At 43.9% G+C, this 71,614-nt stretch overlaps 4 protein-coding genes across 4 annotated transcripts; 3 read left to right on the top strand and 1 right to left on the bottom strand.

Moving 5' to 3' along the window:
* Positions 1-37,107: 37,107 nt before the first annotated feature.
* On the top strand, positions 37,108-38,856 carry LOC123421904. The gene is made up of 4 exons (XM_045107619.1): positions 37,108-37,224; positions 37,334-37,466; positions 38,153-38,313; positions 38,412-38,856. Exons 2-4 carry the CDS (start codon positions 37,341-37,343, stop codon positions 38,569-38,571), a joined length of 447 nt encoding a protein of 148 aa, XP_044963554.1. The 5' UTR covers positions 37,108-37,224; positions 37,334-37,340; the 3' UTR covers positions 38,572-38,856.
* Positions 38,857-43,576: 4,720 nt separating this feature from the next.
* Positions 43,577-45,325, top strand: LOC123421889. Its single transcript, XM_045107616.1, has 4 exons — positions 43,577-43,693; positions 43,803-43,935; positions 44,622-44,782; positions 44,881-45,325. Exons 2-4 carry the CDS (start codon positions 43,810-43,812, stop codon positions 45,038-45,040), a joined length of 447 nt encoding a protein of 148 aa, XP_044963551.1. The 5' UTR covers positions 43,577-43,693; positions 43,803-43,809; the 3' UTR covers positions 45,041-45,325.
* Positions 45,326-50,045: 4,720 nt separating this feature from the next.
* Positions 50,046-51,794, top strand: LOC123421873. The gene is made up of 4 exons (XM_045107615.1): positions 50,046-50,162; positions 50,272-50,404; positions 51,091-51,251; positions 51,350-51,794. The coding sequence occupies exons 2-4, from the start codon at positions 50,279-50,281 to the stop codon at positions 51,507-51,509; spliced, it is 447 nt and encodes a 148-aa protein (XP_044963550.1). The 5' UTR covers positions 50,046-50,162; positions 50,272-50,278; the 3' UTR covers positions 51,510-51,794.
* A 15,276-nt stretch (positions 51,795-67,070) lies between these two features.
* Positions 67,071-68,070, bottom strand: LOC123421856. The gene is made up of 3 exons (XM_045107613.1): positions 67,937-68,070; positions 67,633-67,820; positions 67,071-67,512 (listed from the first exon to the last, which is right to left on the bottom strand). The coding sequence occupies exons 1-3, from the start codon at positions 68,033-68,035 to the stop codon at positions 67,272-67,274; spliced, it is 528 nt and encodes a 175-aa protein (XP_044963548.1). The 5' UTR covers positions 68,036-68,070; the 3' UTR covers positions 67,071-67,271.
* Positions 68,071-71,614: the final 3,544 nt, after the last annotated feature.

Raw genomic sequence — 71,614 nt, 5'->3', positions numbered from 1 at the left:
TGTACTCCGCTTCACATGTAGAATCTGCTACGACGCTTTGCTTGGAACTGCACCAGCTTACCGCACCCCCATTAAGAATAAATACGTATCCGGTTTGCGACTTAGAGTCGTCCGGATCTGTGTCAAAGCTTGCATCGACGTAACCTTTTACGACGAGCTCTTCGTCACCTCCATACACGAGAAACATCTCCTTAGTCCTTTTCAGGTACTTCAGGATATTCTTGACCGCTGTCCAGTGATCCACTCCTGGATTACTCTGGAACCTACCTGCCATACTTATGGCCAGGCTAACATCCGGTCTAGTGCACAGCATCGCATACATGATAGAACCTATGGCTGAAGCATAGGGGACGGAGCGCATATGCTCTCTATCTTCATCAGTTGCTGGGCACTGAGTCTTACTCAATCTCGTACCTTGTAAAATTGGCAAGAACCCTTTCTTGGACTGTTCCATTTTGAACCTCTTCAAAACTTTATCAAGGTATGTGCTTTGTGAAAGTCCTATCAGGCGTTTTGATCTATCCCTATAGATCTTAATGCCTAGAATGTAAGCAGCTTCTCCTAGGTCCTTCATAGAGAAACTTTTATTCAAGTAACCTTTTATGCTCTCCAAAAACTCTACGTTGTTTCCAATCAGTAATATGTCATCCACATATAATATTAGAAACGCCACAGAACTCCCACTCACTTTCTTGTAAATACAAGATTCTCCAACCACTTGTATAAACCCAAATGCTTTGATCACCTCATCAAAGCGTTTGTTCCAACTCCGAGATGCTTGCACCAGTCCATAAATGGATCGCTGGAGCTTGCACACCTTGTTAGCATTCTTAGGATCGACAAAACCTTCGGGTTGTATCATATACAATTCTTCCTTAAGGAAACCGTTAAGGAACGCCGTTTTGACATCCATCTGCCAGATTTCATAATCGAAAAACGCAGCTATTGCTAACATGATTCTGACGGACTTAAGCATCGCTACGGGTGAGAATGTCTCATCGTAGTCAACTCCTTGAACTTGTGAAAAACCCTTTGCCACAAGTCGAGCTTTATAAACGGTCACATTGCCGTCAGCGTCCGTCTTCCTCTTAAAGATCCATTTGCTCTGAATAGCCTTGCGGCCCTCAGGCAGTACCTCCAAAGTCCACACTTTGTTCTCATACATGGATCCTATCTCGGATTTCATGGCCTCTAGCCATTTGTTGGAATCTGGGCCCACCATTGCTTCTTCATAATTCGCAGGTTCATTGTTGTCTAACAACATGATTGATAAGACGGGATTACCGTACCACTCTGGAGCAGCACGTGGTCGCGTCGACCTGCGTGGTTCGACAGAAACTTGAACTGGAGTTTCATGATCATCATCATTAACTTCCTCCTCAACCGGCGTCGCAATGACAGAGGTTTCCCCTTGCCCTGCGCCACCATCCAGAGGGATGAGAGGTTCGACAACCTCGTCAAGTTCTATCTTCCTCCCACTCAGTTCTCTCGAGAGAAACTCCTTCTCGAGAAAAGCTCCGTTTTTAGCAACAAACACTTTGCCCTCGGATTTGAGATAGAAGGTGTACCCAACTGTCTCTTTTGGGTAACCTATGAAGACGCACTTTTCCGCTTTGGGTTCCAGCTTTTCAGGCTGAAGCTTTTTGACATAAGTATCACATCCCCAAACTTTAAGAAACAACAACTTTGGCCTTTTGCTATACCACAGTTCGTATGGTGTCGTCTCAACGGATTTTGATGGTGCCCTATTTAAAGTGAATGCAGCTGTTTGTAATGCATAACCCCAAAACGATAACGGCAAATCGGTAAGAGACATCATAGATCGCACCATCTCTAATAAAGTATGATTACGACGTTCGGACACACCATTACGCTGTGGTGTTGCAGGCGGTGTTAACTGTGAAACAATTCCACATTGTCTTAAGTGAGTACCAAACTCGAAACTCAGATATTCACCCCCACGATCAGACCGTAGGAACTTGATCTTCTTGTTACGATGATTTTCCACTTCACTCTGAAATTGCTTGAACTTTTCAAATGTTTCAGACTTGTGCTTCATCAAGTAGACATAACCACATCTACTTAAATCGTCAGTGAAGGTGAGAAAATAACGATATCCGCCGCGTGCCTCCACGCTCATCGGACCACACACATCGGTATGTATGATTTCCAACAAGTCACTTGCACGCTCCATTGTTCCTGAGAACGGAGTCTTAGTCATCTTGCCCATGAGGCATGGTTCGCACGTGTCAAGTGAATCAAAGTCAAGTGACTCCAAAAGTCCATCAACATGGAGTTTCTTCATGCGCTTTACACCAATATGACCTAAGCGGCAGTGCCACAAAAATATGGCGCTATCATTGTTAACTCTAACTCTTTTGGTCTGAATGTTATGTATATGTGTATCGCTATCAAGATTCAATATGAACAATCCTCTCACATTCGGTGCATGACCATAAAAGATGTTACTCATAGAAATAGAACAACCATTATTCTCTGACTTAAAAGAGTAACCGTCTCGCAATAAACAAGATCCAGATATAATGTTCATGCTCAACGAAGGCACTAAATAACAATGATTTAAGTTCATCACTAATCCTGACGGTAACTGAAGTGACACTGTGCCGACGGTGATTGCATCAACCTTGGAACCATTTCCTACGCGCATCGTCACTTCATCTTTTGCCAGCCTTCGTCTATTCCGTAGTTCCTGTTTCGAGTTGCAAATATGAGCAACAGAACCGGTATCGAATACCCAGGCACTACTACGAGAGCCGGTTAAGTACACATCAATAACATGTATATCAAATATACCTGATTTTTCTTTGCCCGCCTTCTTATCTGCCAAATACTTGGGGCAATTGCGCTTCCAGTGACCCATACCCTTGCAATAGAAACACTCCGTTTCCGGCTTAGGTCCAGCTTTGGGTTTCTTCGTCGGATTGGCAACAGGCTTGCCGCTCTTCTTCGAATTGCCCTTCTTGCCTTTGTCGTTTCTCTTGAAACTAGTGGTCTTATTCACCATCAACACTTGATGCTCTTTACGGAGTTCAGACTCTGCGACTTTCAGCATCGCAAACAACTCGCCGGGAGACTTGTTCATCCCATGCATGTTGTAGTTCAACACAAAGCCTTTATAGCTTGGCGGCAGTGATTGAAGGATTCTGTCAGTGATAGCTTCTTGCGGGAGTTCAATCCCCAGCTCAGCTAGACGGTTTGAGTACCCAGACATTTTGAGCACATGTTCACTGACAGACGAGTTTTCCTCCATCTTGCAAGCATAGAATTTATCGGAGGTCTCATACCTCTCGATCCGGGCGTTCTTCTGAAAGATAAACTCCAACTCGTGGAACATCTCAAATGCTCCATGACGCTCAAAGCGACGTTGAAGTCCCGGTTCTAAGCCATACAAGACTGCACATTGAACTATTGAGTAGTCCTCCTTACGTGCTAACCAAGCGTTCTTAACATCCTGATCAGCCGTAGCGGGTGGTTCATCTCCTAGCGTAGCATTAAGCACATAATCCTTCTTCCCAACTTGTAAGATTAGCTTAAGATTACGAGCCCAGTCTACAAAGTTGCTTCCATCATCTTTCAACTTAGCTTTCTCTAGGAACGTATTAAAATTCAGGATGACTGTCGCGTGAGCCATGATCTACAACACAAATATATTCAAAGTGGACTTAGACTATGTTCAAGATAATTAGAGTTTAACTTAATCAAATTATTCGCTAAACTCCCACTCAAAAAGTACATCTCTCTAGTCATTTGAGTGGTTCATGATCCACTTACACTAGCTCAAGTCCGATCATCACGTGAGTTGAGTATAGTTTCAGTGGTAAGCATCCCTATGCTAATCATATCATCTATATGATTCATGATCAACCTTTCGGTCTCATGAGTTCCGAGGCCATGTCTGCACATGCTAGGCTCGTCAAGCTTAACCCGAGTGTTCCGCGTGCGCAACTGTTTTGCACCCATTGTATGTGAACGTTGAGTCTATCACACCCGATCATCACGTGGTGTCTCGAAACGACGAACTGTAGCAACGGTGCACAGTCGGGGAGAACACAATTTCGTCTTGAAATTTTAGTGAGAGATCACCTCATAATGCTACCATCGTTCTAAGCAAAATAAGGTGCATAAAAGGATTAACATGACATGCAATTCATAAGTGACATGATATGGCCATCATCACGTGCTTCTTGATCTTCATCACCAAAGCACCGGCACGATCTTCTTGTCACCGGCGCCACGCCATGATCTCCATCAACGTGTTGCCATCGGGGTTGTCGTGCTACTCTTGCTATTACTACTAAAGCTACATCCTAGCAAAATAGTAAACGCATCTGCAAGCACAAACGTTAGTATAAAGACAACCCTATGGCTCCTGCCGGTTGCCGTACCATCGACGTGCAAGTCAATATTTCTATTACAACATGATCATCTCATACATCCAATATATCACATCACATCATTGGCCATATCACATCACAAGCATACCCTGCAAAAACAATTTAGACGTCCTCTAATTTTGTTGTTGCATGTTTTACGTGGTGACCATGGGTATCTAGTAGGATCGCATCTTACTTACGCAAACACCACAACGGAGATATATGAGTTGCTATTTAACCTCATCCAAGGACCTCCTCGGTCAAATCCGATTCAACTAAAGTTGGAGAAACCGACACTTGCCAGTCATCTTTGAGCAACGGAGTTACTCGTAACGATGAAACCAGTCTCTCGTAAGCGTACGAGTAATGTCGGTCCAAGCCGCTTCAATCCAACAATACCGCGGAATCAAGAAAAGACTAAGGAGGGCAGCAAAACGCACATCACGCCCACAAAAACTTTTGTGTTCAACTTGAGAAGACATCTACGCATGAACCTAGCTCTGATACCACTGTTGGGGAACGTCGCATGGGAAACAAAAAATTTCCTACGCGCACGAAGACCTATCATGGTGATGTCCATCTACGAGAGGGGATGAGTAATCTACGTACCCTTCTAGATTGTACAGCAGAAGCGTTAGTGAACGCGGTTGATGTAGTGGAACGTCCTAACGTCCCTCGATCCGCCCCGCGAACAATCCCACGATCAGTCCCACGATCTAGTACCGAACGGACGGCACCTCCGCGTTCAGCACACGTACAGCTCGACGATGATCTCGGCCTTCTTGATCCAGCAAGAGAGACGGAGAGGTAGAAGAGTTCTCTGGCAGCGTGACGGCGCTCCGGCGGTTGGTGATGACCTTGTCTCAGCAGGGCTCCGCCCGAGCTCCGCAGAAACGCGATCTAGAGGAAAAACCGTGGAGGTATGTGGTCGGGCTGCCGTGGAAAAGTCGTCTCAAATCAGCCCTAAAACCTCCGTATATATAGGTGGGAGGGAGGGGACCATGCCTTGGGGCTCAAGGAGCCCCAAGGGGGTCGGTCGAGCCAAGGGGGGAAGGCCCCCCCCCCAAACCGAGTTGGACTTGGTTTGGTGGGTGGGAGTCCTTCCCTTCCTTCCCACCTCCCTTTTTTTTTCTTTCTCTTTGATTTTTATCTCTATGGCGCATAGGGCCCTTTTGGGCTGTCCCACCAGCCCACTAAGGGCTGGTGCGCCACCCTTATGGCCTATGGGCTTCCCCGGGGTGGGTTGCCCCCCCCCCCCCGGTGAACTCCCGGAACCCATTCGTCATTCCCGGTACATTCCCGGTAACTCCAAAAACCTTCCGGTAATCAAATGAGGTCATCCTATATATCAATCTTCGTTTCCGGACCATTCCGGAAACCCTCGTGACGTCCGTGATCTCATCCGGGACTCCGAACAACATTCGGTAACCAACCATATAACTCAAATACGCATAAAACAACGTCGAACCTTAAGTGTGCAGACCCTGCGGGTTCGAGAACTATGTAGACATGACCCGAGAGACTCCTCGGTCAATATCCAATAGCGGGACCTGGATGCCCATATTGGATCCTACATATTTTATGTAGATCTTATCGTTTGAACCTCAGTGCCAAGGATTCATATAATCCCGTATGTCATTCCCTTTGTCCTTCGGTATGTTACTTGCCCGAGATTCGATTGTCAGTATCCGTATACCTATTTCAATCTCATTTACCGGCAAGTCTCTTTACTCGTTCCGTAATACAAGATCCCGCAACTTACACTAACTTACATTGCTTGCAAGGCTTGTGTGTGATGTTGTATTACCGAGTGGGCCCCGAGATACCTCTCCGTCACACGGAGTGACAAATCCCAGTCTTGATCCATACTAACTCAACTAACACCTTCGGAGATACCTGTAGAGCATCTTTATAGTCACCCAGTTACGTTGCGACGTTTGATACACACAAAGCATTCCTCCGGTGTCAGTGAGTTATATGATCTCATGGTCATAGGAATAAATACTTGACACGCAGAAAACAGTAGCAACAAAATGACACGATCAACATGCTACGTCTATTAGTTTGGGTCTAGTCCATCACGTGATTCTCCCAATGACGTGATCCAGTTATCAAGCAACAACACCTTGTTCATAATCAGAAGACACTGACTATCTTTGATCAACTGGCTAGCCAACTAGAGGCTTGCTAGGGACGGTGTTTTGTCTATGTATCCACACATGTAAATGAGTCTTCATTCAATACAATTATAGCATGGATAATAAACGATTATCTTGATACAAGAATTATAATAATAACTATATTTATTATTGCCTCTAGGACATAATTCCAACAATCCTGGGGGCTACGCACACAACCAGGAGCAAGAGAAGTGAACCAGGTCTTAGCATCATCCTTTAGCGAGAAAGGAAACAGCTTGAGCATATAGTAGTGGCGGATCTTTTCCTCACTAGTGAAAGGGGTGGCTATATCGTGCAGTTTGGTAAGATGAGCTACAACCGTTTCAGACTCATAACCGTGAAAAGGATCAGATTCGACTAGAGTGATTAACTCAGGGTCGACAGAGAATTCATAATCCTTATCGGTCACAAAGATAGGCGAAGTGGCAAACTTCGGGTCGTATTTCATCCTATCGTTCAGAGATTTTTATTTCCACTTGCGGAGTAAATTCTCAACATCATAGCTATCCTTACATGCAAGAAAGTCCTCAGCTATCTCTCCCTCCATAACATAACGCGTATCAGGCATATCAGGCAATTAAGGCATATCAGGAGAGCTAGTTCTAGCAGGCACAATAGCAGGTTCTACTTCAATAGTATCATCAGTTTCATAAGTATCATCACATCTAGCAGCAACTCTAGCAATATGTGCATCAAGGAATGCACCAAGTGGCAAGGCAGTATCAAGCATAGCATCATCAGGCATAGTATCAAGCATAGCATCATCAGGCATAGTATCAAGCATAGCATCATCAGGCATAGTATCAAGCATAGCATCATCATAAGCATCATGGGCAGCAGAAGTAGCATCATCAAGCCCAGGTGACATATCAAGATTTATAGCAGGAGATGATGTCGCAAACTTACTCATAACTGAAGGTGAATCAAGTAGATCTAGATGCGAGTTTCTTACCTCTCTTCGTGGTGGAAGGCAAGATTTTAGTTCTTGGATCTTTCGGATTCCTCATAGTGATCAGCACACGTCAATCCCAAGTGACTCAAAGAATATAGTTGTCGTTCCCCGGCAACGGCGCCAGAAAAAGGTCTTGATAAACCACAAGTGTAGGGATCGCAACAGTTTTCGAGGGTAGAGTATTCGACCCAAATTTGTTGATTCGCCTCAAGGGGAAACAAAAGAATATTCTCAAGTATTAGCAGCTGAGTTTGTCAGATTCAACCACACCTGAAAGATTAGTGTCTGCAAGCAAAGTATCAATAGCAAAGTAGTATGATAGCAACGGTGTCAGAGACAAATCTGTTGACAGCAGACTATTCCTAACTGTTGTATCAATGGCGCCAGTAAGTTGCACGTGGGCGGAGAACTATTCTTCCCCGGCAACGGTGTCGGAAAAGGGTCTTGCAACAAGTAACAGTGAAGTAGCAAGGAACAGCAGTAGCAGCAGCAGTAGAGTAACAGCAGTAGCAACAGTAGTAGCAGCAAAGTGGCCTAATCCCTTTTGTAGCAAGGTACAAGCCAGGACAAAGTAACGTAGCAAGGACCAGTAGTAAAAGACTCATAGGCAATGGATTGGTGATGCATGAGTATGACGGATGTGATTCATCGTGTAACAGCTATACCACGGAGAGACAAGTAACTAGCTCCCGTTCGTCAATCTAATGTAGGCATGTATTCCGTATGTAGTCATACGTGCTTAGGGAAAAGAACTTGCATGACATCTATTGTCCATCCCTCCCGTGGCAGCGGGGTCCTAATGGAAACTATGGGATATTAAGGTTCTCCTTTTAATAAAGAACCGGACCAATGTATTAACACGCAGTGAATACATGAACTCCTCATAATATGGTCATCTCCGGGAGTGGTTCCGGCTATTGTCACTCCGGGGTTGCCGGGTCATAACACATAGTAGGTGACTACAACTTGCAAGATAGGATCTAAAACACACATATATTGGCGACAAAATAATAGGTTCAGATCTGAAATCATGGCACTCGGGCCCTAGTGACAAGCATTAAGCATAGCCAAGTAGTAGCAACAACAATCTAGAACGTAGTGGATACTATAGGGATCAATCCCCGTCAAAACTAACTCGATTACATGATAGATCTCATCCAACTCATCACCGTCCAGCAAGCCTATGATGAGATTACTCACGAACGGTGAAGAGCATCATGGAATTGGCGACGGAGGAAGGTTGATGATGACGATGGTGATGATTTCCCCTCTCCGGAGCCTAAAACGGACTCCAGATCTACCCTCCAGATGAAGAACAGGGGGTGGCGGCGCCTCCGTATCGTAAAACGCGATGAATCCTTCTCTCTAATTTTTTTTCGGGCGAGACGGAAGATATAGAGCTGAGTTTGGGGGCGGTGGTGCCACGTGGGCCCCACAAGCCCGCACGGCGCAGCCTAGGGGGGTGGCCGCGGCCCAGGGGCTTGTGGACCACTGGCACGCCCCCTCCAGTGGATCTTTGCGCAGGTATTTTTCTTTTATTCCAGAAAAATTCTCCGTAAATTTTTAGGACATTCCGAGAACTTTTATTTCTGCACAAAAACAACACCATGGCAATTCTGCTGAAAACAGCGTCAGTCCGGGTTAGTTCCATTCAAATCATGCAAATTACTGTCCAAAACAAGGGCAAAAGAGTTCAGAAAAGTAGATACGACGGAGACGTATCACTCCTTAATCACACTGAGCTCATTATGATGATGTATTACCGAGTGGGCACAGAGATACCTCTCTGTTACACGGAGTGACAAATCCGAGCCTTGATTTGTACCAACCCAACACACACTTTCGGAGGTACCTGTAGTGCACCTTTATAGTCACCTAGTTTGATACACCCAAAGCATTCCTACGGTATCCGGGAGGTGCACAATCTCATGGTCTAAGGAAATGATACTTGACATTAGAAAATCTCTAGCAGACGAACTACACAATCTTGTGCTATGCTTAGGATTGGGTCTTGTCCATCACATCATTCTCCTAATGATGTGATCCCATTATCAACGACATCCAATGTCCATGGTGAGGAAACCTTGACCATCTATTGATCAACGAGCTAGTCAACTAGACGCTCACTAGGGACATGGTGTGGTCTATGTATTCACACATGTATTACGGTTTCCGGTTAATACAATTATAGCATGAACAATGGACAATTATTATTGAACAAGGAAATACAATAATAACTATTTTATTATTGCCTCGAGGGCATATTTCCAACAATATTACCTCCAACCCTACTTTGAGCATCTCACCCCTATTGAAATCGAAGCCTTTAGAGTCTTCGAAGCGGTTCGTGTTCAGAATAAATATCTTACCCGTGAAAATATTTTGTTAAAGAACCAAATCATCGGCCTTCAGAGAATTATTCAACAATTGGAGAACCTCTTGAGGCTACATTGTGATGCTACTTCCTCATCTACACCACCACCACTGTCATCTTCATCACCAAAGAAAGAGACTTCAGTGCACGGGTATGGGCACTCCCCTTTGATTGTGCCAAGGTTGGGGGAGGTGCCCCGGTATTGTATCACCATCACTCTTATTATCTTTATCCATCTTAATTCGATCTTTAGTTATTTCGTCATTTAGTCAAATAAAAGTTTAGTTCGGTCAATCTTTTTGAGTGCTAGTTTCGTTATCTATCTAGCTATCTATGTAATCGAGTGAGAGTTATATACTAAAGTTTAGTTTGAGTTTTTGCTTCTTTACGTTCTTGCTACAATCAAAGTAAAGGAAAATAATGAAAAAGATTATATGTTAATCTTATAGTAAGTAGTGACATCACATAAGGAAAATTATAAGTGGTAAAAATTTGTTGAAGGTTGACAAACATAGCATTGGTCGGTGATGCAACACATGAAAGAATTAATAAGGGAAGAGAAGATTTACATGCAAATACACTATCTTTGATATCTGTTATGATTGTGAGCCCCCATTAATTATAATATCCAAAACTATTGACGTTGGACAAGGAAGGCAACATAATAATTTACTTTTGTTCACATTCACATAGAAGTTATATTGTTATAGATTCTCAATATCTTTGCTAGCCAAAACTCCACACTAAGTAGAGATACTACTTGTGCATCCAAAACCTTAAACCCAAATCCATGTTTTAAGAGTCCACCATACCAACATGGATTGAGTAAGATCCTTCAAGTAAGTTGTCATAGGTGCATAAGGCAATAAAAATTGCTTCTAAACGTGTTCGATCATTTAGTAAGGGAAATTAAGCATTGCACGAACTTCTCATGGCAATAATAAAAGCAATAAACCGCATAATAAAGGCTTCCATCATAAGGGGCAATATAACGTAACATTCCTTTGCACTAAGGGATTTGGCATACAACCAAAAAGCGCTCTACTTCCCTCTGTGAAGGGCCTATCTTTTACTTTTATGTATTTACTTTTATGCAAGAGTCAAAGTATTCTTCTCCACTCCTTTTTATTTTCTCTTTGGCAACCATCATGTGGTGGGGAAATATTTAGACATATATATCCAGTTGAATGTGGGGTGTCATGAGTTATTATAGTTGACATCCCCCTTGAGGTGAATACATTGGGAGGTGACACTTTAAGCCCCTATATTTCTATGTGTCCGGTTGAAACCTTTTGCTCATATGTATGCGGTGAGTGTTAGCAATCATAGAAGACTAAATGATGGTTGAGTATGTAGACTTTCTTAAAAGCTTCAATATGTGACCCTTCCTGAAAATGTGATAATTGTGTTGCAAAGTTTACTTAAAACATAGTTTGTTAGTTTCTAATAGAGTTTATGCTTAATACTCCGATGTTGTGATGAATTGTTACTTATTGTAAGAGTTTTTATGATGAAAATTATATGACGAAAATGATTGATGAAGTATTTTATAAATTTTTATTTGCCCTTACAATAATGAGCATGATTCTCTATGTTCGTATTTTGTTTTTATCGACAGCTCTCTCTCAAAGCTTTATCGGTTTTTGCTTGAGGACAAGTGGGGACTAAGCTTGGGGGAGTTGATACGTCCATTTTGCATCATGTTTTACTACTGTTATTTATTATGATTTTTATGTTATATACCACTTTATGGAGTAATTCTAATGTCTTTTCTCTCATAATATGCAAGCTTTCCACCAAGAGGCAGAATGCCAGCATATGGAATTTTGGACGTGCAAAATCTACGTCAGGGATACCTATTATGCACATCTCCAAATAGGCTTAAACTTCACGACGATTTTTTATGGAATATATAAGAAATATTGGAGGAAAGAAGTACCGGAGGGGGCTGCCAGGTGCCCACTAGGCACTAGGGCATCCCCCCCCCCCCCCCCCGCGGCCTGGTGGCTAGTGGGCCACCCAACCCACCTCTCGTGACCATCTTCTCGTATATACTCTATTTTGACCTGGAAAAATTAGAGGAGGACTTTCGGGACAAAGCGTAGCCGTCTCGGGGCGGAACCTGGGCAGGAGCACTTTTGCTCTCCAGCGAAGCGATTCTACCAGAGGAACTTCCCTCTCAGAGGGGGAAATCAAGGACATCGTCATCACCAACAACCCTCTCATCTTGGGGGGGGGGGCAATCTTCATCAACATCTTCATTAGCACCATCTCCTCTCAAAACCCTAGTCCATCTCTTGATCTCAGTCTTGTACTAGAACCTCAGATTGGTACCTGTCGTGTGACTAGTAGTGTTGATTACATCCTGTAGTTGATGCTTTATGGTTTATTTGGTGAAGATCATATGTTCAAATCCAATATGATATTTAATACCTATCTGATCATGAGCATGTTTATCACTTGTGAGTAGTTACTTTTGTTCTTGAAGCCACGAGAGAAGTCATGTTGCAAGTAGTCATGTGAAGTTGATATCCGTTCGATATTTTAATGATATGAATGTTGTGATTCCCTTAGTGGTGTTATGTGAACGTCGACTACATACCACTTCACCAATTTTGGCCTAATCGAATGCAATGTGGAGTAGTAATTAGATGGTGGGTTGCGAGCGTGACAGAAACTTAAACCCAAGTTTATGCGCTATTCCGTAAGGGGCTGATTTGGATCCCTATGTTTAATGCTATGGTTAGAATTTATGTTTGATACTTTTCTCGTAGTTGCGTATGCTTGCACGAGGGTTAATCATGAGTGGGAGGCTTTTTCAAGTAAGAAAATCGCTCAAGCTCCGGTCCACCGACATATAAAATTATCAAAGTATCGAACGCGAATTAACCCAACATGACGAAAGTGACTAGATGAAATTCTCGTGTGCCCTCAAGAACGCTTTTCCTATTATAAGAAATGGTTCTGACCTATCCTTTGCCACAAAAGGATTGGTCCACCTTGCCGCACCTATTGTTACTATTTCTACTCATTACTGGTTACAATTATTTTGCTATCACACAACTTGTTACCGCTATTTCAGTGCTTGCAGAAATTACCTTGCTGAAAACCGCTTGTCATTTCCTTGTGCTCCTCGTTGAGTTCGACACTCTTACTTGTTGAAAGTACTATTATTGATCCCCTATACTTGTGGGTCATCATGACTATTTTCTTGCGCCGTTGTCGGGGAGTTAAGCGCCTTCGGTAAGCGGAATTTGGTAAGGGAAAACTTATATTACGTGCTGAAATTTACTGTTACTTGTCACTATGGAAAGTAATACTTTGAGGGGTTTGTTCGGGGTATCTTCACCTCGACCGAAAACACCAAGAGTTGTCCCTCAACCTGCTGAACCTACTGAAAATGTTTATTATGAAATTCCTTGAGGTATGATAGAGAAACTGCTAGCTAATCCTTATGTAGGTGATGAAGCAAAACATCCCGATATGCACATAATCTATGTGGATGAAGTTTGTGGATTATTTAAGCTTGCAGGTTTATCCGGAGAAGAAGTCAAGAAGAAGTTTTTCCCTTTATCTTTGGGGGTAAAAGCATTGACATGGTATAGGCTATGTGATGATACGGGATCTTGGAACTAGAATCGGTTGCAATTGGAGTTTCATAAAAAAATATCCAATGCATCTTGTTCATCGTGATCGGAATTTCATCTATAATTTTTGGCCTCGTGAAGGACAAATTATCGCTCTAGCTTGGGGGAGGCTGAAGTCAATTTTATATTCATGCCCCATTCATGATCTCCTTGGGGAAATTATTATTCAGAATTTTTATGCTTGGCTTTCTCGTAATGATCAAACCATGCTCGATACTTCTTGTTATGGTTCTTTTATGAAGAATATTGTTGAATTCAGGTGGGATCTTTTGGAAGGAATTAAACACAACTTTGAAGATTGGGAACTTGATGAAGGGAAAGAGTCTGGTAAAAAACTTAAGTTTGATTGTGTTAAATCGTTTATGAGTACCGATGCTTTCAATGATTTTAGCACTAAATGTGGACTTGACTCTGAGATAGTAGCCTCATTTTGTGAAACCTTTGCTGCTCATGTTGGTCTCCCTAAAGATAAATGGTTTAAATATCATCCACCTATTAAATAAAAAGTTGAAGAATCAATTAAAGTTGAGGATGAAACTATCATTTACAACGTTGACCCAGTTGTGCCTATTGCTTATATTGAGAAACCACCTTTCTTTGTAAGGATAAAGGAACATGTTGAAGCTTCAAGCGTGGTTAGCAAAAGTTATTTTATATAACCCAAACCCTCTCATCAAATCAAGGTAGAACCTAGTATTGCTATGGTTAAGGATCTCTTGGTCGATAGTATTGATGGGCATGTTATTTATTCCTGTGATGAAGCTGCTAGAATTGCCAAACCACATATTAAAGATAAGAATAGACCCGTTGTTGGCATGCCTGTCGTCTCAGTCAAAATAGGAGATCATTGTTATCATGGTTTATGTGATATGGGTGCTAGTGTTAGTGCTATTACTTTTACCATATATGAAGAAATTATGCATGAGATAGCACCCGCTGAAATACAAGACATAGATGTTACTATTAAACATGCTAATAGAGACACCATCACACCACTTTGGATTCTTAGAGATGTAGAAGTCTTGTGTGGAAAAGTAAAATATCCTACTCACTTTCTAGTACTTGGCTCACCACAAGATGATTTTTGTCCCATAATATTTGGTAGATCCTTCTTGAACAGTGTCAATGCTCAAATAGATTGCAAAAGGGAAACTGACAGTGTTAATTTTGGTGGTATGTCTCATGAGTTCCATTTCTACAAGTTTAGTAAGCAACCCCACGGCAAAGAATTGCCTAGTGAAGATGAAGTAATTGGTCTTGCTTCTATTGCCATTCCTCCTACTAATCCATTAGAACAATATTTCCTAGACCATGAAAATGATATGTATATGCGTGAAAGAAATGAACTAGATAATATGTCTTTGAGCAAAAGAATATCCTTCAACACAACTTGTCGGTCGAAACTCTAGGAGGTGCTGATTTGGATCCCTATGTTTAATGCTATGGTTAGAATTTATTCTTAATACTTTTCTCGTAGTTGTGAATGCTTGCGGGAGGGCTAATCATAAGTGGGGGGCTTTTTCAAGTAAGAAAAACACCCAAGCATCGGTCCACCCACATATCAAATTATCAAAGTACCGAACGCGAATTAACCCAACATGACGAAAGTGACTAGATGAAATTCTCGTGTGCCCTCAAGAATGATTTGCCTATTATAAGAAACTATTTCGGCTTGTCCTTCATCACAAAAGGATTGGGTTATTGATGACCCACAAGTATAGGGGATCAATCGTAGTCCTTTCGATAAGTAAGAGTGTCGAACCCAACGAGGAGCAGAAGGCTCTGATAAACGGTTTTCAGCAAGGTAATAACTGCAAGCACTGAAAGTAGCGGTAACAAATGATGGTGTAGTGAGGTGAAACATAGCGAGCGAAAAGTAACAAGTAACAAGTAGTAGCAATGGTGCAGCAAGTGGTCCAATCCCTTTTGTAGCAAGGTACAAGCCTGGACAAAGTCTTATAGGAGGAAAAACGCTCCCGAGGACACACGGGAATTTCTGTCATGCTAGTTTAATCATGTTCATATGATTCGCGTTCGTTACTTTGATAGTTTGATATGTGGGTGGACCGGCGCTTGGGTACTGCCCTTACTTGGACAAGCATCCCACTTATGATTAACCCCTCTCGCAAGCATCCGCAACTATAAAAGAAGAATTAAGACAACGTCTAACCATAGCATTAAACTAGTGGATCCAAATCAGCCCCTTATGAAGCAACACATAGACTGAGGTTTAAGCTTCTGTCACTCCAGCAACCCGTCATCTACTTACTACTCCCCAATGCCTTCCTCTAGGCCCAAGTATGGTGAAGTGTTATGTAGTCAACGTTCACATAACACCACTAGAGGAAAAGACAACATACATCATATCAAAATACCGAATGAATATCAAATTCACATGACTATTATCAGCATGACTTATCCCATGCCCTTAGGAACAAAAGTAACTACTCACAAAGCATAATCATAATCATGATCAGAGGTGTAATTAATAGCATCAAGGATCTGAACATAAACTCTTCCACCAAGTAATCCAACTAGCATCAACTACAAAGAGTAATCAACACTACTAGCAACCTTACAAGTGCCAATCGGAGTCGCGAGACGGAGATTGGTTACAAGAGATGAACTAGGGATTGGAGAGGATATGGTGTTGATGAAGATGCCTCCCCTCCGATGAGAGGAGTGTTGGTGATGACGATGACGACGATTTCCCCCTCCGGGAGGGAAGTTTCCCGAGCAGGATCGTCCTACCGGAGCTCTAGATTGGATCTGCTCAAGTTCCGCCTCGTGGCGGCGGAGAAACCACGAAAAAGCTCCCGATTGATTTTTTCTGGAACGAAACCCTTCATATAGCAAAAGAGGGGGGCCAGTGGGCCGTTAGGGAGCCCACAAGCCCTGTAGCCGCCACCAGGGGGTGGCGGCTACTAGGCTTGTGGCGCCCTGGTAACTCCCCTCTGGTACTTCTTTCGCCCAATATTTTTTATATAATCCCAAAAAATTCCACGTAAATTTTAAGGGCATTTGGAGTTGTGCAGAATAGTGGACTAAGATTTTCTCCTTCTCTAGTCCAGAATTCCAGCTGCCTGAATTCTCCCTCTTCAAATAAACCTTGCAAAATAAGAGAGAAAAGGCATAAATATAACAGCCCATAAAGCAATAAATATCAACATGAAAGCATGATGCAAAATGGACGTATCAACTCCCCCAAGCTTAGACCTCGCTTGTCCTCAAGCGAAAACCAAGTTCCATAATCATGTGCACATGTTTAGGGATGAAGGTGTCGATAAAACATAATACGGACATGAGGGCATCATGATCACACATAGAACAGCAATACATCATAAAGATTCTTATGGGAAAGTAACAATTCCTTCACAAAGCAAAGTATGAAGCAAAAACCTTACCGAGAAGTAACCAACAACAGTCCAGAGTCATTGAAGCAATTGCAATTTATCATAACATCAGAAAGAGTCAAATAAGAGCTTGTAAGGCAAACCCACATACTCAATCATCTCTTTTATTTTCCACAATTGTTACAACTCACGTGGTACTCAAGGTATCAAAGTTTCAGCTAGACACACAGGAAGATAGGGGCTTATAGTTTTGCCTCCCAACCATTTACCTCAAGGGTAAAGTCAACAATAATAAAAGCATAGGTACTCAACTCCAAGTTGATATATGAATATAGATCTTTCCCAAGCTTGTGACGGTAGCCAAGACAAAGGCAAAAATAGGGAATTGGTGAAGATCACCATGACTCTTACAAGGGCAAAAAGTAAAGGTACAAGATAGGCCCTTCGCAGAGGGAAGCAGAGGTTGTCATGCGCTTTTGAGGTTTGAATGTGTGTCCTCTTAGTGCGGAGGAACGTAACTTTATATTGCCTCCTATGATAAAGAACTTAATTATGCAGTGTGTCACTTTTATGTCTTCCTCATCACAGGTTCGTACAAAGCTTATTTTCCACACACTAATAGATCATACATATTAGAGAGCATTTTTTATTGCTTGCACCGATGACAACTTACTTGAAGGATCTTATTCAATCCATAGGTAGGTATGGTGGACTCTCATGGCAAAACCGGGTTGAAGGTTTATGGATGCACAAGTAGTATCTCTACTTGGTGCGGGAGTTTTGGCTAATATGAGGTGGAAGCAATCGTCACATGCTAAGGGATCTCTAATCATATAACATTGTTTGGAAAGAAGCAAACACAATTCATTATGTTGTCTTCCTTGTCCAACATCTACTCCTAAGCATGTAATAGTTTGGTGAGTGCTCACAATTGTAAAAAGTGTCTAAGATGATATATTTATATGTGAACCTCTCTTTCCTTATTACTTATTATTAATTGCAACAATGACTGAGGTCTATTTTGATTTATTCTCAACAAGTTTCAATCCTCATACGTGTCATATGTGAAGCTATCACTTTCCATAAGATCATCTCATGATCTTTCATGCTATCGTTCTTTTCATACTTTTGATCACGACATAAAGCAAAGCCCTTGACTAAGATACTCTTTATTATATAGCTCGCGAGCTCGAATATATCGGGGGAGACACAAGGCAAAAGACTCAAACTAAACACTAAAGACTTATTCCTCTAAGAGAAGAAATAAAAACTGAAAAGGAAAGAATTAGAACAAAGGTAAAAGCAAGAGATATAAAGGTGATACAATACCAGGGCAACTCCCCCAAGCTTGGCAGAAGCCAATGGGATTGCCCATACCAATGCTTAGTTGTCTTCCTTTGGTGGTGATGGTGGTGGAGTTGTTGGAGTAGTCTGATCCTCCGTCTTCCAAGGCATAGGTGCTCCATCATGGCAGGATGAACGAGTCGCTGGAATCCTCAAATCTGCAGCCAACCTTATTGATTTAAATATGTACTCATCTCATAGTTTTGGTTATGCAGGTCATAGATCTGGCCCTGAAGTTGATCCACCCTGTCGTAGAGCCTGGAGAGGTGTTACCCAATGTCAATGGCATCCATCTTGTGCTTGCTGGTGAACTCCGTGATCATCATGTGGTTTGCGTTGAGTCCACGCTCCACCATCCCTTGGCACTTGAAGACTTGTTGCTCCATTGCTTCGAGCCTCGTCTCCACGCTTCCGGTCTTCTTAGGCCCCTCAACATCACGGATGTGCAACATCCCCTCGCTCATCTTGATAGATTGAGGGTGTTTCAGCACTTCCGTGAGGTAGGGATTGATGACCTTCTCGAAGATCTTGTCCTTAGGAGCGTTTGGGGAAGTCATGATGATCTAGATCTGCCACAGAAACAAGCTCAAAACGAAAGCAGAGGAAAATTGTGCGATACGGAGATCAAAACCTTCGGGCATATATATATATTGATTTTTTTCTGGACCAGAAGGAGTGCTCCGCAAGAAAATGGAGTCCGGGAGGCACACGAGGTGCCCACAAGCCCCCTAGCCGCCACCAGGGGGTAGGTGGCGGCTACCAAGCTTGTGGCTGCCTCGTGCGCTCTTCGGACTGCTTTTTATTTTTCTAGTTTTCCAAAAATTCCAAAACGGAGGAAATTTCCTATTGGAAAAACTTCGGAGTCCAATTTCTTACTGAAACAGATACCTCTTCGTTTTTAGGGTCTGAAACAGGGTGATAAACATCCCTTATGTACTCCTCTGGAGTTATGATATTGATGATATTGGTCTCAACATTTATGGGAGTACGAGAGATATAATGCTTGATTCTTTGCCCATTTACCACTCTAGGAAAATTTCCTTCCATGTTATTGATTTTGATGGCATCGGAAAGATATACTTCCTCGATAACGTAAGGACCTTCCCATTTAGAGAGAAGCTTGCATGTGAAGAATCTTAAGCGAGAATTGTATAGGAGGACATAATCACCTACATTGAACTCTCGTTTCTGTATTTGCTTATAGTGCCATCTCTTAACCTTTTCCTTGAACAACTTGGCATTCTCATACGCCTGAGCCCTCCATTCATCTAATGAGCTGATATCAAACAACCGCTTCTCACCGGCAAGTTTGAAATACAAGTTGAGCTCTTTGATTGCCCAATAAGCTTTGTGTTCCAGCTCAAGAGGTAAATAACAGGCCTTACCGTAAACTATTTTATACTGCGACATGCCCATGGGATTCTTATAAGCAGTCCTATAAGCCCATAGTGCATCGTCAAGTTTGCTAGACCAATTCTTTCGAGATCTATTGACAGTCTTTTGTAGGATCAATTTGATCTCCCTATTACTCAACTCCACTTGACCACTAGACTGAGGATGATAAGGAGATGCAACTCTATGGTTGACATCATACTTAGCGAGCATCTTGCGGAAAACACCATGAATGAAGTGTGAACCACCATCAGTCATCAAATATCTAGGGACTCCAAATCTTGGGAAAATAACTTCTTTAAGCATCTTAATAGAGGTGTGGTGATTAGCATTTTTAGTGGGGATAGCTTCTACCCACTTAGTGACATAATCCACAACAACTAAGATGTGAGTGTACTCATTGGAACTCGAGAAGGGTCCCGTATAATCAAAGCCCCAGACATCAAATGGTTCAATGACAAGTGAATAGTTCATAGGAATTTCCTGACGTTTACCGATGTTCCCTATTCTTTGGCATTCGTCACAAGACAAGACAAACTTACAGGCATCCTTGAAGAGAGTGGGCCAACAGAAACCTGATTGCAATACCTTATGAGTAGTTCTATCTCTAGCGTGGTGTCCTCCGTAGGCTTCGGAATGACACTTCTGCAGGATCTGTCCATGTTCAGGTTCAGGCACACAACGTCTAATAACACCATCTAATCCTTCCTTATAAAGGTGAGGATCATCCCAAAAGTAGTGTCTCAAATCAAAGAAGAATTTCTTCTTTTGCTGATAGGTGAAACTGGGTGGTATGTATTTGGCTACGATATAGTTTGCGTAATCAGCATACCACGGTGCACTATTTGAAGTGCGGATGACATTTAATTGCTCATCAGGAAAGCTGTCATCAATAGGTCGTGGGTCATCAAGGACATTTTCTAGCATGGACAAGTTATCTGCTACACGGTTATCAGCACCCTTTTGGTCAACGACGTGCAAATCAAATTCTTGTAGCAGGAGAACCCATCTGATCAGCCTAGGCTTAGCATCCTTCTTCTCCATAAGGTACTTAATAGCAGCATGATCAGAGTGAATAGTGACTTTGGAGTCAACTATATAAGATCTGAACTTTTCACATGCAAACACGAATGCTAAAAATTCCTTTTCCGTAGTGGCATAGTTTCTTTGGGCACTGTCTAGAGTTTTACTAGTGTAGTGAATAACATTCAACTTCTTGTCAACTCTTTGTCCTAGAACAACACCAACAGCATAATCACTAGCGTCGCACATGATTTCAAAGGGCAAGTTCCAGTCAGGTGGTTGAACAATAGGTGCAGTTATCAAAGCCTTCTTAAGTATTTCGAAAGATTCCTCACAATCCTCATCAAAAACAAAAGGAACATCCTTCTGCAAGAGGTTGGTAAGAGGCCTAGAAATCTTAGAGAAGTCTTTAATGAACCTTCTATAGAAACCAACATGACCTAGGAAACTTCGTATACCTCTGATATCTGTGGGGCAAGGCATTTTCTCAATTGCATCAACCTTAGCCTTATCAACTTCAATGCCTCTTTCAGAAATTTTGTGTCCTAAGACGATGCCTTCATTAACCATAAAGTGGCACTTCTCCCAATTCAAGACGAGGTTGGTATCTTTGCATCTCTGTAAGACTCGATCAAGGTTGCTGAGACAATCATCAAAGGAAGACCCGTAAACGGAGAAGTCATCCATGAAAACCTCGACAATCTTTTCACAAAAATCAGAGAATATAGCCATCATGCATCTTTGAAAGGTGGCAAGTGCATTGCATAAGCCAAAAGGCATACGTCTATAAGCAAAGGTACCGAAGGGGCAGGTGAAAGTGGTTTTCTCCTGATCAGATTGTGCAATAGGTATTTGCGAGAAACCTGAATAACCGTCTAGAAAGCAAAAGTGTGTGTGTTTGGATAGCCTTTCTAGCATTTGGTCGATAAACGGCAAAGGATAATGGTCTTTCCTGGTTGCCTTGTTCAGTTTCCGAAAGTCTATCACCATCCTATAGCCAGTAATAATCCTTTGTGGGATTAATTCATCCTTATCATTAGGAACGACGGTGATACCTCCCTTCTTAGGTACGCAATGTACTGGACTTACCCAATCACTATGAGCAACAGGATAAATGATTCCTGCTTCCAGAAGCTTTAATATTTCTTTTCTAACGACCTCTTTCATCTTAGGATTTAATCTCCTTTGATGATCAGCAACTGGTTTAGAATCAGGATCAATTTTATTCTTGTGCTGACATAGAGTGGGACTAATACCCTTAAGATCATCAAGAGTATATCCAATAACAACACGGTGCTTCCTCAGAGTTTTTAGTAACTTCTTCTCTTCGTGCTCTGAGAGGAGAGCACTAATAATAACAGGATATATCTCCTTCTCATCAAGATAGGCATACTTAAGAGTATCAGGCAACTATTTAAGCTCGAACACAGGATCACCCTTTGGTGGGGGATGATCCCCAAGCAGTTCAACAGGCAGATTATTTTTTAGAATAGGATATTTTTCTAAGACAATTTTATCTATCTCATCTCTTTCCTCCATATGCATTTCATTTTCATGCTCAAGCAGATATTGCTCTAAAGGATCCGTAGGAGGTACGACAATAGAGGCAAGAGCAATGATTTCATCCCTACCAGACGACTCTTTTTCATGGGGTTGTCTTCCAAACTTGGAGAAGTTAAATTCATGAGACACACCCTCGAAACTAACAGTGACAGTCTGCTTAATGCAATCAATGTGAGCATTGACAGTGTTGAAGGGTCTACAGAATATGATGGGACAAAAGCTATCTTGTGCGGTACCAAGGACGAGGAAATCAGTAGGATACTTCGTCTTGCCACACAGGACTTCTACGTCTCTCACAATTCCCAGAGGGCAGATAGTGTCTCTATTAGCTAGCGTAATAGTGACATCAATGGGTTCTAGCTCAGCAGGTGCAATCTCATCTTTGATTTCATCATATAGGGAACGGGGTATTGCACTAACACTAGCTCCCATATCACATAAACCATGGTAACAGTGATCTCCTATCTTGACAGAAACAACGGGCAGGCCAACTACAGGTCCATATTTATCTTTCGCGTGAGGTTTAGCAATTCTAACGGAGTCCTCACAGAACTTGATAACATGCCCATCTATGTCTTCGGCTAAGAGATCTTTGATAATAGAAACACTAGGTTCAACTCTAATCTCCTTAGGGGGTGCACGTGGTCTAATGTAACCCCTACATATCACAGTTGGAGCTTTAGAATAATCCTTTATCCTAGCAGGGTATGGTGGTTTCTCAGCATAGGCACAAGGAACAACAAGATCACTAAAAGCAATGACTTTCTCCTCAACTAGATTGGTTTTGACTATGTTGCTTTCTACAGGAGGATGATACTTAAACCACTTATCTTTGGGAATATCAACATGAGCAGCAAAAGATTCACATAGAGAAGCTACTATCTGAGAGTCAAGTCCATACTTAGCGCTAAAATATCTAGAAGTGTTTGTCTCAACAAAATATTTAACGCAATCAAACTGGAAATTCATACCTGACTCCTTACCTTCGTCCAGCTCCCAATCTTCAGAATTACGTTTGATTCTTTCCAATAAATTCCACTTGTGGTCAATATCCTTGTTCATAAAAGAACCGGTACAAGAAGTGTCAACCATGGTACGATCTTCATGAGAAAGCCGAGCATAAAAGTTTTGAGTGATAATTTCTCTCGAGAGCTCATGATTGGGGCATGAATATAGCATTGATTTAAGCCTCCCCCAAGCTTGAGCTATGATTTCCCTGTCACGAGGCCAAAAGTTATAAATATAATTCCGATCACGATGTACTAAATGCATAGGATAGAACTTTTGATGTAATACCAATTTCAACCGATTGTAGTCCCATGATCCAGTATCATCGCATAGCCTATACCATGTCAACGCCTTATCCTTCAAAGATAAAGGAAAGAATTTCTTCTTTACCTCATCCTTGGGCAAACCTGCAAGCTTAAATAAACCACAAACTTCATCCACATAGATCATATGTAAGTTTGGATGTGAAGATCCATCTCCTGTAAAAGGATTAGCCAGCAGTTTCTCAAGCATACCCGAAGGAATTTCATAAAATATATTTTCAGTAGGTACCTCAGGTTCAGGAACAACTCCTCGTGCTTCCGTTCGTGGTGAAGATACCCCGAACAAACTCCTCAAAGGAACAGTTTCCATAGTGACAAGTGACAATAAATTTCAGCACAGTATATAAATGTTTCCTTACCAATTTCCACTTGCCAAAGGCGCTTCACTCCCCGGCAACGGCGCCAGAAAAGAGTCTTGATGACCCACAAGTATAGGGGATCAATCGTAGTCCTTTCGATAAGTAAGAGTGTCGAACCCAACGAGGAGCAGAAGGCTCTGATAAACGATTTTCAGCAAGGTAATAACTGCAAGCACTGAAAGTAGCGGTACCAAGTGAAGGTGTAGTGAGGTGAAACATAGCGAGCGAAAAGTAACAAGTAACAAGTAGTAGCAATGGTGCAGCAAGTGGACCAATCACTTTTGTAGCAAGGGACAAGACTGGACAAAGTCTTATAGGAGGAAAAACTCTCCCGAGGACACACGGGAATTTCTGCCATGCTAGTTTCATCATGTTCATATGATTCGCGTTCGTTAATAAAGTTCTTTATCACAGGAGGCAATATAAAGTGACGTTCCTCCGCACTAAGAGGACACGCATCCAAACCTCAAAAGCGCATGACAACCTCTGCTTCCCTCTGCGAAGGGCCTATCTTGTACCTTTACTTTTTGCCCCTTGAAAGAGTCATGGTGATCTTCACCAATTCCTTATTTCGCCTTTATCTTGGCTAACGTCATATGCTTGGTAAAGATCTATATTCATATGTCAACTTGGAGGTAAGTATTCATGAATTATTATTGTTGACATTACCCTTGAGGTAAGAAGTTGGGAGGCGAAACTATAAGCCCCTATGTTTCTCTGTGTCCAGCTGAAACTTTGATCTCATGAGTACCACGTGAGCTGTAGCAATTGTAGAGAACGAAAAGATGATTGAGTATGTGGATTTGCTTTACAAGCTCTTATTTGACTCTTTCTGATTTTGTGATAAATTGCAATTGCTTCAATGACTAAAGGCTATCGGTTGTTACTTCTCGGTAAGGTTCTTGATCCATGCTTTACTTTGTGAAGGAATTGTCACTTTAGCATGAGAGATTATATGTTGGTATTGCTGTTCTAATCATGATCATGATGCCTGCATGTTCATATCTTGTTTTGTCGACACCTCTCTCCCTAAACATGTGGGCATGTTTATTGATCTAGGCTTTCGCTTGAGGACAAGCGAGGTCTAAGCTTGGGGGCGTTGATACGTCCATTTTGCATCATTCTTTCATGTTGATATTTATCGCTTCTTGGGCTGTTATTTCACTTCACGGTACAATACTTATGCCCTTTCTCTCTTATTTTGCAAGGTTTGCATGAAGAGGGAGAATGCCGACAGCTGGAATTCTGGCCTGAAAAAGGAGCAAGTTTGAGATGCCTATTCTGCGCAACTCCAAATGCCGTGAAAATCAACGATGATTTTTTTGGGATTTATAAAAAATACTGGGCCGAAGAAGTGCGAGAGGGGCGCCAGCAGGTGGCCACAAGCCTGATAGACGCGGCCACCCCCTGGCCACGCCTAGGGGACTTGTGGGCTCCCTACTGGCCCAATGGCCCCCCTCTTTTGCTACAAGAAGGGTTTCGGTCTGGAAAAATCGAGAGGAGGCTTTTCGGCGGATTCGCCGCCGCCACGAGGCGGAACTTGAGCAGAACCAATCTAGAGCTCCGACAGGATGATCCTGCCGGGGAAACTTCCCTCCAGCAGGGGGAACTCGTCGCCATCGTCATCACCAACACTCCTCTCATCGGAGGGGACTCATCACCATCAACATCTTCATCTGTTGGAATTATGCCCTAGAGGCAATAATAAACGTATAATTATTATTATAATTCCTGTAAAGATAATAGTTTATTATCCATGCTATAATTGTATTGAATGAAGACTCATTTACATGTGTGGATACATAGACAAAACACCGTCCCTAGCATGCCTCTAGTTGGCTAGCCAGTTGATCGATGATAGTCAGTGTCTTCTGATTATGAACAAGGTGTTGTTGCTTGATAACTGGATCACGTCATTGGGAGAATCACGTGATGGACTAGACCCAAACTGATAGACGTAGCATGTTGATCGTGTCATTTTGTTGCTACTGTTTTCTGCGTGTCAAGTATTTATTCCTATGACCATGAGATCATATAACTCACTGACACCGGAGGAATGCTTTGTGTGTATCAAACGTCGCAACGTAACTGGGTGACTATAAAGATGCTCTACAGGTATCTCCGAAGGTGTTAGTTGAGTTAGTATGGATCAAGACTGGGATTTGTCACTCCGTGTGACGGAGAGGTATCTCGGGGCCCACTCGGTAATACAACATCACAACACAAGCCTTGCAAGCAATGTAACTTAGTGTAAGTTGCGGGATCTTGTATTACGGAACGAGTAAAGAGACTTGCCGGTAAACGAGATTGAAATAGGTATGCGGATACTGACAATCGAATCTCGGGCAAGTAACATACCGAAGGACAAAGGGAATGACATACGGGATTATACGAATCCTTGGCACTGAGGTTCAAACGATAAAGATCTTCGTAGAATATGTAGGATCCAATATGGGCATCCAGGTCCCGCTGTTGGATATAGACCGAGGAGTCTCTCGGGTCATGTCTACATAGTTCTCGAACCCGCAGGGTCTGCACACTTAAGGTTCGACGTTGTTTTATGCGTATTTGAGTTATATGGTTGGTTACCGAATGTTGTTTGGAGTCCCGGATGAGATCACGGACATCACGAGGGTTTCCGGAATGGTCCAGAAACGAAGATTGATATATAGGATGACCTCATTTGATTACCGGAAAGTTTTTCGGAGTTACCGGGAATGTACCGGGAATGACGAATGGGTTCCGGGAGTTCACCGGAGGGGGGCAACCCACTCCGGGGAAGCCCATAGGTATTTGGGGGTCACACCATCCCTTAGTGGGCTGGTGGGACAGCCCACCAATCCCCTATGCGCCAAGAAAGAAAAAAATCAAAGGAAAGAAAAAAAAAGGAAGAAGTGGGAAGGGGGAAGGACTCCCTCCCACCAAACCAAGTAGGACTCGGTTTGGGGGGGGAGAGTCCTCCCCCCTGGCTCGGCCGACCCCTTGGGGATCCCTTGGACCCCAAGGCAAGGTCCCCCTCCCTCCTCCTATATATATGGGGCTTTTAGGGCAGATTTGAGACGACTTTCTCACGGCTGCCCGACCACATACCTCCATAGTTTTTCCTCTAGATCGTGTTTCTGCGGAGCTCGGGCGGAGCCCTGCTGAGACAAGATCATCACCAACCTCCGGAGCGCCGTCACGCTGCCGAAGAACTCTTCTACCTCTCCGTCTCTCTTGCTGGATCAAGAAGGCCGAGATCATCGTCGAGCTGTACATGTGCTGAACGCGGAGGTGCCGTCCGTTCGGTACTAGATCGTGGGACTGATCGCGGGATTGTTCGCGGGGCGGATCGAGGGACGTGAGGACGTTCCACTACATCAACCGCGTTCTCTAAACGCTTCTGCTGTACGATCTACAAGGGTACGTAGATCACTCATCCCCTCTCGTAGATGGACATCACCATGATAGGTCTTCGTGCGCGTAGGAAAATTTTTGTTTCCCATGCGACGTTCCCCAACATCATCAACACCATCTCATCTCCAAACCCTAGTTCATCTCTTGTAACCAATCTCCGTCTCGCGACTCCGATTGGTACTTGTAAGGTTGCTAGTAGTGTTAATTACTCTTTGTAGTTGATGCTAGTTGGATTACTTGGTGGAAGAGTTTATGTTCAGATCTTTGATGCTACTCATTACCTCTCTGGTCATGAATATGATTATGCGTTGTGAGTAGTTACTTTTGTTCCTGAGGACATGGGATAAGTCATGCTAATAGTAGTCACGTGAATTTGGTATTCGTTCGGTATTTTGATGTGTTGTATGTTGTTTTTCCTCTAGTTGTGTTATGTGAAGGTCGACTACATAACACTTCATGATTATTTGGGCCTAGAGGAATGCATTGGGAAGTAGTAAGTAGATGATGGGTTGCTAGAGTGACAGAAGCTTAAACCCTAGTTTATGCGTTGCTTCGTAAGGGGCTGATTTGGATCCACTAGTTTAATGCTATGGTTAGACTTTGTCTTAACTCTTCTTTCGTAGTTGCGGATGCTTGCGAGAGGGGTTAATCATAAGTGGGATACTTGTCCAAGTAAGGGCAGTATCCAAGCGCCGGTCCACCCACATATCAAACTATCAAAGTAACGAACGCGAATCATATGAACATGATGAAAACTAGCATGACAGAAATTCCCGTGTGTCCTCGGGAGCGTTTTTCCTCCTATAAGAGTTTGTCCAGGCTTGTCCCTTGCTACAAAAGGGATTGGGCCACTTTTCTGCACCGTTGTTACTTTTGTTACTTGCTACTTGCTACGAATCATCTCACCACACAACTACTTGTTACCGATAATTTCAGTGCTTGCAGATTTTACATTGCTGAAAACCACTTGTGAGATCCTTCTGCTCCTCGTTGGGTTCGACACTCTTACTTATCGAAAGGACTACGATAGATCCCCTATACTTGTGGGTCATCAATGAACCACCCCAACCGGCGTTGCCTGATGTTATGAACATCTGGCAGACGCGCAAGGATGACCACTCATTAGTTCAATGTGCAGTTTTGTATGACTTAGAACCGGGACTTCAAAGACGTTTTGAACGTCATGGAGCATATGAGATTTTCCAAGAGTTGAAGTTTATCTTTGAGAAGGATGCCCAGATCAAGACATATGAGACCTCCAATAAGTTCTATGTTTGCAAAATGGAGGAGAACGGGTCTGTCAGTGAACATGTGCTCAGAGTGTCTAAGTATTCTAACCGTCTGGCTGAGCTGGGAATTGCTCTCCTGTCGGAGGCTATCACTAACAGAGTTCTTCAATCACCGCCACCAAGCTACAAAGGCTTTGTGTTGAACTATAACATGCAAGGAATGAATAAGTCACTCGTCGAGCTGTTTGCGATGCTGAAAGTCGTAGAGTAGGAAATCCAGAAAGAACACCAAGTGTTGATGGCCAATAAGACCACGGTTTCAAGAAAAATGACAAGGGACAGAAGCGTAACTTCAAGAAGATTGGAAAGTTGTTGCCCCTTCAACGAAGAAACCCAAGTCTGGACCCAAGCCCGAGACTGGGTGCTACCATTGCAAGGGGACTGGTCACTAGAAGCATAACCGCCCTAGGTATTTGGCTGGTAAGAAGGCGGCCAACGTCAAACAAGGTATATTTGATATACATGTTATTGATGTGCACCTCACCATCTCTCATAGTAGTGCCTTGGTATTTGATACCGGTTTTGCTGCTCACATTTGCAAATCAAAATAGGAACTGCGAAATAAACGAAGGTTGGCGAAGGATGAAGTGACGATGCGCGTGGGAAATGGTTCCAAGGTTGATGTGATCATCGTCGGCACAATCTCATTTCAGTTACCATCGGGATTAGTGATGAACCTGAATAAATGTTATTTTGTGCCTACGTTAAGCATGAACATTATATCTGGATCTTGTTTTTTGTAAGACGGATACTCATTTAAATCAGAGAAAAATGGTTGTTCTATTTATATGAGTAATATATTTTATGTCATGCACCCAATGTGAGGGGTTTATTCATGTTGAATCTCGATAGTGATGACACACATATACATAACATTGAGACCAAAAGATGTAGCGTTGATAATGATAGCGCCACTTTCTTGTGGCACTGCCGCTTAGGTCATATTGGTGTAAAGCGCATGAAGAAACTCCATGTTGATGGACTTTTGGAGTCACTTCATGTTGAATCATTTGACACATGCGAACCATGCCTCATGGGAAATATGACTAAGACTCCGTTCTCCGGAACAATGGAGCATGCAAGTGACTTGTTGGAGATCATACATATTGATGTATGCGGACCGATGAGCATAGAGGCACGCGATGGATATCGTTATTTTGTCACCTTCACTGCTGATTTGAGTAGATATGGTTATATTTACTTGATGAAGCACAAGTCTGAAACATTTGAAAAGTTCAAGCAATTTTAGAGTGAAGTTGAAAATCATCATAGCAAGAAGATCAAATTACCGTGATCTGATCGAGGAGGTGAGTATCTGAGTTACGAGTTTGGTGCTCACTTAAGACAATCTGGAATTGTTTCACAGTTGACACTGCCTGGAACACCACAGCGCAATGGTGTGTCTGAATGTCGTAATCGTACTTCATTGAATATGGTGTGATCTATGTTGTCTCTTACTGATTTTCCATTGACGTTTTTGGGCTATGTATTGGAGACAACTGCATTCACTTTAAATAGGGCACCATCAAAATCCGTTAAGACAACACCATATGAACTGTGGTATGGCAATAAGCCAATGTTGTCGTTTCTTGAAGTTTGGGGATGTGATGCTTATGTCAAAAAGTTTCAGCCTGAAAAGATGGAACCCAAAGCGGAAAAGTGTGTCTTCATAGGTTACCCAAAAGAGACAGTTGGGTATACCTTCTATCTCAGATCCGAGGGCAAAGTATTTGTTGCTAAGAACGGATCTTTTCTTGAGAAAGAGTTTCTCTCGAAAGAATTGAGTGGGAGGAAGATAGAACTTGATGAGGTTGTAGAACCATTGCTTCAGCAAGATGGTAGCGTCGGATAAAAAGAAAATATGTCGAGGCTACACTAGTTGAAGAGGAAGCTAATGATGATGATCATGAAACTTAGAATCAAGTTGCTATCAAACCTCGTAGGTCGACAAGAGTACATACTGCTCCTGAGTGGTAAGGAAATCTTGTCTTGTCAATCATGTTGTTAGACAACGACGAGCCTATGAATTATGGAGAAGCAATGGTGGTCTCTATTCCAATGGATAGTTAGAGGCCATGAAATCCGAGATAGGTTCTATGTATGAAAACAAAATATGGACTTTTGAAGTATTACCTGAAAGTCGAAAGTCTATTCTGAACAAATGGATCTTTAAGAAGAAGACGGAGCGGACGGTAATCTGACCGTCTATAAAGCTCGACTTGTGGCAAAGGTTTTTTCACAAGCTCAAGGAGTTGACTACGATGAGACAGTCTCACCCGTAGCGATGCTTAAGTCCGTCCGAATCATGTTAGCAATAGATGCATTTTTCGATTATGAAATTTGGGAGATGGATGTCAAAACGACGTTCCTTAACGGGTTTCTTAAGGAACAGTTGTATATGATGCAACACAAAGGTTTTGTCGATCCATAGAATGCTAAAAAAGTATGCAAGCTCCAGCGATCCAATTATGGACTGGTGCAAGCATCTCAGAGTTGGAATCAGCGTTTTGATGAGGTGATCAAGGCGTTTGGGTTTATACAAGTTTTTGGAGAAGCTTGTATTTACAAGAAAGTGAGTGGGAGCTCTATAGCATTTCTAATATTGTATGTGGATGGCATATTGCTGATTGGAAAAAATATAGAATTTTTCGGAAGCATGAGGATTACTCGAATAAGAGTTTTTCAATGAAGGACCTGGGAGAAGCTGCTTACATATTGGGCATCAATACTTATAGAGATAGATCAAGGCGCCTCATAGGACTTTCACAAAGCACATACCTTGATAATATTTTGAAGAAGTTCAAAATGGAACAATCCAAGAAGGGGTTCTTGCCTGTGTTACAAGGTATAAAGTTGAGTAAAACTCAATGCCCAGTAACTGCAGAAGATAGAGAAACGATGTGTCGTCCCCTATGCTTCAGCCATAGGGTCTATCATGTATGCAATGTTGTGCACAATACCGGATGTCAGCCTTGACATAAGTATGGCATGCATGTTTCAAAGTAATCCAGGAATGGAGCAGTGGACAATAGTCAAGAATATTCTGAAGTACCTGAAAAGGCCTAAGGAAATGTTTCTCGTTTATGGAGGTGATAAAGAGATCGTCGTAAAGGGTTACATCAATCTAAGCTTCGACACTGATCTAGATGACTCTAAGTCGCAAATTGGATGCAGAATCACTAAAAGTGCCACATGGAACTGGACTTTAGCCTTGGAAAACATCTACCTACTCCATTCCAAGAGCCGAGTTGCAACTTTTTTGAGTTTGTGGTACAGGACCTGGTATGGCTTGGAGTGCATGCTGCGCTCTTGCCACGTGTTTTTGACCACATCAAGAAAACCCGACATCGTGATCAAGAAGCTTTCAAATTTGAAAGATCTTGGCCTCGTCGGGCCACTGTCATCTGTGAGCATAAGGGGTAGTGAGTCGGAGAGGGATACCGACAGGGCATGGCGGACGTGGTTGCTGAAGGACATATCCCACTCCGTGTTGCAGAAGAAGGAGTTGAGCTTGTAGAGGGTTGGGTTGTCACGCTCGTTGCTCCAAGTGAAGCGTCTATTCTGAAGGTGAATTTCTTTGAGTTCGCGGGATTGCAACGCCACCCGGAACCGATTTATCCTACTTCGGTTGAACATTCTCTTATTCTTGTCCCGTGTGCGGTAGATTTGGTTGAAGTCCTCGAGCGCAAGCCAGGGAGTGCCACTGGTGGGTTTGTGGGAGGCCAACTCGGCAAAGAAGGCGTCTTTGCAGGCATGCTCAGTTGGCCCATAGACAGATGTGACCTAGAAACAAGTGTCAGTCTCATGGATGCGGGCCAAGCTAGAGAGACAGTATTAAGAAATGGTGATATCGGAGATGTTGATGGCAGTTCCCTGCGCCGGACATTGCGCGAAGCTGCAAAGCCTGTTACCACCAAGAAAAGTTGTGATAAATTTGTCTACCCGCTCAAGCTTTGTTTCTTGGAGACAAACTAAATGGCATGAAGTAGTCGCGATCGTTGCGCTGACCGTTGCATGTCTAGCATGACAGTTCAGCCCACGCACATTCCAGCTTAAGGCATTGATGTGTTGTGACGTCATGGGACACTTTGGCAATCACGATGGGGTTGCCAAAAGGAGCAGCCGGAAATAGGCGGCTGGTGGAGGATAGACATGATCACGGCACATAGTTCGCTTTCAGTTGTGCACTTGGAGTTGAAGAAGAGTACATGTCTTCAAAGAAGAAGAGCGAAACTAGTGCAAGACTGCAACATACACTTAGGATTAATTACAAGCATTGGAAGATGCATTAGGCTGAGAAAACATGCGCACTAAGTTGTTCCTGACCAGCAAGCATGGGCGATCAAGCATCCTGGGCCGCAACATCTCCCATTTGATCGATCTCAGGGACTCGTTCTCCCCCATGGGCGAGCAGTGCGTCTTCAATCCCGTTTGCGACCGGGTCGTCCAGATGGAGGAACTCCCTCATGGCCATGATCAGCTCTGGGGCTAACTGGTCACTGAACTTTGTGGTAAAATCTTCCAAGGCTGCCTCTGTCACATCTTTTCCGTCTCTGACGATGCCAAGCGTGCGACCCATCATCTTCTCAGCTATCTTGGCAGTTGGAGTAGCCTCCTTGCCCGGGCGCCTAGTGCGCTGTAGTGAGAGACCACCTCTGTTGGAGATTTTCACTCCACCTAGTGTCAGGCGACGGCTCGCAGGACGTTTCGGTGGCGGAGACGTGGGTGTGGGCAGGATACCCTGCTCCCTCACCGCGTACAGCTCCTGCACAGGGTCGGCCATCGCCTTGGCTATCAGGGGATGCATCGATGATGGCGAAGGGGTGCGCTGCAGGGGGCCGGTGCAGCGCAGCGGTGGAGTTGGGGTGAATGGAAACCCGGAGGCAACAATGGCGAACGTAGAGGCCTCTGGAACGAGTCCGGTGAGCAGAGTTGGAGCATGGTCTCGCTTGTTGCCGCATGTGGGGCATGCCGTCCTGGAGGTTCCAACCGCTTGTCGCAGGGGCTGCGAGGCAGCACTGAGGTTGGGGAGTGCGGCGGAGATATCGGTGGAGTTCGTTCCTCCAGCGAGCAGCGTGTGGCCGAGCGAGGCGAGGACCGCCGCACCGGACTGCGGCCCCACGGAAGAGCCAACAACGGTACTTGGACGGGCAGAAGCTCCATGTCGCGCTGCAGCTACCCGGTTTTTATTATAATAAGATGTCTTCTATATCTAAATAGCTAGACCCTACTAACTATTTATCTCAACATGCAAGCATGCCACATCATCCCACAACGTGCATGAGAAAAGGCCCACGCCCACTATCTTATGTCCCTCAAAATGCAAGCATCACACTGTTGGGGAACGTAGCAAAAATTCAAAATTTCCTACGCCAATCAAGGATCTTCCTATGGAGAAACCAGCAAGAGAGAGGGGTGAGAGCATCTTCGTACCTTTGAAGATCGCTAAGCGGAAGCGTTGCAAGAACGCGCTTGATGGACTCGTACTCGCTGCGATTCAGATCGCGGTGTGATTCCGATCTAGTGCCGAACCACGACACCTCCGCGTTCAACACACGTGCAACCCGGTGACGTCTCCCGCACCTTGAACCAGCAAGGAGGAGGGAGAGGTTGGGGAAGACCTCCGGCAGCACGATGGTGTGGTGTCGATGGAGAGATGAAGTCTCCCGACAGGGCTTCGCCAAGCACCGTGGGAGAGGAGGAAGATGAAGAGCAGGGTTGCGCCGACAGAGATGGAAAACTGTATCTCCAATGGCCAAAAACCCCCGCTATATATAGGGGGAAGGGAGGGTGGCGCCCCCTTTAGGGTTTACCCTTTGAGAGAGGGGCGGCAGCCCTAGATGGGAGAGAGGGGGGCCGCGACCAGGGAGGAGAGGGGGGTGGCGCACCCCTAGGTGGGCCTTAGGCCCACCAGCGCCTAGGGTTTCCCCTCCCTCCCTCTCTGGTGCGCCTGGGCTGAGTGTGGGGGGCGCACCAGCCCACCCAGGGGCTGGTTCCCTCCCGCACTTGGCCCATGTATCCTCCCGGGGCTGGTGGCCCCTCCCGGTGGGCCCCCGGAACCCTTCCGGTGGTCCCGGTACATTGCCGGTGGTGCCCGGAACATTTCCTGCGTCCAAACCCATCCATCCTATATATCAATCTTTACCTCCGAACCATTCCGGAGCTCCTCGTGACGTCCGTGATCTCATCCGGGACTCCGAACAACTTTTAATAACCTCGTATAATAATTCCCTATAACCCTAGCGTCATCGAACCTTAAGTGTGTAGACCCTACGGGTTCGGGAGACATGCAGACATGACCGAGACATCTCTCTGGCCAATAACCATCAACGGGGTCTCGATACCCATGGTGGCTCACATATGTTCCACGATGGTCTCATCGGATGAACCACGATGTCAACGATTCATTTAATCCCGTATACGGTTCCCTTTGTCTATCGGCATAGAACTTGCCTGAGATTCGATCATCGGTATCCCCATACCTTGTTCAATCTCGTTACCGGCAAGTCTCTTTACTCGTTTCGTAGCACATCATCCCGTGACTAACTCCTTAGTCACATTGAGCTCATTGTGATGATGTTCTACCGAGTGGGCCTAGAGATACCTCTCCGTCACACGGAGTGACAAATCCCGATCTCGATTTGCACCAACCAAACATACACTTTCGGAGATACCCGTAGTGCACCTTTATAGTCACCCAGTTACGTTGTGACGTTTGATACACCCAAAGCACTCCTACGGTATCCGGGAGTTGCACAATCTCACGGTCGAAGGAAAAGACACTTTGACATTAGAAAAGCTTTAGCATACGAACAACACGGTCTAGTGCTATGCTTAGGATTGGGTCTTGTCCATCACATCATTCTCCTAATGATGTGATCCAGTTATCAATGAAATCTAATGTCCATGATCAGGAAACCATGATCATCTATTGATCAACGAGCTAGCCATCTAGAGGCTTTCTAGGGACACATTGTGATCTATTTATTCACACATGTATTACCGTTTCCTGTTAATACAATTATAGCATGAACAATAGACGATTATCATGAACAAGGAAATATGATAATAACCATTTTATTATTGCCTCTAGGGCATATTTTCAACACGCACCTCGTCATTAAACATGCATGCAAAAAAAGATCCATCCCAACATGCAAACATACATACGAATGTCCATTCTACTATGCTATTCATATTTAAACAAACATATTGCAACTATAAAGTAATCAAACATAATAAATTATATGTTTTTTCAATTCTAGATTTTTTATATTATTAATTTGAATATTCATGTTTCATACAAGGAACCACAACGAAACATGTTGCAAAATAACCCCGCAACAACGTGCATGGCATCATCTAGTTAAAATGATTGGCATGTCACCTATTAAATCTTTGTTTAGCGAAATAAAACTTGATGAAAAGGGTACTGGAGATGAGTCAACGGATGGTCCTTTAACAACAGGTCATTGCACTCCTTCATGTTTTAAGAATGTTAATGTAACTAAAATAATGATACCGTACTAAGTTGATATAAAGTTTTTACCTCGCACTGAAAAAGCTGTTCGTGGAATGTAAGATTTTGTTTGCACTTTGTAAAGAAACCGTTAGTACAATTGATAGAAAAAAGGTTTACATTTATTTCAAGAACATTCGACGTTTATTTGTGAGAATGCCAATGTCCATTACAAATAAATTAACAAGAACGTTTGACGTTCATTTGTATCACTGCCAACGTCCATTAAAAAAGGAAATAAAAGAAATAACAAAAAGAAGAAAAACAGTAAACAGATCCGATAGAAAACCGATACGGTGCTTTCGTTAGCAACTTAGGGTTGGTTCTATGGGTTTTATTACTGGCTTTTCAACGTGTTTTTTGTTGGTTGTTTTTGTAATGGTGGTCTATGGTTTCCTTTATAATTTTGTTTCTTTTTGTTTTTTGAATGTACACAATATAGTTTCTCTGTAAACATATTAACAAGAATATTCATGTAATTCAAAAACCTGTTAATGTACTTAGTTTGTAAAAATGTTTGTCACGTATTGAAAAATATGTTCATGCAAGGTAAAAGTTAGCTTGTGTGGTGTAAAAATATGTATGCACGTACAATTCATAAAAGTGTTTGACATGTATTTAGAAAATATTCTATGTCTATTTGTAAAAATGACAACGTCCGTTTCAAAGAAAATAAAGAAAAAACAGAAATAATAATAAATAAATAAAAAGAACGAAACGAAAAACCAAAGAACTAGTAGTGGAGAAAATAGGAAAAACAATAATATTTGAAATAAAATATACTTGGTAGATTCCTATGGGTGTCTTTCCAAAATATAATTCGGCCATAATTTGTTTTTTGAGAGAAAAAAAAAAGAATCTCCAAAGTTGGACCGAAACCTCCAAGAAGAAGAACTGCACTGGACCGGGTCGGGCCTGCTCGCGAGGATATAAGTGGCACCCCGCACCTTCCGGACAGAGCAAGAGACCACCCACCGTCCCCCACCCACTTTCCTCCCCTTCTTTCTTCTCGGCGGAGGCGAACGAGGAACCCTAGCCGCGTGAGGAAGGATCGCCCAGATCCGCAAGGTACGCCCACCGAAATCCCTACGGCTGCAACCAGATCGAGGTTTGTGTGTGTATGGGGGTGGGCAGTTGGGGTGCCGCGGCTGGCCTGCCGGCCGGCGGTGGTGATTCGTGACGGACTTTTTATCCTAATTCCTGACAATTGTCGGCAGGCCGGCGATGATGGCGGCGGTTCGGTGCGCGGCGAGGAGGCTCGGTGGCTCCCTGCTCCAGCGAGTGCAGGCAGAGGAGCGACGCAGGCTCGTCCCAAGCAGGGTCATGCGCTCCCGCCAGCTCTCCACCGAGGTATCTTAACCAAAATTGCCACCTTTTTCCCTTACGAATCGTCTCACGACGACTGCAGCCAGAGATAATCGGATTCTGTGCAACAATCGGAACAGCAGCATGCATGTGTCTATTAGCTAGTAGAAACAAGAGCAAAATTACTTGTTTACTTTATCCTGACGTACCACATATAAATCATATGATCAAGCTACCTTATTTTCCTGCTTGATCTGCTGACCATTGACGACCTTGTGCTCATCCCTTTGTCAATTTATTACCCGCAACATGTAGGGATTGATGCTGCTACTGTTTTGATATCTTCAACCATCCCCTCTTCTGCTTGCTTCAATTCCTACTAGTATTACGTATTTACCAAGCACGCAATCTGTCGCTCTGACCACTAGCTAACCCAACCAAGCAATTGCAGAGGTGCTGTTACTAGTTGCTATGCTACACATGCATGTACTCCCTCCGTTACTAAAAAATACAAGTCTTTTTAAAGATTCCACTAAAGTATGTCTATATACATCCGCATCTAGTCCATAATGAAATCTCTAAAATGACTTATACTATTTAGGAACGGAGGGAGTACATACCAAACCTTGCTTAATTGGCAGGCAGGGCAGTCTTCTTCTTAATTGTTTACCAATCACAACCAGCGCTTACCTAACAATCTGTGATACTACAATCTGTCTTCATCGATCCAGGAAGCGCGTGAGATCCAGCAGAAGAAGGAGGCACTGTATGATGCCGTGTCTAAGGCGGAGCTGAAGAACAAGGAGCTTTATGATGCCTTATCTAAGGCGGGGCTGAGCACTGACCAGCTGCATCTTCCTGTACAAGGCATTCCAGAGCAAAATGCCTATCAGTAGGATACCTGATCCATTTCTTCCTTCAATCCCATGTTTGTTTGACACGAGTTTATATATATAATAATGCTCCCATTTGACCTCTCTCTACCCGCAGGCGCATTCTGATGTATGCAAGAAGAGCTCAGGGTGTGGTAGAGTTAGCTGCCAAGACGACATTTTGCGTGGTACTTACTGCTGCTGTTGTTGATGTCAACCTCAACAAGAGGGCACTGGCTAACTTAAAGGACTGCAGTGAAGACAATGTCACAAATTAACAACCGATCAAAGATGGCCAGCTCGTGTTTTCAGCTTCTAATTTATGGCCTGGAGTTTGACTATCTAGCACCTATGTGGTGGTGACGTCGTTTGTTCCGTTGAGTAGATTGCATGCAAACAAACATTACATAGCTGGTTGTATGTTGTTGCTCGCATGCATCGTTGTTGGTGTTACCGACTTAATTTATTAGAGGATCCTCGTCTTAGAAGGCTCATTTTCTAAGCAAATTGTGTGACCGCCCTTTTGCGATCCATTCAGTGTGTGACACCCCATGTTTTTGTGATATCTGATTCTGGAGATTGGGTCGTTTGGTTCTCTCAACCAGGTTTTTGTGGTTTTGGAAGATGAGAAACTCTGGGGATTGAAGGTTTGAGTTCCAACCAGGTTTTTGTGATTTTTTGAAAGATGGGAGAATCTGGGTCGTTTCAAGTTGCATGAGGACGAAACGTGGGATTTCAGTAAATCTGACCAAAGATGTGATAATTTTGTTAACAGTGCAATTTGGGTGCTTGGGAGAGGCGATGCAACTGGGCCCATCCATGTTTATCTATTATATACTTGTAGTATACGAATATTATCTTTGGAGACTGAGCTCCATGAAGCTCGGTTTTGAAAAAACTGAATTTCATTAAATTTCATATTTTATATGTCTTAAATAATAAAAACAAAAACAGAGATATACATGAAGACATAACGTACATGTGTCTAAATTTACGTTCAAATGAGGTGGTGTAAAAAAAGACAAATCTGTTGTTTTTTTAACACATGGTCCATGAACGAATTTTGCGGGATGAGGATATACCAGATGTGCTAGAGATGTTACTCTTCAAGTGACCGGTCTTCGGTAATCTTTATGGGGAACTCCTGTTCGGCGCCTTAAGCGCCCCAACAAGTACCTAGCGCCTGCACGATCCATCTGATGGGCCGGCCCAAAAACCCGCGTCCAATGGACCTATGAAAGGTCGAAAAACAACATAAAAAGTCAGCCATTGTCAATATTCAAACTCAGGTCTTTACGTACAAGAGAAGTTCGACTAACCACTACACCAACTAGAGTATTTCGACTGCTAGTTTCTCTAACTATATAAGAACAATGGGGCATTGCTATTTCATCTACCCTATCACTCAGTTTTTTTACGTATTTGAATAAAAAAAATATGAATTTGAAAATATTCATAATTTTTGAAGAAAAAAATCACAAACTTGAAAAAAGTTCATCGAATTTGAGAAAATTTCATGACTTTTTAAAAACTTTCATCAACTTCGAAAAAAGTTCAGCGGATTTCAAAAAAATCATCGATTTTTAAAAAAAGTTCATCGAATTTGAATTTTTTCCATCAAATTTGGAAAAAGCTCATCGAATTTGAGAAAAGTTCATCAATTTTGAAAAGGTTCAATGGATTTTTAAAAAAGTTCAGCAACTTTTCTAAAATTTTCAAAAAAAGTTCATTGGATTTGAAAAAGGTTCACTGGATTTTGAAATAGTTTAGGAAGTTTGAAAATAGTTCACCGTTTCGAATAAAGTTCACAAATTTAAAGGAAAAAAATCATCAATCTTCAAAAAGTTCATCGGTATTTTTTTGAAAAGATCATTGGATTTGAAAAAGTTCGTCAAATTTGAAAACAAACTTTATTAAATTAAAAAAAAGTTCACTGAATTAGAAAAAAGTTCGTCAAATTTTAAAAAATTGTGGATGAATTAATAAAATAAACGACTGAGAAAGAAGGAAAATTAAAAAGAAACCGAAAACAAAAACAAAAAACAGAAAAATGAAAAAAGAAGAAACGGAAGAAACGATGATAAGGAAAACAATGACATATCTAAGCACATGAAGGCTCCGTGGCGGGTGGCGGGGTGGTTAAACTTGTCGCAATGGACCGGGAGATCCTATTTTTGAACGGACGGACAAACGTAAATGGGTAGAGCCCTCTACTTCGTGTGAAATTTTGTTCTCGTGTGCCATTTGCTTGAAGAGGCCTTGATGGGCCATTCACGGTGAACTTTTTTATTTGACGGGAAAGCTTACTTTGTTAATCAAGGGATAGATACATCGTCAGCCAATTGAATTACAATAAAATCACGTAGAGCATCAACCCATCTAGATGAACTATCAGCACAACCCCATCTAGCCAGCTTATGAGCAATATAATTTGACTTCCTAGAACAATGCTCAACAGTAAACTTCCCGAAATCTTCTACGAAACTCTGGCATTCATCAAAGATTGGTGCTGCTACCATGGAATATCTTTCATTTCGCCTGATTGCATCCACCACAGTAATATTGTCCGATCTCACCACCAAGTCTTGGCATCATGTATTTCTTGATAACTTCAGACCTTCAAACAGAGTCGTCACTTCTGTCGAGAAGACATCTGCGACATGTTCTAGTCTTGCCGTGGACGCCGACAAAAAAGATCCCCGATGATCACAGATAACAGCACCACAAGACCAAGTATAATCTCCTTCTGTGAATGAGGCATCAACATTTAGGATTAGCCGACCTGCAAAGTATAATGGCCATGTATTGGTCTTGAAGTGGTTTTGGCTTGTGAACCGCGTCCATAGTTGATCGTTAAAGCAACCATCGCCATCGCCGTGCGTTCTACAGATAGAATCACTTCCCCTCACACATATTGTCTCCGTTGCCACCATAGGAACCAGCAGAAAGTAGAGATGAGCTCCGGCAACTCCACCACACTAGAGTATTGGCGCCAACAAGATTCATCATAGAGAATGAACTCTAGGACCACTGATCCTGCACGATCGGTTATAGAAGAAAAGTTGATATGAGAGCAATCCCCAACGCTTCCCACGGTGCTTGAGATCTCGCACATTGGAACAACATATGGAGTAGATCCTCCGCTCCGTCAATGCAATGTGGGCATTGGGACAGATTTCCCACATGGCGGTTAATTAGGATACTCTGGCAGGGGACTGCATTATGCAAGCATCCCCAGATGAATTTTTTTTACTTCCGCTGGAACTTTCATACTCCAAAGCATCTTCCAAACTGGGTGGGGCGCTGCGGAGTAGCGAGTTCGGCCACCATCTTTTGTATCATAGATCGCTTTCCACTGCTTATAATAGGCATATCGTACAGAAAAGGTACCACTCTTCGTGAGATGCCAAGCAACATAGTCCTCCATATTTGCCTGATATAATGGATTTTGCAAAACACGTCCACCATCAATGGTCCAGAAATTCTCCCGGATTAGTTCATCATCCCATTCACTTGTGATTGGATCAATCAACTCATTCACTTTGGTAAGTACTTGGTTCCCTGGTACAGTTAAGATTTTCTTGGATGCACTGTTTGGGATCCAACAATTAGCCCATATATTTATCTTTTTTTCCATTGCCTACCCTCCATATACAACCCTTCTTAAAGGTTTGGACCCCGCCCAGATTCTGTGCCACACAGAGGATGACCCCTTCTTCACTTGACAGTTAAGTATATCTAGGGTAGTATTTGGCTCTTAGGACTCGACCACAGAGGGATCCAAAATTTTCAATCAGCCTCCAACACTACTTTGCTAGCATTGCTAAGTTACAACTATGAATGTCCCGGAAACCTATTCCTCCTCTCTCCTTTGGTATGCACATTTTCCACCATGCGAACCAATGCATCCTTCGATGGTTATCCTCGTCACCCCACCAATACCGCGACACTGCATCTGTGATCTCCTTGCAAATTTTCTTCGGGAATTTAAATACACTCATCGCTTATGTTGGGATGGCTGGGCCACCGCTTTCACCAAAACTTCTTTACCTCCAAATGAGAGAGTCCTCTCCTTCCAACCATTCACCATAGCTTGTATTCTTTCTATAATATGTTTAAAACAATCCACATTGTCCGCCCCTATCATGGCTCGCAGACCCAAATATTTATCTGAAATAGACTCCATCATGATATTCAGAGTTTGGAAATATTTCGGCCTTTACCTCCACATTTGTGTTGGGACTGAAAAATATAGAGCATTTCGGCTCACTCACCATTTGACCTGAGGCTGCACAGTACTCGTCTAGAATCCCACGCAAGGAGGTTGCGTTCTGAGCATCAACCCTCATGAGAATAAGGGATTCATCAGCAAAGAGTAGATGGGATATCGTTGGAGAATCTCTGCACACATGCATGCCATTCATGTTACCAGTCTCTTCCTCATGAGCAATCACGCTTGAGAATCCTTCAGCACACAATAGGAACATATATGGAGAGACAGGATCTCCCTGTCTCAAACCTCTCATTGGCAATGTGAAATCTTGGTAATTAAACTACAATAATCACACGCTAATGGTGCCATGTCATCAAGGTAAACTAAGCCAAGTTGCTACGTGTTAAAAATCAAAGCCCAATTTCAAATTTTAAAATAAAGTGAAATAAATGATTTCTTCAAACCGTAAAAGAAAAATCTTGGATGGATTGAAAATAATCCACATGTTTTTAAAACATTATAACCAGCATTTTATCATATTTTAAGTGCCTCAAATCTAATTTAACACTGGGCCAAATGATTAATTAAATGCATTTGAATTTATAAAAATTGCTAGACAGTTTCAAACTAACCCCGAACCTTTTGTGCTAGTGCCTACTATTGCATTTCTAATATTGGGCATGTCCTTTACTTTTTATAGAAAAATATTCTATGTCTATTTGTAAAAATGACAACGTCCGTTTCAAAGAAAATAAAGAAAAAACAGAAATAATAATAAATAAATAAAAAGAACGAAACGAAAAACCAAAGAACTAGTAGTGGAGAAAATAGGAAAAACAATAATATTTGAAATAAAATATACTTGGTAGATTCCTATGGGTGTCTTTCCAAAATATAATTCGGCCATAATTTGTTTTTTGAGAGAAAAAAAAAAGAATCTCCAAAGTTGGACCGAAACCTCCAAGAAGAAGAACTGCACTGGACCGGGTCGGGCCTGCTCGCGAGGATATAAGTGGCACCCCGCACCTTCCGGACAGAGCAAGAGACCACCCACCGTCCCCCACCCACTTTCCTCCCCTTCTTTCTTCTCGGCGGAGGCGAACGAGGAACCCTAGCCGCGTGAGGAAGGATCGCCCAGATCCGCAAGGTACGCCCACCGAAATCCCTACGGCTGCAACCAGATCGAGGTTTGTGTGTGTATGGGGGTGGGCAGTTGGGGTGCCGCGGCTGGCCTGCCGGCCGGCGGTGGTGATTCGTGACGGACTTTTTATCCTAATTCCTGACAATTGTCGGCAGGCCGGCGATGATGGCGGCGGTTCGGTGCGCGGCGAGGAGGCTCGGTGGCTCCCTGCTCCAGCGAGTGCAGGCAGAGGAGCGACGCAGGCTCGTCCCAAGCAGGGTCATGCGCTCCCGCCAGCTCTCCACCGAGGTATCTTAACCAAAATTGCCACCTTTTTCCCTTACGAATCGTCTCACGACGACTGCAGCCAGAGATAATCGGATTCTGTGCAACAATCGGAACAGCAGCATGCATGTGTCTATTAGCTAGTAGAAACAAGAGCAAAATTACTTGTTTACTTTATCCTGACGTACCACATATAAATCATATGATCAAGCTACCTTATTTTCCTGCTTGATCTGCTGACCATTGACGACCTTGTGCTCATCCCTTTGTCAATTTATTACCCGCAACATGTAGGGATTGATGCTGCTACTGTTTTGATATCTTCAACCATCCCCTCTTCTGCTTGCTTCAATTCCTACTAGTATTACGTATTTACCAAGCACGCAATCTGTCGCTCTGACCACTAGCTAACCCAACCAAGCAATTGCAGAGGTGCTGTTACTAGTTGCTATGCTACACATGCATGTACTCCCTCCGTTACTAAAAAATACAAGTCTTTTTAAAGATTCCACTAAAGTATGTCTATATACATCCGCATCTAGTCCATAATGAAATCTCTAAAATGACTTATACTATTTAGGAACGGAGGGAGTACATACCAAACCTTGCTTAATTGGCAGGCAGGGCAGTCTTCTTCTTAATTGTTTACCAATCACAACCAGCGCTTACCTAACAATCTGTGATACTACAATCTGTCTTCATCGATCCAGGAAGCGCGTGAGATCCAGCAGAAGAAGGAGGCACTGTATGATGCCGTGTCTAAGGCGGAGCTGAAGAACAAGGAGCTTTATGATGCCTTATCTAAGGCGGGGCTGAGCACTGACCAGCTGCATCTTCCTGTACAAGGCATTCCAGAGCAAAATGCCTATCAGTAGGATACCTGATCCATTTCTTCCTTCAATCCCATGTTTGTTTGACACGAGTTTATATATATAATAATGCTCCCATTTGACCTCTCTCTACCCGCAGGCGCATTCTGATGTATGCAAGAAGAGCTCAGGGTGTGGTAGAGTTAGCTGCCAAGACGACATTTTGCGTGGTACTTACTGCTGCTGTTGTTGATGTCAACCTCAACAAGAGGGCACTGGCTAACTTAAAGGACTGCAGTGAAGACAATGTCACAAATTAACAACCGATCAAAGATGGCCAGCTCGTGTTTTCAGCTTCTAATTTATGGCCTGTAGTTTGACTATCTAGCACCTATGTGGTGGTGACGTCGTTTGTTCCGTTGAGTAGATTGCATGCAAACAAACATTACATAGCTGGTTGTATGTTGTTGCTCGCATGCATCGTTGTTGGTGTTACCGACTTAATTTATTAGAGGATCCTCGTCTTAGAAGGCTCATTTTCTAAGCAAATTGTGTGACCGCCCTTTTGCGATCCATTCAGTGTGTGACACCCCATGTTTTTGTGATATCTGATTCTGGAGATTGGGTCGTTTGGTTCTCTCAACCAGGTTTTTGTGGTTTTGGAAGATGAGAAACTCTGGGGATTGAAGGTTTGAGTTCCAACCAGGTTTTTGTGATTTTTTGAAAGATGGGAGAATCTGGGTCGTTTCAAGTTGCATGAGGACGAAACGTGGGATTTCAGTAAATCTGACCAAAGATGTGATAATTTTGTTAACAGTGCAATTTGGGTGCTTGGGAGAGGCGATGCAACTGGGCCCATCCATGTTTATCTATTATATACTTGTAGTATACGAATATTATCTTTGGAGACTGAGCTCCATGAAGCTCGGTTTTGAAAAAACTGAATTTCATTAAATTTCATATTTTATATGTCTTAAATAATAAAAACAAAAACAGAGATATACATGAAGACATAACGTACATGTGTCTAAATTTACGTTCAAATGAGGTGGTGTAAAAAAAGACAAATCTGTTGTTTTTTTAACACATGGTCCATGAACGAATTTTGCGGGATGAGGATATACCAGATGTGCTAGAGATGTTACTCTTCAAGTGACCGGTCTTCGGTAATCTTTATGGGGAACTCCTGTTCGGCGCCTTAAGCGCCCCAACAAGTACCTAGCGCCTGCACGATCCACCTGATGGGCCGGCCCAAAAACCCGCGTCCAATGGACCTATGAAAGGTCGAAAAACAACATAAAAAGTCAGCCATTGTCAATATTCAAACTCAGGTCTTTACGTACAAGAGAAGTTCGACTAACCACTACACCAACTAGAGTATTTCGACTGCTAGTTTCTCTAACTATATAAGAACAATGGGGCATTGCTATTTCATCTACCCTATCACTCAGTTTTTTTACGTATTTGAATAAAAAAAATATGAATTTGAAAATATTCATAATTTTTGAAGAAAAAAATCACAAACTTGAAAAAAGTTCATCGAATTTGAGAAAATTTCATGACTTTTTAAAAACTTTCATCAACTTCGAAAAAAGTTCAGCGGATTTCAAAAAAATCATCGATTTTTAAAAAAAGTTCATCGAATTTGAATTTTTTCCATCAAATTTGGAAAAAGCTCATCGAATTTGAGAAAAGTTCATCAATTTTGAAAAGGTTCAATGGATTTTTAAAAAAGTTCAGCAACTTTTCTAAAATTTTCAAAAAAAGTTCATTGGATTTGAAAAAGGTTCACTGGATTTTGAAATAGTTTAGGAAGTTTGAAAATAGTTCACCGTTTCGAATAAAGTTCACAAATTTAAAGGAAAAAAATCATCAATCTTCAAAAAGTTCATCGGTATTTTTTTGAAAAGATCATTGGATTTGAAAAAGTTCGTCAAATTTGAAAACAAACTTTATTAAATTAAAAAAAAGTTCACTGAATTAGAAAAAAGTTCGTCAAATTTTAAAAAATTGTGGATGAATTAATAAAATAAACGACTGAGAAAGAAGGAAAATTAAAAAGAAACCGAAAACAAAAACAAAAAACAGAAAAATGAAAAAAGAAGAAACGGAAGAAACGATGATAAGGAAAACAATGACATATCTAAGCACATGAAGGCTCCGTGGCGGGTGGCGGGGTGGTTAAACTTGTCGCAATGGACCGGGAGATCCTATTTTTGAACGGACGGACAAACGTAAATGGGTAGAGCCCTCTACTTCGTGTGAAATTTTGTTCTCGTGTGCCATTTGCTTGAAGAGGCCTTGATGGGCCATTCACGGTGAACTTTTTTATTTGACGGGAAAGCTTACTTTGTTAATCAAGGGATAGATACATCGTCAGCCAATTGAATTACAATAAAATCACGTAGAGCATCAACCCATCTAGATGAACTATCAGCACAACCCCATCTAGCCAGCTTATGAGCAATATAATTTGACTTCCTAGAACAATGCTCAACAGTAAACTTCCCGAAATCTTCTACGAAACTCTGGCATTCATCAAAGATTGGTGCTGCTACCATGGAATATCTTTCATTTCGCCTGATTGCATCCACCACAGTAATATTGTCCGATCTCACCACCAAGTCTTGGCATCATGTATTTCTTGATAACTTCAGACCTTCAAACAGAGTCGTCACTTCTGTCGAGAAGACATCTGCGACATGTTCTAGTCTTGCCGTGGACGCCGACAAAAAAGATCCCCGATGATCACAGATAACAGCACCACAAGACCAAGTATAATCTCCTTCTGTGAATGAGGCATCAACATTTAGGATTAGCCGACCTGCAAAGTATAATGGCCATGTATTGGTCTTGAAGTGGTTTTGGCTTGTGAACCGCGTCCATAGTTGATCGTTAAAGCAACCATCGCCATCGCCGTGCGTTCTACAGATAGAATCACTTCCCCTCACACATATTGTCTCCGTTGCCACCATAGGAACCAGCAGAAAGTAGAGATGAGCTCCGGCAACTCCACCACACTAGAGTATTGGCGCCAACAAGATTCATCATAGAGAATGAACTCTAGGACCACTGATCCTGCACGATCGGTTATAGAAGAAAAGTTGATATGAGAGCAATCCCCAACGCTTCCCACGGTGCTTGAGATCTCGCACATTGGAACAACATATGGAGTAGATCCTCCGCTCCGTCAATGCAATGTGGGCATTGGGACAGATTTCCCACATGGCGGTTAATTAGGATACTCTGGCAGGGGACTGCATTATGCAAGCATCCCCAGATGAATTTTTTTTACTTCCGCTGGAACTTTCATACTCCAAAGCATCTTCCAAACTGGGTGGGGCGCTGCGGAGTAGCGAGTTCGGCCACCATCTTTTGTATCATAGATCGCTTTCCACTGCTTATAATAGGCATATCGTACAGAAAAGGTACCACTCTTCGTGAGATGCCAAGCAACATAGTCCTCCATATTTGCCTGATATAATGGATTTTGCAAAACACGTCCACCATCAATGGTCCAGAAATTCTCCCGGATTAGTTCATCATCCCATTCACTTGTGATTGGATCAATCAACTCATTCACTTTGGTAAGTACTTGGTTCCCTGGTACAGTTAAGATTTTCTTGGATGCACTGTTTGGGATCCAACAATTAGCCCATATATTTATCTTTTTTTCCATTGCCTACCCTCCATATACAACCCTTCTTAAAGGTTTGGACCCCGCCCAGATTCTGTGCCACACAGAGGATGACCCCTTCTTCACTTGACAGTTAAGTATATCTAGGGTAGTATTTGGCTCTTAGGACTCGACCACAGAGGGATCCAAAATTTTCAATCAGCCTCCAACACTACTTTGCTAGCATTGCTAAGTTACAACTATGAATGTCCCGGAAACCTATTCCTCCTCTCTCCTTTGGTATGCACATTTTCCACCATGCGAACCAATGCATCCTTCGATGGTTATCCTCGTCACCCCACCAATACCGCGACACTGCATCTGTGATCTCCTTGCAAATTTTCTTCGGGAATTTAAATACACTCATCGCTTATGTTGGGATGGCTGGGCCACCGCTTTCACCAAAACTTCTTTACCTCCAAATGAGAGAGTCCTCTCCTTCCAACCATTCACCATAGCTTGTATTCTTTCTATAATATGTTTAAAACAATCCACATTGTCCGCCCCTATCATGGCTCGCAGACCCAAATATTTATCTGAAATAGACTCCATCATGATATTCAGAGTTTGGAAATATTTCGGCCTTTACCTCCACATTTGTGTTGGGACTGAAAAATATAGAGCATTTCGGCTCACTCACCATTTGACCTGAGGCTGCACAGTACTCGTCTAGAATCCCACGCAAGGAGGTTGCGTTCTGAGCATCAACCCTCATGAGAATAAGGGATTCATCAGCAAAGAGTAGATGGGATATCGTTGGAGAATCTCTGCACACATGCATGCCATTCATGTTACCAGTCTCTTCCTCATGAGCAATCACGCTTGAGAATCCTTCAGCACACAATAGGAACATATATGGAGAGACAGGATCTCCCTGTCTCAAACCTCTCATTGGCAATGTGAAATCTTGGTAATTAAACTACAATAATCACACGCTAATGGTGCCATGTCATCAAGGTAAACTAAGCCAAGTTGCTACGTGTTAAAAATCAAAGCCCAATTTCAAATTTTAAAATAAAGTGAAATAAATGATTTCTTCAAACCGTAAAAGAAAAATCTTGGATGGATTGAAAATAATCCACATGTTTTTAAAACATTATAACCAGCATTTTATCATATTTTAAGTGCCTCAAATCTAATTTAACACTGGGCCAAATGATTAATTAAATGCATTTGAATTTATAAAAATTGCTAGACAGTTTCAAACTAACCCCGAACCTTTTGTGCTAGTGCCTACTATTGCATTTCTAATATTGGGCATGTCCTTTACTTTTTATAGAAAAATATTCTATGTCTATTTGTAAAAATGACAACGTCCGTTTCAAAGAAAATAAAGAAAAAACAGAAATAATAATAAATAAATAAAAAGAACGAAACGAAAAACCAAAGAACTAGTAGTGGAGAAAATAGGAAAAACAATAATATTTGAAATAAAATATACTTGGTAGATTCCTATGGGTGTCTTTCCAAAATATAATTCGGCCATAATTTGTTTTTTGAGAGAAAAAAAAAAGAATCTCCAAAGTTGGACCGAAACCTCCAAGAAGAAGAACTGCACTGGACCGGGTCGGGCCTGCTCGCGAGGATATAAGTGGCACCCCGCACCTTCCGGACAGAGCAAGAGACCACCCACCGTCCCCCACCCACTTTCCTCCCCTTCTTTCTTCTCGGCGGAGGCGAACGAGGAACCCTAGCCGCGTGAGGAAGGATCGCCCAGATCCGCAAGGTACGCCCACCGAAATCCCTACGGCTGCAACCAGATCGAGGTTTGTGTGTGTATGGGGGTGGGCAGTTGGGGTGCCGCGGCTGGCCTGCCGGCCGGCGGTGGTGATTCGTGACGGACTTTTTATCCTAATTCCTGACAATTGTCGGCAGGCCGGCGATGATGGCGGCGGTTCGGTGCGCGGCGAGGAGGCTCGGTGGCTCCCTGCTCCAGCGAGTGCAGGCAGAGGAGCGACGCAGGCTCGTCCCAAGCAGGGTCATGCGCTCCCGCCAGCTCTCCACCGAGGTATCTTAACCAAAATTGCCACCTTTTTCCCTTACGAATCGTCTCACGACGACTGCAGCCAGAGATAATCGGATTCTGTGCAACAATCGGAACAGCAGCATGCATGTGTCTATTAGCTAGTAGAAACAAGAGCAAAATTATTTGTTTACTTTATCCTGACGTACCACATATAAATCATATGATCAAGCTACCTTATTTTCCTGCTTGATCTGCTGACCATTGACGACCTTGTGCTCATCCCTTTGTCAATTTATTACCCGCAACATGTAGGGATTGATGCTGCTACTGTTTTGATATCTTCAACCATCCCCTCTTCTGCTTGCTTCAATTCCTACTAGTATTACGTATTTACCAAGCACGCAATCTGTCGCTCTGACCACTAGCTAACCCAACCAAGCAATTGCAGAGGTGCTGTTACTAGTTGCTATGCTACACATGCATGTACTCCCTCCGTTACTAAAAAATACAAGTCTTTTTAAAGATTCCACTAAAGTATGTCTATATACATCCGCATCTAGTCCATAATGAAATCTCTAAAATGACTTATACTATTTAGGAACGGAGGGAGTACATACCAAACCTTGCTTAATTGGCAGGCAGGGCAGTCTTCTTCTTAATTGTTTACCAATCACAACCAGCGCTTACCTAACAATCTGTGATACTACAATCTGTCTTCATCGATCCAGGAAGCGCGTGAGATCCAGCAGAAGAAGGAGGCACTGTATGATGCCGTGTCTAAGGCGGAGCTGAAGAACAAGGAGCTTTATGATGCCTTATCTAAGGCGGGGCTGAGCACTGACCAGCTGCATCTTCCTGTACAAGGCATTCCAGAGCAAAATGCCTATCAGTAGGATACCTGATCCATTTCTTCCTTCAATCCCATGTTTGTTTGACACGAGTTTATATATATAATAATGCTCCCATTTGACCTCTCTCTACCCGCAGGCGCATTCTGATGTATGCAAGAAGAGCTCAGGGTGTGGTAGAGTTAGCTGCCAAGACGACATTTTGCGTGGTACTTACTGCTGCTGTTGTTGATGTCAACCTCAACAAGAGGGCACTGGCTAACTTAAAGGACTGCAGTGAAGACAATGTCACAAATTAACAACCGATCAAAGATGGCCAGCTCGTGTTTTCAGCTTCTAATTTATGGCCTGGAGTTTGACTATCTAGCACCTATGTGGTGGTGACGTCGTTTGTTCCGTTGAGTAGATTGCATGCAAACAAACATTACATAGCTGGTTGTATGTTGTTGCTCGCATGCATCGTTGTTGGTGTTACCGACTTAATTTATTAGAGGATCCTCGTCTTAGAAGGCTCATTTTCTAAGCAAATTGTGTGACCGCCCTTTTGCGATCCATTCAGTGTGTGACACCCCATGTTTTTGTGATATCTGATTCTGGAGATTGGGTCGTTTGGTTCTCTCAACCAGGTTTTTGTGGTTTTGGAAGATGAGAAACTCTGGGGATTGAAGGTTTGAGTTCCAACCAGGTTTTTGTGATTTTTTGAAAGATGGGAGAATCTGGGTCGTTTCAAGTTGCATGAGGACGAAACGTGGGATTTCAGTAAATCTGACCAAAGATGTGATAATTTTGTTAACAGTGCAATTTGGGTGCTTGGGAGAGGCGATGCAACTGGGCCCATCCATGTTTATCTATTACTAGTACAAATGCCCGTGCGTTGCACCGGGCTAGAAAAAGTTAGAGAACCTATTTGTTTTGCCATTAAATGTTAAATGTAAATTAAGACATCTATAGCATCACTTCTAACCCTTGTTTTGAGTAATTGTTTAAAGTCCGTGTCATGAGATTCATGTCATTGGTTAAATGTTGGACATATATCAGAAACGGGATGCTAGAATACGGAAACATAGCGAAACCTCAGTTCTCGCCGTCTGCGTATGACACATCATGGGTGGCTATGGTGCCACCGCCGGACTCCAATCCTCAGGCTCCATGCTTCCCTCGGTGTGTTGAATGGATATTGCAAAATCAACACTCTGGTGAGTCTTGGGGTATCAACGTATTTGGATCCTGCGAAACGGAACGCCGTTCTCTCCGCGTGAACCCTGCCGGCCTCCTCTTTCCCTTGCCGCGTCCCCGTCGTCGCGTCGCCCCTGCCCGCTAGCCTCTCGCGCCGCCCCCCGGCCATCCCCATCCCCGTCACCGCATCGCCATGCTCGTCACACCCGGCCCTCTCCGCCTCAGCGCACCATCGCTAGTCCGTCTCCAGCCCGTCGCCTCCAAGCGCCGTCGTCGGGCAATCGCCGGCCCATCGCCTCCTCGCCCGTCGGATCCTGGACCTGACGAAGCGGCGGTAGAAGGCCTCGAGGTCCTCCTCATTTGGGCGCAGACTCGTGCGTGGGGAAGAGGAAGGGGATCTGGCGTGATGTGTTTGTTTAATGGACTACGGATTGAATTCCGAAAACTACAGAGGCGTTTCTACAAAAACGAAACGTTTTTCAGTTGCAGTGGTAGCAGTGGTGGCGCAGAATTGGAGAAAGAAAAAGAGGAAAGCCGTCCAAAGAATGTGAACGTAAGTATCTGATGTTGTCTCTCTAGTTTGACATCTCTTCTTTTCCTGATAACTTAATCTCTTGCAGCCGAACAAAGAAGAAGATGATAAAATGAGAACAACGGCAACAAATTTTGCTGCTCGGCAGGCAGTTGGAGGAAGTGATATGTTTTCAAAGTGACAGCTAATGGCCGAACAAGCTAAACAGAAGCGGGCACCAGCTCCAAGACCATCACATGTATCTGGAAAAGGGTCAGCAAAACGCAGTGAAACGAAGCCAAAAAAAATCACCCCAGCCCATGCGGGTTCGGCTCCTCTGCAGTTAAACTATCACTGCACGGGTACTGTAGCTTTAATATCTACCATCCATTACAATCTGATGGTTCTCCTTGCTCCTCAGTAATCCTGTTATTTAGGGGAAACAAAAAACTTATTAGCCCGTGAGGTGCACTGCTTCATCCTCTTCGGTGGCCTGATGCAGCCGAAGTTCCTGGGGCAACAGTCGTGGAGGACATGGCAGTCGTTGATGAACAGTCGTGGAGGACATTGCAGTGGTTCAAGGAAAGTGTGGCGGCCCATCCTCCCTGTCCAGGTCGCCCGCGCTACTCGGGAACATCGCCGGCGCCGTGTTCCTCGTCGAGGTCGCCCTACTGCTCGCAGATAATGTCGTCGCCCTGCTGCTCGTGTAGCAGGCTGTTGCGGGCTCCTTCTTCTCAGTGCTGCAGAGCAAGCCTCCGTCGTCGACCAGCGGGAGGGCAATGTTACACTGTGGCGCCGCCATTCGTGCTGTTCACCGGTGACCACCGACAACCGACCAAATCGAATAACTCGACGGTCGTGTACTCGACGGCCTTGCTGGTTATGTTGTATGTCTTCTGATTGTCTAGGGGTAAACATATGCATGTAGTGCGCCTACAGGCTGCGCGTGCAAGTACATTCAACATCGGGATCTATATAATGTTGTATCTGCTTTGCACTTGGCCATTTCGTCGTAATAATTAGTGCGGGAGCTACTGCACTGGGCAGCGAGAGCTCCATGATGCATCTGCTGCACACCGTTGATAAGCAGCGCGGTCGTTGGCATAAGCAGCACCGGATGCTATATCTATCGACAAGAAGGCGAGCATGGCGGCCGGCAGGAGCGGCACCTTTGTGCCCGGCAAGCAGGTCGAGGAGGTGGAGGTCGGAGGCGGGGTCGGCGAAAGGAAGAAGACGTCGTTTTGACAGGGACAGATGAGGAAAAACGTGAACCTTCCAATTAGATTGAACGGCAGATTTTACAAGTGACTGTACCGGTGCAGTAATAACATGACTGCAGTGGAGTCGAACCCAGCCCACGCACCCCTAACTCACCCCAACCTCCACACCTTATCCTCTCACCTCCCACACATCCTGAGCCACCACCCACCACCTCCACGTTCTTCCTCCTTCCTCCTCCCCTACCTTCCTCCTCCACCCACCCTCTTAGTCCCGACCATGTCTCCCGCCCCATCCACCACCCAACGCCCCCCGCCGCCGGCCACCACCACGCGCCGCCCGCCCCTGCCGCCACGGAGCAGATGCGATGTCACTGCTGCTGCGGCCCGTCGTGCTGCCCATGTGTGCCGCGAAGAGTGGCGGTGGAGCAACAACGACAAGTGGGTGCCGCGATAGGAGCGGTCGTGGTGGGGGAGGAACAAGCAAAGCCTAACGCACCAGCGGGGCGGGAGCGGGGGGCGAGGAGGTGGTGGGGCCCTGGACCAGGTGTTGGGCGTGCTCCGCCGCGACGGCGAGTTCCTCCAGGCCGCCGTCGGCGGCTCGCTGAGCGATGTCCTCTCGCTCCACTTCATCGAGAAGAAGCAGCAGCAGCGGAAGCGGCCGAAACCTAAGCACTTTAATGGATTGCGGGTTGAATTCCGAAAACTACAGGGGCGTTTCTATAAAAACGAAACATTTTCTCTTTGTATCACTTAAAAACGTACCGCGGGTTGAATACCGAAAAATCGAGGGGTGTTTTTGTAAAAATGTCGCGACGGACGACAGAAGCGCTGCGCGCTTTATTATTAGGGAAGATATACTTGTAGTATACGAATATTATCTTTGGAGACTGAGCTCCATGAAGCTCGGTTTTGAAAAATCTGAATTTCATTAAATTTCATATTTTATATGTCTTAAAAAATAAAAATAAAAGCAGAGATATACATGAAGGCATAACATACATGTGTGTAAATTTACGTTCAAATGAGGTGGTGTAAAAAAGAAAATCTGTTGTCTTCGGTAATCTTTACGGGAAACTCCTGTTCGGCGCCTTAAGCGCCCCAACAAGTACCTGCTGCCTGCGCCATCCACCTGATGGTCCAGCCCAAAAACTCGCGTCACCCGCGTCCAAGGGACCTATAAAAGGTCGAAAAACAATATAAAAAGTCAGGCCATTGTCAAGATTCAGACTCAAGTCTACTTCGCGTGAAATTTTGTTCTCGCATGCCATTTGCTTGAAGAGGCCTTGATGGGCCGTCCACGGTGAACTTTTTTATTTGACGGGAAAGCTTACTTTATTAATCAAAGCATAGATACATCGTCAGCCAATTGAATTACAATAAAATCAGGTAGAGTATCAACCCATCTAGATGAACTATCAGCACGACCCATCTAGCTAGCTTATGAGCAATAGAATTTGACTTCCTAAAACAATGCTCAACAGCAAACTTCCCGAAATCTTCTACAAAACTCTGGCATTCATCAAATATTGGTGCTGCTACCATGGAATATCCTTCATTTCGCCTGATTGCATCCACCACAGTAAAATTGTCCGATCTCACCACCAAGTCTTGGAATCATGTATCTCTTGATAGCTTCAGACCTTCAAACAAAGCCGTCACTTCTGTCGAGGAGCATCTGCGACATGTTCCAGTTTTGCCGTGGACACCGACATAAAAGATCCCCGATGATCACGGATAACAACACCTCAAGACCCAGTATAATCTCCTTCTGTGAATGAGGCATCAACATTTAGGATTAGCTGACCTGCCAAGTATAATGGCCATGTATTGGTCTTGGAGTGGTTTTGGCTTGTGAACCGCGCCCATAGTTGATCGTTAAAGCAACCATCGCCATCGCCGTGCGTTCTGCATATAGAATCACTTCCCCTCGCACATACTGTCTCCGTTGCCACCATAGGAACCAGCAGAAAGTAGAGATGAGCTCCGGCAACTCCACCACACTAGAGTAGTGGCGCCAACAAGATTCATCACACAAAATGAACTCTAGGACCACTGAACCTGCACGATCGGTTATAGAAGCAAAGTTGATATAAGCAGCAATCCCCAACGCTTCCCACACTGCTTGAGATCTCGCACATTGGAACAACATATGGAGTAGATCCTCCGCTCCGTCAATGCAATCTGGGCATTGGGACTGATTTCCCACATGGTGGTTAATTAGGATACTCTGGCATGGGACTGCATTATTGTCGTCGTTTCTATATAGGGGGTACCCTGGCGGCATATGCCACGGGATGGCTAATCGAGGTGAGGGCAAGGCTGTCGTGGAGGATCCGGGACGGGATAGGGTAATAATACGCGGTGGTTTACCCAGGTTCGGGGCTCTCCGGAGAGATAATACCCCTACTCCTGCATTTGTGTATATGATGTATCTTGGTAGTATAAGGTTGCTTCTGGAGCTGTATTGGAGGAGGAAGAGAGCTGAGCGCCTCCTCCTTGGCCTCATGTTTGAGTGTGTGTATGTGAGGGAGTGAGAGAGAGTTTTTCCATACGTGGTGGGCATGAGGCCCTTTGTATGGATGTGTAGCTTGGTATGTAGGCTACAGTGGATAGCTTACATACCAAGCTGCTTGATATATAAGCTACAGTGGGTAGCTTACGTGCCAAGCTATATGCAGCTTGGGACCTAAGCTATGCTTGTCTCCTCGGGCACTTTATAAACCAGCGCCCAGGGGACAAGTTACACTGTAGATGAAGCAGTACGATGCCCGGGGGGACGTCGTAGTTGACTCCGGGCAGCTGTCTGGCTGGCGTAGCCGGCTGGTCAAAGGAGCCGGTCGTGGGCGGAATGGGAGCAGTCGGCCTGGGCGGGCAGGCACCCCGCTCGACTCTGCGTCTTTGGGGTACCTAGGGATCATTCCCCCGACAGTAGCCTCCGAGCCTCCGTGCGACTCAAAAGAGCCGGACGGAGGGTTTTCACAGTCGTTGTTGATGCAGAAGTTGTCGATGACGGTCAATTGCAAGCCGGGGACGGCTTGGCTTGTTTTCAGCGGGGGCGCACCAGCGCACCCGCTGGGTGTAGCCTCCGAGCCTCCGGGCGACTCGAAGAGTCGGGCGGAGGGTCTTTGCTAGTGTTGGAGTAGATAGTAGCATCGGAGACGTCGGGGGCGGATGCAATGTCCGCCGACTGATGCGCGCGAGGCGCTGCCGGGCGCGGACGCGTGTCCCGCCGGTTGGTGCGCGCGAGGCGCTGCCGGGCGCGGACGCGGGGTCCGCCGGCTGGTGCGCGCGAGGCGCTGCCGGGCACGGACGCGGGGTCCCCCGGCTGGTGCGCGTGAGGCGCTGCCGGGTCCGCCGGCTGGTGCGCGGGAGGCACTGCCGGGAGCGGACGCGGGGTCCCTTTATATTCGAACTTTGCATGCATCCGGCCTTACCTGGCGTCACCTCGCAAGCCAGACGGCCGGAGCCAGTCCGCAAGCTCATACGAGGTGACCAGGGATCAGCCGACTTACACTATGTGTTCTTTTACAATAGGGAGGGCGTCCGAGCGGCTAGCGAGCCCCCTAGCTTGTTAAAGCCAGCAAGGGGCGTGCACTGCGTAGCCTCCGAGCCCGAGCCGGCGACCCTTTGTAGCCGAACTTTGCATGCATCCGGCCTTACCTGTCGTCACCTCACAAGCCAGACGGCCGAAGCCAGTCCGCAAGCTCATACGAGGTGACCAGGGATCAGCCGACTTACACTATGTGTTCTTTTACAATAGGGAGGGCGTCCAAGCGGTTAGCGAGCCCCCGAGCTTGTTAAAGCCAGCAAGGGGCATGCGCTGCGTAGCCTCCGAGCCCGAGCCGGCGACCCTTTGTAACCGAACTTTGCAAGCATGCGGCCTTACCTGGCGTCACCTCGCAAGCCACACAGCTGGAGCCAGTCCGCAAGTTCGTACGAGGTGACCAGGGATCACCCGGCTTACACTATGTGTTCTTTTACAATAGGGAGGGCGTCCGAGCGGCTAGCGAGCCCCCTAGCTTGTTAAAGCCAACAAGGGGCATGCGCTGCGTAGCCTCCGATCCCGAGCCGACGACCCTTTGTAGCTGAACTTTGCATGCATCCGGCCTTACCTGACGTCACCTCGCAAGCCAGACAGCCGGAGCCAGTCCGCAAGCTCGTACGAGGTGACCAGGGATCAGCCGGCTTACACTATGTGTTCTTTTACAACAGGGAGGGCGTGGCCGCTGGGTGTAGCCTCCGAGCCTCCGGGCGACTCGAAGAGTCGGGCGAAGGGTCTTTGCTGTTGTTGGATTAGACGGTAGCGTCGGGGATGTCAGGCGCGGACGCAATGTCCGCCGACTGGTGCGCGTGAGGCGCTGCCGGGCGCGAACGCGTGGTCCGCCGGCTGGTGCACGCGAGGCGCTGCTGGGCACGGACGCAGAGTCTGTCGGCTGACTGTTTCCATCGGGGAAGCGCAAGCGCACCCGCTGGGTGTAGCCTCCGAGCCTCCGGACGACTTGAGAGTCGGGCGGAGGCTTCTTGCTGTTGTTGTAGCAGATATTGACGATGTTGGCCGGCTACGGGTCGCGGCCGGCAAGGCTATTGCTTTTTTAAAATTGACAAGGCGGTTGTTGTCGACGATGATCGGTGCGGCTTGCAGCCGTCATGAACTTTTGCTAGCGGAACGCGTCCGGACACCCGCTGGTTGTAGCCGCCGAACCTTTGACGATCGGCGGGTGTGCGAGCATGTCGGATTGCGAAGTAAATGGGTGACCGGAGTCGGTCCAGCGTCGAAGTAGACGGGTAGGCCAGCCGGCCAGCCGGCAATGCAGGTCAGCTGGCCGAGCAGCCGGTGTCTCTCCTTTGACCTTTCCCATGGGCAGTAGACCACACGCGAGCAGCCGGCACCGGCTGAGGTCCAGGCAGGGCCATCAGCCGAGGCGGAGCCCGCCGATGCGAGTCGGCGCGGGAGAGACGCGGCAGCGGCGAGCCGGCCGATGCGTCTGGTGAGGTGAGCGGGTACGCAGTCGGGCAGCCGGCCGTGATGCAGTGGACAAGTAGCCGGGTAGGCAGCGACCTCAGCTGCAGCCGGACAGCGGCCAATGCAGCCAAGGTGCTTGTCGTAGTGCATCCGGGTAGGCAGCATGCTTAGATGTAGCTGGGCAGCCGGCCGCGCGTGCATGCAGCCATGCATGCGGCCAGACCATGCAAAAGGTCCATGCACTTAGCCATGCACATGGTCTGGACATGCATGCGCCTAGAAGCCATGCACGTGGGCACTTTCTCTTCTTCTTGGGTAGGATGACTGATCCGTGGGAGTGCTGGAGCACGGAAGGGCAAGCCGTCCACTGTTTCTATATAGGGGTATCCTGACGGCATATGTCAGTGGATGGCTAATTGAGGTGAGGGCAAGACTGTTGTGGAGGATCCGGGACGGGATAGGGTAATAATACGCGGTGGTTTACCCAGGTTCGGGGCTCTCCGGAGAGATAATACCTCTACTCCTGCATTTGTGTATATGATTTACCTTGGTAGTACAAGGTTGCTCCTAGAGCTGTATTGGAGGAGGAAGAGAGCTGAGTGCCTCCTCTTTGGCCTCATGTCTGAGTGTGTGTATGTGGGGGAGTGAGAGCGTGAGAGAGAGTTTTTCCATACGTGGTGGGCATGAGGCCCTTTGTATGGATGTGTAGCTTGGTATGTAGGCTACAATGGATAGCTTACATACCAAGCTACTTGGTATGTAAGCTACAGTGGGTAGCTTACATATCAAGCTGCTTGGTATGTAAGCTACAGTGGGTAGCTTACATGCCAAGCTATATGCAGCTTGAGACCTAAGCTATGCTTGTTCCCGGGGCACTTTATAAACCAGCGCCCAGGGGACAAGTTACACTGTAGATGAAGCAGTACGATGCCCGAGGGGACGTCGTAGTTGACTCCGGGCAGCCGTTTGGCTGGCGTAGCCGGCTGGTCAGAGGAGCTGGCCATGGGCGGAATGGGAGCAGTCGGCCTGGGCGGGCAGGCACCCCGCTCGACTCTGCGTCTTTGGGGTATCCAGGGATCATTCCCCCGACAATTATGCAAGCATCCCGAGATGAAATTTTGTACTTTCGCTGGAATTTTCATACTCCAAAGCATCTTCCAAACTGGGTGGGGCACTGTGGAGTAGCGAGTCGGGCCACAATCTTTTGTATCATAGTTCGCTCTCTGCCGGCCATGGCCGCCGCTCGAGCTCGTCGTCGCTAGCTCGCCCCCGCCGTCCTCTCTCGTCCCTGAGCCGCTCAAAAGCTCCGCCGTGACCTGCTGCTGCTCTCCGCCGAGCCACGCGACACCAAAAGCCCTCCATCGCCCGAACGCCATCATCTTCCTCCTCCGGCCATTGAGGTCGTCGTCCTCGATTCTCCTCCATCAGGCCATCCCCGAGCTCGTTCTCGACGCCCCTGCCTTCCTAGTGAGCTGCAGAACACATTCCTCTTCTTTTCCATTTCAATCCCGAGTCGTAGTCGTCGATTCCATCGAGGCCCGACGAGGTCCTCCTTAGGAGCTCACCGCCGGTGATGTTCTAGTGATCGCTTGGTCCAACCGATGCCACGAGGAGCTTAGCGTTGTCGTGTAGATGCTATAGGCACTTAGATCCGTCCGTTTTGCATTCTACTTCGTTGATCTCGACGATGGCCGAACTCCGACAGCCGCGTAGTTCGTCGCCGGTGTCGTTTCTGTCCATCCCAGCCCCCGTGGTTAGCTCCTTTAGATGCGCGGGCGAGAGACCGTTCTAGCTGTGGTCTCCGCCGGCCAAATGGTCGTCGGAGGGGGATTTCCGATCCCCTCTGCCGTCTCTGGAGCTGCCGGCGGCTCACCGTCGATGGAGTTGACCCCAACTACCAGGGGTTTGACCTTCCTAGGTCACTGCCACGTGGGGCCAACCCCTAGATTAATTAGACTAACTATATAATTCTTTAATTAAGGTAGTTACCTTAAACAATCACTGACCAGTGGGCCCAACCCCTGTTAACTATCTAATTAGTTAAAATCTAACTCCAGTCAAGGCCTGAGTCACTGACCAGTGGACCCCACTGGTCAGGTTTGACCAGCAACGGCCAAATTGACCAGCTGATGCAATGCTGATGTCATGCTCGCGCAATAATTGGATTTTTGTAATTAATAAATTTCAAAAAATAGTTCAAAACTTCTAAAAATCATATAAATTAATCTGTAACTCAGATTAAAATAAATTTTATATGAAAATTTATCAGAAAAATTTCAGAATCCCCCTTTAGCCAAGAGTCCAATCATACCCGTCGACTACATTTGCTAGCACCGTCCCCGCCAGAATCACAACTAAGGTTAACCAAGCCAGAGTTAACCCTTTCTAACTTTATTTGCTATGTTGAGCTAAATGACCCTGAAATTGAAAAGAACTATAATGAACTCTGAAAATGTTGAAACTTGGCATGGTATCATCATTTCATTCACATAGCTTGTGCTAAAAAGTTGAAAGGGTTACGACAAAAACTGGATGCACTTCGTGTACAAAGTGAACAATCTCTTTCGAAGTATCAGGGTTTCGAACGAAAACTCATCTATTGCAAAGAGATTTCATTTTTTTGAACGTATTTGAACTCGATACTTTTTGTGTGTTTAAAATACACCATTTAAAGCCACATCATAAATTTTCAATATTTTCTGACTTCATTTGGTATTTTTCATGTATTTACTTACTTTTTTGAGCTAATTGACCCTGAAATTGAAAAGCACTACAAATGAACTCTGAAAAGGTTGAAACTTGGCATGGTATCATAGTTTCACCCACATGGCATGTGCTAAAAAGTTGAGAGAGTTACGATAAAAACTGGATGCACTTCGTGTACAAAATGGATCATCCTCCGAAGTATCAAGGTTTCAGACGAAAACCCATCTGCTACAAAGGCATTTTATTAAAATGATTTTAATTCCAGACTTTTTATGCATTCAATATGCACCATACTATAACATGTTAAAATCTACAAAAAGTACTAACTAAAATTAATAAAAAACAACAATTAAATGACTAAAACAACTATATAAGCAAAACAATATTGTTTTAATTAAAATCCAAATTTAAATTATTCTAAAAATAACCAAATAAATCTTACTGTGATAACAATCTAACAGATGACTAGGAGAAAAAAGAATTAAATTAAAAACTATTTGTAAACTCAAGTTATTCACAATTTGGGTTTGAAGCAAATTTGAACAAATTCAAATTTAAACCATTCGAATTTAAAAACTAATTGCACAAACAGAAACTAGACAAAATTTTGAATCTAATGCAAAAAGAATCACTCAAAAAAAAAATCCTAAAAGATATAAGCAATTTAAAACAGAAACTACAAATAGAAATAAAATTTAAAAACAGGCAAAAATAAAAATACAAAACCCCTGTAGTCCCGGTTCGTGTCTCGAACCAGGACTAAAGGGTTTGGAGGCTTTAGTCCTGGTTCGTGTTTTGAACCGGGACTAAAGGGTAGACCTTTAGTCCCGGTTCGAGACACGAACCGGGACTAAAGGTCCCTTTTGAACCGGGACTAATGACCGACCAGCGCCCTTGCCGTTTGAACCGGGACTAATGTGTAAATTGAGCTGGAACGGAAGCCCCTTTTTCTACTAGCGTGAACCTGTACATATATCCTGACCTACTGCTGCTAATCATTGATTGAAGCAACTTAAAGTATTTTCCTGCTGGTTGATGTGAGAATGACTTTTTACTCGTACGTCCAGCAATCACAGCGACTCCTGCTCGAACCAGGCTGGCTCATGCGCTCCCGCCAGCTCTACAGCAACAAGGTATCTAAACCAAAATTGACATCTGTTATCTCATGATTTTTCTGCCGGCCCACATCAAGGAGGATGTAGCCTGCGATAATTGCATTCTGTGCAATCGAAGCAGCAACATGCATGTGTCTCTTCTATTAATTAGCTACTCCACTAGACTAGAAACAAGAACAGAAATTACTTTACTTACTTAGCATCGTTATATATACTGTTTTCTTTTGACGCATCGTCATATATACCGCTTGTTTAATCTTACCTGAAGCTGTACATCCTGACTTAACAAAAGGACTGCATGCAAATCATATCATCAAGTAACCTTATTTTCCTGGTTGATCCGAGCATTATGACGTTTTGCTCAACCCTTTAGCAAATAATTAGTTCCAACTCATCTTCTGCATGATGCACGCTAGTACAGTATGATGACGTGACTTCATTTATCCATATAAGCTGATACACATGCACCATCCATTCTCTACATATCGAAATGACAGACAAGACAGTATCATTCTTAATTACTGTATTTACCAGTTGTGGTCAGTTCTTACTTTATGGTTGATGACGCAAATTAAGTACAGTGACTACTATCTATGTGTATATTAATCCGGATCCCCAAGAAAAAGGAGATGTCTGCCTCGGAGTCTGAGTACCTGTGGGCGCTGGAGACGCTTAATAGGTGGGAGGAGCATCAAAAGAGAACAGCACCAAGCGCCTTTAAGTTGTATGTGCAATATACAAGAAGCATCCAGATACTATACTCAAAATTTTAAATAGCGCGCTAAGCCTTTTAGCGGCAGCTCGGTCAAAAGCTATGAAATGCTATAGCGCAGCTATAGCATGCTAAGCCCCATTTAGCGTTTCAGTATAAATCAATAAAAATGAGAAAATAAACATAGGATGAGTCGTCATAGTACCAACATACCATACAGTACAATACATAATAGGGGCATCTATCAGCAGATGGTCCATTTCATTACATAATAGGGGCATCTACCAACATACCACCAACACACTTTAAAACTACGCTTTGGCATGGGCTTTGCCCGTGTAGCAATTCAATTTTGAACCAAAATTTTCAGGCCAGAGACGCGGGACGCTACGCTAGAGGCCCAATCTCAGTGCTAAATGACCTCTAGCGCGCTATTAGCATGCTAATCCGCTGTAGCTAAAATCAAGCTTCGCGTAGCGCAGCGTGTGCCTGGACGTGTATAGCGGCGCTATGGCGACGCTATTTAAAAGTTTGACTATACTTGATTGATTTCTCTCTTAATTTCCTGTTTGTTTGTTTGTTTGACAGGAGTTGATGCATATAATATTATTTGACCTACCTCTCTCTACTTGCAGGAGGTTGATGGCCTATGAACTTGCGGCTAAGAATGTGGTCCGTGGAGCTGCCAAGGCGATGTTTTGTTTCTGTATGATTTCTCATCTTATTTTCGGTGACAAGTGGGACAAAGCCTATGCTGTTACCATTGAAGGCGAGATGGGAAAATGAGAAGCAAAGATGACACTTCTTTTAAGTTAAATTTTGACCTCTGCAGTTTGGCTAGCTAGTTTGCCTGAAATTGTAGCTTGATGCGAACATACTTGCATAGCTTGTATCGTCATTGGCATGCATTGTAGTGATTGCAATCAACTTTGAAGTTATTCATGACTGATTCTAATTGTGTTACGTCTTGTATAGATCCTTTCACTTCATGGCTGCTCTTTATTTCGTCTCCACTCTCCACATTTCCGTTCAACTAGCAGGTGGAAGTGTGCATGCCCTGATTTTTTTGGGGTCTTTTTACGGTGTTTTTTATATTCTAATAGGAGAAATGGAGCTAGTGGGTTTAGCGATGGGTTGGTAATGCTAGTATCTTTGTTTCCTTTTTGCGGTTCATGCAAGTCCTTTTGTATTTATCTGAACATTGTTTTAATCTGCTTAGTTCCTGGCTCTGTTTTTTGTTTTGCAGTTTTTATTTATTCATGCAACTCCTTTTATATTTCTGTTTGTGGACCGGGCCAAATATTTGTTTCATGTTTGTGCTCATCAGATGGGCCAGTTTATCTGAAACAACTCTTTTTTTCTTATGAATATGGATCATAGAGTGCGCTAAAAAAATATGGATGGATAAAAGGAAATACTAGTGTAAAATAACAACTCGAGATAAGTGAAAATTGTATTTCGCATCCATGCATGAAATTAAATTATTGGGTGGCATTGGAAAGCAATTGGTTGCAAGAGTAGATGTGGATTATTTTTCAGTCAAATTGTGTACGCTGAAACATTCATGCCTGAGAAGTCTTTTCAGTACAAAAGTGTGATCACATCACAAAAAGCATAAAGTCCTAGGTGTTACAGTAACACTTCATATCTATTGAATTCAGCCAGCGGAAAGACTAATAGTTGAAATTTTTGGTGTCCGCTGAATCAGACTAGACAAAAGATTAACATCTTAAGAAACTCTTGGCAGTACACTTCCATCCATGCTGATGGATGCTGCAACGAACAAAGTCCTGTAAGTTCAATTGTGCCTCTGCTCAGCAGAGAAAAAGTAAATACGAATAGCTAGGGAAGAATGTTGAGTAGAACATGATATACAATGAAAAGGATAAACACCGACAAGTGTAATACTATAAGAGAAAGGTGTAACAACACCCTCTATGAACAGTAAAAAAATAGAAACAAAGTTTTTTTTTGAAACTTTGCAACAAATAAGATGGTCAATCTTTGAAGGTTCTTACAAGTTTTCATGCCAAAATATCATGTAGAGAAAGGTGTACAAACAAGTTTCAGATTTCAATGCTAAAAGTGCTTTAATGTTTGAAGTACTAAAATGTTTTCTTGTGTAGAGCTCCTCAAATGTTTTTTTTGACATGAAAACTTGCAAGCACCTAGAAAGCTGAAAATCTACTCTCAATACTGTAATGAATGTGTGATATATGAAATGTAATGTTGGTAAGAATATGTATTTCCCCAAGTTTAGGCTTTCGGGCTAACTTGTCTATGATCACTGCTGATATTGGTGAAATTTATAATGATAGTTCAGGTTGACCTCCAGTGCGGCAGCCACTGCTTGATGAGCGGCCTCCTCTGTGGCCTGTGAGCCTGAGCTTCTTTCGGATATAAATAATACCACTTTTTTTCTTGAAAGTTAAACATAGAATGCAGCCTGAGCTTCTTTGGGATATAAATAACACCTCTGTTTTTTCTCTTGAAAGTTAAACATAGAATGCGTAGGCAAAGTAATAGGGATATTCTTAGACGAGCCAACCACTTTCTTTCGAATATAAATAACACCTCTGTTTTTTCTCTTGAAAGTTAAACATAGAATGAGTAGGCAAAGTAATAGGGATATTCTTGGACGACCTAACCATTTTAAACCAATTTTTTTTTGCTAAAATACTGAGATGTTTATCTAAATTGTTGGGTTGGAGTGTCGACGACCAATTAACATAACCGAGGGTGCATTATGTATAATGCCTGACCATGCTTAAAAAAGAGCTCAACAACAGATTCTGGAAGAAGCGGATTCTGAGATAATTTTGCAGAATCTTGAATCTCCAAAATCCTGCGCGAAAAAGAACTGACCCTAAGGACAGAGGTTGTGTGGATGAACCAGCCGCCTCAGTTGTTGGTTCCCATTATTGTAAAAAAATGATTATTGGTTAAATAAAGTGGACAAAATTCAGAAAAGGAGTAAGCGCCCAATACATTGTAGACCTTCTGAGGTGCCCAGTCATGATTGATTTTGAAGACGTTTACAAGGATCAGATCAACCACGTGTTGTCATGGGAGCGAGCTAATAACCACTTGTTGTCATGGGGTCATATCATCCTGGAGGTGGCCTCACCGTTGGGCACAAGGTCAAGAAGGAAGCTGAGCAAGTACTTTGACAGGATTGAAGTAATGATAATAATGTTCATCCAGTACTTAATTAGTGGGATTAACGCAAAGTTATAGTATTAAGTTTGTTTGTTTTGCTAAAAAGATATATTGTTCATTTACATGCTAGTGATATAATATGCACTCCCTCGGTAAAGAAATATAAGAGCGGTTAGATCGCTACTTTAGTGATCAAAACCACAACCATAAAATATTTCTTTAGAGGGGAAGCACATGACATAAATATTTCTGTTATATTACAAGTATAAAATAAATTGATGCAGAGACCACCAAACAATATGGACATGCAAATGTCACAAAATACAAAATAACTAACATAGTATCAGGTAAGCATCATTACGCAACGCCAAAGGTGAGAGAAACAAGAGCCAAGATTATCACCTCCAAAACTACCAACCGATTATCTAATAGACTTGAGTGCCAAGATTCATCACCACCCACCATCAGTCCATTGGCGATATCTACTAGTTGAGCATCATCAACTTGATGAGGTTGAGGAGACCACCACTTGTTCCCCCTGACTTATGCAGTTGTTCTTTTTCCCCAACTCGTCTCCTCCCTGTTGAACAAGAGCACCCATGTTGTTCCTTGCCAATTCGTCGTGCTGCGGCGGATCGGATTTGCTGGCTTTATAGATGTTCCAGATTGCGTAGGCGCTTGCAGCAGGGCTCAAGCACATCCACATGATATAGAAGCTATGTACGTTCCGAAGGCAACGCCTATATGTATTGTATATTGTATTATAATAAAAATAAAAAAAGGTTAGAAATAAGAGATGAATGATTGAATTAATAAGAAGAAGAAACAAAAAGGGGAAAGAAAATATGTAGCAACCATACCAAGCGATGCTTTGGGGCCTAGGTTTGACGTGAGCAGAGAGATGACGCAAGAGTTGAACGTTTGCGTGGCAAGTGGAGCCGTCGTTGCGCTTAAAGGCGCGGTTGTAGAGGATGAGGTCGTAGAGCCTCTCCTTCTTGTCCTGGATCTGCTCCAGGACGCCTTCTTCTTTTCCATGGGATGACAATCCCTGCTGGGTGGAATTTCCCTTTCCCATTGTTATTAGGCGCACGCACATAACAAGAAGTACTGCTACCGTGTATGTATATTAGTGGGTGGAAAAAGATTGCGAGATGGGACTAGAACCTTAGCCTGGGTGAGATTCGGGCGGCCGAAGCCGGGAGCGGCGGGGCGAGGCCGGACGAGCCTCCTTCCGGCGGCGCATCGGAGAGCCGCCATCGCCATCTTTCGTCAACGGCCCCTGCGGATCTGGTACGGTCTTGTTGGTTTTGGTTGTTGGTGCGGCACTCGGCCACGGGCGGAACCGTATTAATACCACTCCATATTTCACAATCCGCCCGGCCCCGGCCCCGGCCCAAACTCCTCTCCCCTTTTTCTTGGAGAGGTACTAGTGTTTTATCAGGATTATTAGGCCTTTCCCAGCGCATGCATCAGTGCTAAGGATGACACATAGGCGACAAAACAATGATGTAGCAAAGTCATTAAGAAGGAGAAAGAGAGTATTATGATGAACCCACGAAGAAACGATGCTAAGCGCATGATCCTATGTAAAAAAACACTACCAACCAATGCATGAAGAAGTTTAATTATTAAACAGTTCCATGAAAAAAGCTTAGCAACAAAAGCTAAGCACCTATGCATTGGGAAGACTAGTTGTTAAGGTTTTTAATATACTTAGCATCTCATCTAAGCATCAATGCATTGGGCGGGAGAGGCCTTAAGAAGCCCACATGCGTCCGCCACCGCTAATGGGCCGGCCTGCTAAGACGTGACTGCTTTTCAAAAAAAATAATCTTTTTAGATGTTGACTTTTTGCCCTTTTCTTCTGAAATCACTAGTTAGGAAGTACACCTTGCAACGATTACGTGGGGTGTACTCCGCGAGTGACAAGTGTCGCGTTCTGGCGCGCTGAAGACCTTTCAACGGCGCTCCGTGCGTGACAAGTGTTGCGCAGAGAAGAGTCTCGTTATTTCCGTTTCCATTTTTTTTTCTGGTTTTTTTTTCAATTAAGTCCCTGAACAATTTAGGCTTTCTAGTAATGCTCCGATCTATTTGTTCAGATTTCTTTCGTCCCGTCTCGCAGCCGTTGTCGTCATCCATCCCGCTGTGGTCGTCCTGCCGTTGTCGTCATCTGTCCCGCTGTGGTCGTCCTGCCGTCATCTGTCCTGGTGTCGTCGTCATTCCATCGCGGCTCCGTCGTCGTTGCGTCCGTGTGGTTGTCCCCGGGAAATCGCCCTGCTGTTTCCTATTTTCGTTTTCCCATTATATTTTCGGAAAATTAAGATTTCAGGGGAAATTACGGGTGGGGGCTTCCAACACGATCAAACGTCAACTTTCAACTCGGTTGTGGAATTAGTTCTTATTGGTCACCATTCCTTTGCATGTAATGGCTTGCCGCTTTTGCCGAGCTCCAGGTGGCCCTTGTTTTTTCTTTGATTCTTGTGCGTTGGTGTTCACTATGGTGCTGGATCGTCGCTCTTCAAGGCGTGTTGTAAGGATCTATTTCTTGTTTATCTGATTGTGGCATATTGTTGATGTTTTTTTGGTTGGACTTTATTCCAATGCCTTTGTTTTATATGATTATGATGTTTGCTTTCATTGTTTTTGTAGTATGTTCCGTGCAGTGTTAGATCACATCTTGGTCGATAAATTAAGGAGTGCAAATCTTTAGCTATTCGGAGGGGTGACAAAGATATTGATCTTGCTCTTAACAACAGTGAGGGTTACTTATATGATGTTCTGTTTACACATGGTCGTATGAGCAACAAATTCCATGGTCCTTCACTACAAGGAATATGCTAATACACGACGCTATTTTTTCGTCGCTACATCGTCACGGTTTTTAATTTACGACGATCTCACGACGAAAAACCAAGCGTCGAAAACGGAGCGTCACAAATGAACAGCAGCGACATTTTGATCAAAATCGTCATAACTTTTACGATGATTCCTGGATTGTCGTAACCTTTACGACGATCCTAAATCATCGTTGGCAATCAAACCCAGTCCTACGTGGCAAAATTATGACGAAATCAAAACGTCATGGTTGAAATCAGCCCAATCCATTTTAATTGATCACATGGGCTGGTTTTATTTTTTGGGCCTTTTCTTGTTGGGCTTCTTTTTGGGCCTTAGCCTATTTACAACCACTTCTAATATTTTTTTTGAATTTTTTGTTGTCATTATAATTTGGGCCCTGGCCTTTTAGTGCCCAAATACATTTGGTCCAGTTTCAGTTTTGGCCTTTTGAATTTCAGTTTTGTGTGTAGGTCCCACTTGTCATGTTCTTCTCATAATTTGTCCCATATGTCAAGAAGTTCTCGTCAGGTTTTCATTTCACACATTTTCAAATCGCATACGATATGTATATTTCAAATAGAGCAGAAAGAACATGTGAAATTCATCAAATTAACACGAAGGTAGTATATTACAATTTTTCTAATCTGTTACAAAGGAGATATGCCTATCATTACAATATATAATATGCATTCTTGGATTAGTAGAGCTTCACACAATTGGCTTCAAGGCTTCACACTTCAACTTTGTTAGGCCTGGAGGTCCTGTAAAAGAAACAACCATATTTTTAAGAGCTATAAGATACAGATCAAGAATAGAAACAAGGCACAAAAACAAGCAATCATCATCATGATGTTAAATTGTTGAACATCATAAATTAAAGCAGAATAGTGTTTCTGTTTTATTTCTAATACAACTTGCACTTTGCTTCTAACGAAGGTACAATCTTATTTTGTTACCCAACCATTAGCAGCAATGAAGTTAATGAGACATTTTAGAATCAACTTGACAATTGACAGTAATGTTTGCATTAGACAAATACAGAACTACAATCATACATAAGTGCCTAAATTCCATTTCCCAATGCCTCTGTTCAGTAAACACTAAGCATGGCACATAGTAAAGATTTGACACAGTACTGTTACTTTTGACAAATCCGTCGAAGAGTATTGAACTGAACTAACCTCTGAAATGTAGTTTGGCAGAGCACCTCCACATAATTTAGCTGCCTCCTCATAAGGGAAAGCAGAGACTAAGACCTGCATCAATGGCAAACAATCAAAATATACCAAGTCATGAAATCCTATACGCCAAGGTTTCTTGGGCAATTTTTTCGCTCCTTTCGAAATCAGTTCTTTCGCCTCCTTTTCCAGCTAGATTTTCGTATCCTGTAACCGATCTATTGGAACAACTCCCTTATACTCAACGAAAGGCCTGCAATGTATCCAGTAATCCAACCAAAGGGTATAAAAACTGACATGAGCCATCATGGATAGAAACGCTGGTGCGCATCACAACCTTAATTTTCCAACCTGGTAGTCCTCCGCCTCCATCACAGATTCACAACCTGGTAGAAACGCTGGTGCGCATCACAACCTTAATTTTCCTGCATATAAACGGAGCCACGGTACTACAACCGTGCCATCACGAATATGAATCATTATGATACGATGCAAACAACAACCACAAGTTGATATTCCGTTCCATGCGAGGTTGCAAATCAGGACACGGCCATGACAAATTCATAGTTCTCCAGAAACTTCACAAAGCTACGCTGCACTACATGGTACACGCCACCGCACATCGAGGTGACAGCAGCAACAATATACTAGGCTGCGTTCTGTTGCTCTTTAGACGAAACCATGGATCTTCAGCCCAGACTTGGCCTCAGGCAATTGTGCAATCTGGCATAAAAACACCAGAAGGTGTCTATGATGGGCGGATTTGTATACTAGGCTCGAAGTAGGGAGGTGGCGAGTACTAACATAAAGATCCATCAGCCCCTCC

This window comes from Hordeum vulgare, chromosome 1H (genome assembly GCF_904849725.1).
Source record: "Hordeum vulgare subsp. vulgare chromosome 1H, MorexV3_pseudomolecules_assembly, whole genome shotgun sequence".
NCBI classification, from domain to species: domain Eukaryota; kingdom Viridiplantae; phylum Streptophyta; class Magnoliopsida; order Poales; family Poaceae; genus Hordeum; species Hordeum vulgare.
Note: the sequence above shows the minus strand (reverse complement) of the source record. Positions and strands in the feature narration are given on the sequence as shown.

What these genes read in the sequence shown, in the direction of transcription:
- LOC123421904 (XM_045107619.1), top strand. Translation starts at nt 37,341, where the DNA reads ATGATGGCGGCGGTTCGGTGCGCGGCGAGGAGGCTCGGTGGCTCCCTG. An exon ending in CCCGCCAGCTCTCCACCGAG is followed by an intron (nt 37,467 to 38,152) that starts GTATCTTAACCA and finishes TCATCGATCCAG; the next exon opens with GAAGCGCGTGAGATCCAGCA. An exon ending in CCAGAGCAAAATGCCTATCA is followed by an intron (nt 38,314 to 38,411) that starts GTAGGATACCTG and finishes CTCTACCCGCAG; the next exon opens with GCGCATTCTGATGTATGCAA.
- LOC123421889 (XM_045107616.1), top strand. Translation starts at nt 43,810, where the DNA reads ATGATGGCGGCGGTTCGGTGCGCGGCGAGGAGGCTCGGTGGCTCCCTG. An exon ending in CCCGCCAGCTCTCCACCGAG is followed by an intron (nt 43,936 to 44,621) that starts GTATCTTAACCA and finishes TCATCGATCCAG; the next exon opens with GAAGCGCGTGAGATCCAGCA. An exon ending in CCAGAGCAAAATGCCTATCA is followed by an intron (nt 44,783 to 44,880) that starts GTAGGATACCTG and finishes CTCTACCCGCAG; the next exon opens with GCGCATTCTGATGTATGCAA.
- LOC123421873 (XM_045107615.1), top strand. Translation starts at nt 50,279, where the DNA reads ATGATGGCGGCGGTTCGGTGCGCGGCGAGGAGGCTCGGTGGCTCCCTG. An exon ending in CCCGCCAGCTCTCCACCGAG is followed by an intron (nt 50,405 to 51,090) that starts GTATCTTAACCA and finishes TCATCGATCCAG; the next exon opens with GAAGCGCGTGAGATCCAGCA. An exon ending in CCAGAGCAAAATGCCTATCA is followed by an intron (nt 51,252 to 51,349) that starts GTAGGATACCTG and finishes CTCTACCCGCAG; the next exon opens with GCGCATTCTGATGTATGCAA.
- LOC123421856 (XM_045107613.1), bottom strand. Translation starts at nt 68,035, where the DNA reads ATGGCGATGGCGGCTCTCCGATGCGCCGCCGGAAGGAGGCTCGTCCGG. An exon ending in CGAATCTCACCCAGGCTAAG is followed by an intron (nt 67,821 to 67,936) that starts GTTCTAGTCCCA and finishes TCCACCCAGCAG; the next exon opens with GGATTGTCATCCCATGGAAA. An exon ending in AGGCCCCAAAGCATCGCTTG is followed by an intron (nt 67,513 to 67,632) that starts GTATGGTTGCTA and finishes CAATACATATAG; the next exon opens with GCGTTGCCTTCGGAACGTAC.